The following is a 72,089-nucleotide window of genomic DNA, read 5'->3' as shown; positions in this document are numbered from 1 at the left end:
TAGGATCTGTCGTTTGCAGTGCTTGATTTCTATAATGAATATCACAGTAGAAACATTTTATATACACAATTTTTCACGAGAAATAACTTACATTTTTGCAATCATGCTCTGGCGAAATTTTTGCGAGGGCCATTCTTCTGCCATTGCAATATATTTAAATTAATAAAACAATATTTTTCTATTAACTTTCACAATCAATGAGGAAAAAAGGCTGTGACAAGCGTAGTATATTTCAGAGAACGTATAATACGTTCTCTGTGTATTTTTCAAGGAACAAAGTAATAACGGAACACAGCTGTTATGTCGATGGTTTGTTGATAATTGTTATTCACTAACCCCCGTGCTTTATTTAAATTTTACAGAAAATATTAAACAAATAATAAACAAAATCACGAAAATGATTTTAAATCTTTATATTACAACATTAATCTCCGAAAAAATGATTTGTTTATCACGAACAACCGCCTGTTTACGAATGAACTGCTTAAACCAAATCCAAAATATTTATATGTAAACAAACAAATATGGCGGCTGTCAACACACTCAGAAATGTATCTCGACACTTAGTGATGCCAGACTGGAAAAAATAAATAAAAAAACTTGTATTTCAATTAAGCTATAGATAAAGTATCTATTTTCTTCTTTAAAACATAAGGGGTATTCTCTTGCTCTTGCAAGATTGCAGATTGCAAAAATACTACACCGAAATATACAAGGGCACGAGAGCACCCATTGCAAAATCTAGTGATATATGAGCGACAGATTCAGTCAATTTATTGTAAATGACTATTGTGAATTGGCGCACCTTTTGCATACATTTTTAACAAAAAAAACTGTAACAAAACTTTATAATTTATATAGAAATTATAAAATATAATTAAAATTTACCTTTCTCAACAATTTAACGACGTAATATGTAAAATGGCAACTACAACAGGGTTGCAAATTTATTTTTGCGTGATATTGCACGCTAATATACATGGGGTTTGGTCTGACATAATTCATAGCCCTTGCAAATATTTTTGTTGTTGTGCCGTTGTAAATCTGCAATGCTTGCACCGTGCACCGGGTTTTGCAAGAGCAAGAGAATACCCCTACTATAGGGGCACGCTGCAAGAATAGCATATATTTCCTCCTGGTGCACCGGCAAAACAACAAAAACAAGCAGAAAATTATTTGCAATGGCTGTAAAATATGTCAAACCAAAACCCATGTATATTTGCGTGCAATGTCACGCAAAAATAAAATTGCAACCCTGTTGTAGTTGCCATTTTACATAAAGACATATTACGTCGTCATATTCTTGAGGAAGGTAACTTTTAAATAGATTTTATAATTTCTATTTAAATTATAAAGATTTGTTACAGTTTTTTTTTGTAAAAAAAGTATGCAGAAGGTGCGCCAATTCACAATAGCCATGCATAATAATCATTTACAATAAATATACTCCTAGTATCTATTTTGTTAGTATAAATTCCATTAATCTATAAAAAATTATTTATTATATAATAGCATACACATTATTTTATTTTATGAAGTAAAGTTAGCTGCAGAAAACGAAATTAATTGTAATTTTTCTGAAAAATCGCTTGTCGCGCGATAATAAGTTGTTGTACAAATTGATGTTAGTATTATTAATTAATTATTTCATTTTGAATTTAATTTCTTTTGTTCTAATGTTAGCTGTAAAAGGAGAATTTGTTGTTATAAAGTTGCCGCTTTGTTTTGGGATGTCGTGTCGGCGTAAACACGCGCTACTGAACGCTCTTATTTAGGTACGCCAGTAAGTAGAACTATGTCTGCTGTTTTTGCCACTCGAACATTCTGGCAGCTACGCTGTCTAGTTTCAAAGTTTAAAGCCGTTTTTCTAGAAGAAATATTTAAGAAAGTTAGTAGTAGGGGAGCCCAAGAGGGGATTTTTGAAGTTACTAAAGCGTGTCAGAAAATGTAATGTGGAGAAACATTGCACCTTTTTATGTACCCCTACCAAATATGAGCCCTTAATATGGAGGCGTGCGTTGGGGGGAGTTCGTCAGATTAGAAAAAAAAAATCGATCCTTCGGTAAACTCGAGCGCGTAAGATTAAGAGATGGTAAATTAAATACATGAAGACGAGGGTATATTTCAATATTCTGACAGTTTGATGGTGACTTAGAGAAATAGCAGGGTGACAAATTTGTAAAAAAAAACGTAACCTTGAAATACTCGAGCGCGATAGATTTTTTTTTTTAATTTTAAAGGTAATTCTGTCAGAATCACGAAAATCCTATAATCTGACAGTTTCCATGGTCAAGCGTACCGATCACCATAGCGTGGTTGTTGTTGGTAGACGCTTGACACTTTTGTTTGTTTCTCACTAAAATGGAAAATTTCACCTAGACTTTTTTTTTTAAACGTTATCTTGACAATCTAGTAAGTCTCCATGACGCTCCAGTAACTGCAATTTTAGCACTCCAGGCTCCCCTACTATAGTATATTTTGTTCAAGCTTCTTTTAAGTCAACACAAAGTTGAAAAATGAAAACTTCTTTCCATTATTTCTTGTTTTATCAATCCCGAAAAAAGAAATCTTATTTTAGATAATTTGAACTGGAGATATCTAGTTCAACGCCAGACACCTTTTTGTAGGGGACCTTTAGAAAATAAAAGGAAGAAAGAAACTCAAAATTACAAATAAAAAATATTGGGGCGACGTTAACCTAAATTTTATTGTAATTAAATATATAATGTTAAAGTTCACAAAAAATTACTTTAAAATTATAAACCCAAAAACTTTTATACATATGTGTATATAACATGTAAATTTTTATAGAATAGAAACACAAATTTAACTCTCTTAAGATTTTAAAACTACAAAATGTCATAACCAAGGTTGGAGTAGATAATTATTAACACGCCATAAACTTGACTTGATAAATACCCAACAATGCCAGGCAAATGTAATCTTTACCTAACATAATGAGGAGCCGTTACCTGAAGATGAAGGGAACTCAGTTCTGTGGTATTGCATTGTATTATTTAATTTAGTTTCCAGATATTTCAAGAAAGAGCTTTGCGTTTTAGTGAATGTTTACATTTCTATAAAATAAATTTGTGATTGCTTTATCCTCAATTTTTTTTTGTGATTTTTGATATTTTTTATAAATCGTAATCACTTTTTATGTTCTCGCAAAATGTTGCTGCAGAGTACAATAGATTTGTTTGGATGTTTTCATCAGGTTGGCATGCTTGGCTCAGGAGCATATTTTGAAGCGATAACAAAAATACTTGTATTGAAATATGTGAAGATTTAGTCTTTTGCCAGTTTTTGTCAATCAGTATAATTATTTTCGTTATTTTAGTAGATTTTATAGCGAATGTATCGGTCAACGTATGAATTATCTTCCTAGAATTACTTGGAAAGATGTTATCAAAAAGTTCACGACCTTCCCTTAACCCCTAACCACCATCAAATTTTAAACTCTTTAGGTTCGTATCCAGCTCTCAAGAAATTGCTCAAGAAAATAAAATACATTGTTACAAAAAGTAGCATTAAGTTGTATTTATATTGCTATATGCATCCCTTATTATGAACAATAGTTGTAGGTATATGGAATAGCATTTGTCTTGTTGTAGACATCTGGCGCCGCGGCTGTCTGCTTGAGAAACAATAGACATCTGGCGCCGCACTGTCTGCTTGTCGAAACAATAGACATCTGGCGCCACAGCCGTCTGCTTGAACAATTGCAGAGTCTGGCGCCGCGGCTGTCTGCTTGCGTCTGGCGCCGTATAGCATTATGTTCTGGTAATTTCCAGACGCAATATTCTAGAAGGACACGTCGACATCAGCGAGAAGTGCGTGGCTATATAAGCCGTGGCAGCGCCAACGTAATCAACCAGTGCTAAGAGTAAACTGCTATAGTGCAGACGAGTTGTGAAATAAAGAGTTGTTGAATTAAATTAAAACAGTGTTGATTTTATTTGTCAATCCAGAGATACGAACCTAGCAAAGTAAACTAGCAAGCAGTAAATTCGTAACAATTGGTGTCAGAAGTGGAATTGTCAAATAATCCAAATTCAAAATGGTTAAATTCGGAGAATTGAGAATTCAGCAATTAAAAAAGGAACTGGAGGGACGTAATTGCCGATAAGCGGGCAAAAGGCGGATCTGCAGGCACGATTACGTGAAGCAATGGAAGCGGATGGAATTAATGTCGACGAATTCGAATTTGATGGCCCAGAAACTTCTACAAAGGTAGAAGAAAAAGTAGAAGAACAACGAACATCATCAAGTGTGGACATGAACATGCTGTTAGTGGCTATTAAGCAAATGGCAGAGAATGCAGTGCAAACCGAAAATCGTCTGGCACAGCAAATAGCTGAAAATACATCACAGTTAGAGTCTCGCCTTACACAACAACATCGTTTGGTACAACAGATCACGGAAAATACTACACAACTACAAAAAACAAGTGCAAGAGAAATTTTCAAAATTTGAAGACGAATTAAGCACTTTAAAAAATGACGAAGAAAATTTAAAAGCAGAAGTTCTTCAATTAAGTAATCGTGTGCGAGAACTGCAACTGCATGGCCCTGCACCATCAACAAATAATCAAAGATTGAAGGCACCCACATTCGATGGAAGTATTCCATTTCAAATTTTCAAACTTCAGTTTGAAAAGACAGCAACGGCCAATAACTGGAATGCAGCGGACAAAGTGGCGTCCTTGTTTGTATCATTGAAAGGACCGGCAGCAGACATCCTTTAGACTATTCCAGACTGTGAACGGGACAACTATGAGGCATTGATGAGTGCGATAGAAAGACGTTATGGTAGTGAGCACCGGAAACAAATATACCAGATCGAACTGCAAAATAGGGGTGAGAAGATGAACGAGTCATTGCAAGAGTTCGCAACTGAAATAGAACGACTGGCTCATTTGGCAAATGCAGATGCACCTGTGGATTACATTGAGAGGGTAAAAATTCAATGTTTCATAAATGGAATTCGTGATGTGGACACCAAACGCGCCACATATGCAATGCCAAAAAGAACGTTTGCTGAAACGGTTTCGCACGCCCTCACACAGGAAACAGCTTACCTACTAAGTAAACCAGCACACAAAGTACAAAGAGTTGGAATGGAAACAACCGGCGCTGATGGAGGAAAATATTGAAGACTCTGAAGACAATTGCTGCACCGCGAGTAAATACAACAGGCAGATGTTTCAACTGTGGAAAAGCGGGTCACTTTGCCCGAAATTGCAATATAAAAGTAAACCCATCAAAACGGAAACAACCAACAGATAACGAGGACGGAGCATCCACATCTCACAAGTCGTTAAACTAAAACGGAACAGTTCAAAGGGGCGTGAGCTGGTTCCCACAACTATTTGCCCCACCATCTCGATATCACAAATAGGTCGCCATGACAACAATCTTACTATCAACGGTATCGTAAATGGACGACTGTCAACGCTTACTTTGGATACTGGTGCCACACATTCAATTATCCGACCGGATGTGGTAAGAGGAACGGTTGAACCATTAATCGGTTGCAAGCTTCGAACGGCCACCGGAGAGGAAGCAGCTGTCGCGGGAAAAGTGTTTTGCGAAGTGATGATTGGTACCCTGGAAGTTAATCACACCTTCATCGTAGCAGAAATCACGGATGAAATTATAATGGGAGGTGATTTCATGATTGATCACGGGGTTACTTTGGATTTAAACAAGCAAATGCTGTTTTGCCAGAACATGGAGATGCCTATAAACACCGGATATGTGACCAACGTTGAAAGTAAGAGGGTGATTGTTGATGATAATCAGAGTATTCCACCAAAATCTGAGGCGATTGTATGGGCTAAAGTGAATGGAGGAGGTGGGACTGAAGAGTTGTGGATTGTGGAACCAACAAAAATAGATACACCCATATTGGTAGGAAGAACGCTTGTGAAAACTGGAGAAGACGCCACCATTCCGGTCAGAGTAGTGAATGAATTCAACACGCCTATAAGGCTGAAGAAAGGAGCAGTAATTGGACAGTGCCAGAATATAAGTGCAATAGCACGATGCGAACGGTCAGAACAGAAGCCTACTATTGAGCCACAGCAGATAAGTCCTACATTCCTAAATAATTTACTGAAACGAACTGCATGGAAATGAAAAATTAAAAGCAGAAAAAACTATTAGAAAAATACGCATCCATATTTGCAAAACGAAGGAAACACAGGAAGAACCGGCATTGTCAAACATCGCATAAATACTGGAGACGCTAAACCAATCCGACAAGCTCCGCGTAGGGTTCCACTAGCAAAACGTGAGGATGCTAACAAAATTATTGAAGACATACACAAAAACGGTGTAATCGAACCTTCAATAAGTCCATGGAGCTCACCTATCGTCTTAGTTAAAAAGAAAGATGGTAGCACCCGTTTCTGCGTAGATTTTAGGAAGTTGAATGATGTCACAAAGAAAGACAGTTATCCTCTACCAAGAATCGACGATACCTTAGACACCTTGTCTGGAGCGAAATGGTTTTCTACATTAGATCTACAAAGTGGATATTGGCAAGTCGAGATTGATGAACGTGACCGTGAAAAGACCGCTTTCAGTATGGGCGACGGGCTATGGGAATTTCAATGATGCCATTTGGGTTATACTGATGGAACATGTGTTAAAAGGACTCAACTGGAAGACATGTTTGGTGTATCTTGATGACATGGGATCATGGGAAAAAGTTTTGATGATCATCTGAAAAATCTAGAGGAAGTCTTTCAGCGAATAGCATCAGCCGGATTACGCTTGAATCCCAAAAAGTGTTCATTATGGAAGAAACAGGTCACATATCTCGGACATAAAGTGTCAACTGAGGGGATTCACACCGAGGAGGGAAAAATAAAAGCAGTTAAAGATTGGCCTCAACCCACCAACATACATGAACTCCGCAGCTTCCTCGGCTTATGCACGTATTACCGCCGTTTTGTACCTGGATTTGCGAACGTGGCTAGAAGTTTACATGATTTAACAAAGAAGAATCGCCCGTTTGTATGGCAGTTGGAACAAGAAAAAGCGTTTGAGCAGCTTAAAGATCTACTTTGTAGGGCGCCGATGTTGGCTTATCCAATACCTGGAAAGAAATTCATCCTGGATACAGATGCGAGCGCTTATGGAATTGGAGGTGTCCTGTCTCAGCTCATCGACGGACAAGAAAGAGTAATTGGGTATTACAGCAGAGTGCTCGGGAAACCAGAGAAAAACTACTGTGTGACGCGAAAAGAACTACTAGCTGTGGTGGAATGTGTAAAACATTTCCACAAGTATTTGTATGGACAACGATTCTTGCTGAGGACTGATCATGCAGCATTAAAATGGTTATTACAGTTTAGGAATCCGGAAGGCCAAATTGCACGATGGATCGAAAGATTACATAATTACGACTTCGAAACGGAACATCGAAAGGGGATTCACCACAAAAATGCGGATGCATTATCACGTCGCCCTTGTCCACTGGAATGTAAACATTGCTCCAAATCAGAAGGAAAAGAAGGTATAATCGACGTGCGATTACTGAATATAGAACCTGAAGATGATTGGACTCCTCACCGCATCAGAATCAATCAGCTGGAGGACCCTGATCTTACAAAGCTGGTAATAGCCAAAGAAAATGGGACACGACCACCAAAGGAACAAATAAGTAGCGAGAGTCAAACTGCAAAAGCATATTGGGCCCAATGGAACAGCATAAACCTCGTTAATGGATACCTTCATCGTACCTGGGAAAGCGAAGATGGCAAACAGTCTCGTCTGCTGATCATAGTACCGAAGTCCATGATCCCGAAAGTATTGAAAGAATATCACAATGGACCTAGTGGAGGGCACCTTGGAATTACAAAAAACTATAGAGAAGATTAAACAACGGTTCTACTGGATCGGTTGTCGAGATTCCATAGCAGAATGGATAAGTAATTGCGTAGAGTGCATGGCAGCTAAAGGCCCTAAAGCCAAAAGTCGCGGTAGGCTACAACAGTACAACGTGGGATCACCATTTGAACGAGTCGCAATGGATGTTGCAGGTCCGTTCCCAACCAGTACGGCCGGAAACAAATATCTACTGGTTGTCATGGACTATTTCAGTAAATGGCCAGAAGTATATGCCTTACCAAACCAAGAAGCGAAGACAGTAGCCGAAGCGTTTGTAGAAAATTGGATAACAAGGTTCGGAGTGCCCGTCGAATTACACTCAGATCAAGGCAGGAATTTCGAATCTTCCATTTTCCAAGAAGTCTGTAAATTATTGGGCATCCACATGACACGGACAACAGCGTTACATCCACAATCAGATGGAATGGTGGAGAGATTCAACCGAACGCTCGAAGAACATCTGCGGAAAATCGTTGATAAAGATCAACGGAATTGGGACAAGTGCATCCAGATGTTCCTGCTGGCGTATCGTTCAGCGAAGCACGAGACAACTGGTTACACGCCAGCAAAGATTATTTTCGGATCTGATCTGCGACTCCCTGCTGATCTTAAGTTTGGAACAAATCCTACAGCTGTAAGAAATGATGGAGATTATTGTTCTGCCTTAAAGGAAGAAATGAATGAATTGCATCTAATGGTAAGACAGCATACGCATCTGATGAGCAATAAGATGAAGGACCGGTTCGATCAAGCGGCAAATTCAAAAGGTTTTGAAGAAGGTGATCTGGTCCTGTTGTACAATCCACTTCGAAAGAAAGGCTTGTCCCCGAAACTGCAGACAGCGTGGGAAGGACCCTACATGGTGATGAAACGACTTAATGACGTGGTATACCGCATACAAAGAAATGGGAAAGCTCGATGTACAATGAAAGTCGTACAGGTGGAGAGGCTCGCCCCATTTGGTTCAAGAGGATTTGTGCCTAATCGGGACGATTAGGCTTTAGTGGAGGGCAGTGTTACAAAAAGTAGTATTAAGTTGTATTTGTATTGCTATATGCATCCCTTATTATGAACAATAGTTGTAGGTATATGGAATAGCATTTGTCTTGTTGTAGACATCTGGCGCCGCGGCTGTCTGCTTGAGAAACAATAGACATCTGGCGCCGCACTGTCTGCTTGTCGAAACAATAGACATCTGGCGCCACAGCCGTCTGCTTGAACAATTACAGAGTCTGGCGCCGCGGCTGTCTGCTTGCGTCTGGCGCCGTATAGCATTATGTTCTGGTAATTTCCAGACGCAATATTCTGGAAGGACACGTCGGCATCAGCGAGAAGTGCGTGGCTATATAAGCCGTGGCAGCGCCAACGTAATCAATCAGTGCTAAGAGTAAACTGCTATAGTGTAGACGAGTTGTGAAATAAAGAGTTGTTGAATTAAATTAAACAGTGTTGATTTTATTTGTCAATCCAGAGATACGAACCTAACAAAGTAAACTAGCAAGCAGTAAATTCGTAACAACATTATTTCTTCAAGTAGTTTTGACAGCTGGTTACCCATTGTGAATGATCCGCATTAGAAGAGCAAAAGAGAATAAACAAAAAAATAAGCTTTGTGCGTAATATGCATTGTATAACCCTACAAGTAACAAAAGAATCAGCTGTTTTCCAAGAATTTTTCACAGCTGAGATCACCTGATCGAAATCTACCTTTTTTAGGCACAGAGATGTAATTAAAAGAAATGTAGTAGATTAACTTTTTGTGAAAAAGTATTTGTAACGGAAAGCATTAATGAAAACTTTCAAGAATATTTTTGAAACAAAAGTTTATTGGATATTTATTGCTCTGAGGTTGCAATGTAGGCGCGCTACCGATCTTTTTTGGGTGTTCGGTTCCCCAGGAGGCCTATTTTCACATTCATAGGTCCACCTTGCATCTGGACGGGACCCATTTGCATTTGTTGTGCTGCGCCACCAGGGCCACCTGGTCCACCGGGGCCTCCACCGCCCATTTGATTTATCTGGCCGGACATTCCACCCATTTGCTGTGCATTGCCAACCATATGCGGCTGCTGTCCACCTGCAACCAGGCCAAAATCACATTACACTTCGCCATGTGTACGTGTACATTCATGTGTGTATATGTGTAACATAATTCAATGGAAATACTCACTTTGTGCCAAATCTTTAAAATGCATAAAAAGCTTCGCCAGCAAACTCGCGTATTCCTCCTTGCTGCGTGACTTCTGGAAAATATGATTTTCCATAACAGCAGCATTTTTGGTAGGATCTGTCGTTTGCAGTGCTTGATTTCTAAAATGAATATCACAGTAGAAACATTTTATATACACAATTTTCACGAAAAATAACTTACATTTTTGCAATCATGCTCTGGCGAATTTTTTGCGAGACCCATTCTTTTGCCATTGCAATATATTTAAATTAATAAAACAATATTTTTTTATGAACTTTCACAATCGATGAAGAAAAAAGGCTGTGTTAAGCGAATAGGGATGGCAAACTCGATTCGTTTCGGAATCGATCTTCAGTAGTCGGAGTCGATTAAGAATCGATTCTTGACATTCACTTTACTATTAATTAAGTGACCAGTTTCAAGTTATAAGCTTAGTATCCAGCTCTCAAGAAAACTTCATATAAAAAAACGCTTAAGAAAAGGTCAAGAAACTTTCCTACGATAAATTTACTGGTAAATGTTCAGGAGAGCGGCTTTTCCGAAAACGTGCACCAATTTTCACGGGAAATGTCTTAAAATTAACTCCAGATCACTTAAATATGCTTCTGTTTTTAAGATCTGTCCCGGAAAATGTATGGTTTTCTTAAACTGACAATTAGCTTATTGTTCTTTTACTTATTTTAAATTTATTTAAAAACTTATTTTATTAAACTTCTTTAAACAACTTGAATTATTTAAAAAAAAATGAAATGTAATGTTCCCTGTACCTTATTTATAAACAAAACAATATAATTGTTTTTAACTATTTTTGTGTTTTATTTAATCGATTTGAATTATTCATTCAATTTATGCCTTGTGATTTAATAAATAAATTTTTGTCCTTTTAATTTAAAATCGATTAGAATCGAAAGAATCGATTTTTGCCCCCGGATAATCGATTCTTAGAATCGAAAAATATAAAAAAATAGTCAGAATCGAGAATCGATTCTGTAACCAATTTTGCCATCCCTATAAGCGAATGTGTATTTTTCAAAGGAACGAAGTAATAATGGAACACAGATTTTTTTATCGATGGCTTGATAATTGTTATTCACTTACACCGCTGCTTTATTTATATTTTACAGAAAATATTATACAAATAGCAAACAAAATCACGAAAAATGATTTTAATTCTTTATATAACAAGAATCGTTATTATCGTTTCTTTGCTTTCTTATTGGACTTTGACCAGCAAAAAGGAATCTAAGAAGGCACTACCTTGTATAAGCTGTGTTTATCTAATACAAGAACCACTTAAATTTGCGTTATTTATTGTTAAGCTATTACTAGTATAAGATCCGCCTAGAAGTATACACCGAAATCCGTAAATGCTTTATCGAATAGTTGCCACATAGTTACGTTTACTAAAATTTATCTTGCAACGATGGCGACGAGTAACCATGTGTGTATAACTTGCTCCAAGAGTATAAGGGGAAACTCAGGAAGTATAAGCTGCAATAGTTGTAAGAATTGGTTCCACAAAAAGTGCAGCGACTTGAGTAACGATGCTTTCAAGAAAATTGCTGCTGCGTTTCGGAAAACTGGTCATATTGACTGGCGGTGCTCTGGCTGTCACTCAGAGGTTAGCATTATTGAGGCAATCAATGACAGTGATGAGGACGACAATGATTTGCCGTTAACAACAAGCAAATCGGAGTTGGAGAATATGTTCGAGAAATACCTAACACCGTTCAAGAAAACAATCGAAAATATTCAGACCAGCGTTGCAGGGATTCGGCAGGACTTGAACAAATTGGCAGAGAACAACAGGGCAATCTCGCAGCAGTATAAGCAATTGGAAAAGAGGGTCGGCGCTGTTGAGAATAAATTAACATCGGTCGATGCACTTAATGTGGATCCCAACATTATAATATCGGAGATAAATGATCGCAATAAGCGTGAAAGAGAGATTATTGCTTTGAACGTGCCAGAGTCTGAGAAGCCGGTAGGCTTGGATCGACGTCGTGATGATTTGGAGAAGGTTGTCGCAGTATTACCACAGGAGATGTCAGAGGTTGGTCCGAAACTTGGTCTCCGTAGACTCGGCCGTCCTGTGGTAGGTAAGATTCGTCCGCTTTTACTAACTACGGAGTCTGTAGCGGATGCTAGGAGTCTACTGCGTATCAGGACAGCTGGTCAGTCTGGCATCTCATTTAAGGCGAACCTAACTCGAGCTCAGCAAGAGCATCTTAGGAATCTGCGTACGGAGCTTGATAATCTAACTAAGGGCGGAGATAACAGCAAGACAATTAAGTACATTAATGGGGTACCAAGGATAGTCGATAAGCAGTCTTTTCGTGCGCCAAAAGAAAAGCCTAAAAACTCGTAAGCTAGATATATACTATCAAAATACTCGAGGGTTAAGAACAAAATTAAAAGAGTTCTTAATCTCATCAGCAGGGCATCAATGTGATTTGATTTGTGTTAGCGAGTCATGGCTTCATGAATCAATATCAGATAATGAAGTGGTAGATGATACGTATTTAATATTTAGGAAAGATAGAGACAACCAAACAAGCAAATGCACGAGAGGTGGAGGTGTTTTCATAGCGGTGAAGCGTAGTATTAACGCTGAACTACTACCAACTAACTGTAGTAGTGTCGAGCAAGTTTTCATTAAAGTAAAATGTACCGAGGGCGATCTAGTGGTTGGATGTGTGTATCTCCCACAACTGTCGTCGTTGGATAAGTATGCGAGTCATTTGTCAACAATTTCGTATCTGAAGGAAAAATATCCCAACTGTGCATTGATTATTGTTGGCGACTATAATCTCCCCAGTAGCTGTCCTCAAGATGAATGTGCAAATATGGTATACAGTGAGATGAGTGTGGCTAACTGTCAATAGTATAATAAAATTCGCAATATAAATGATCGTACACTTGATTTATGCTTTAGCAGCATTGAAATATATGTGAACAGTGAGGAGGCTATTATTGATGAAGATAAGCACCACCCGGCTATAAGTATACAGGCTGAAATTAAGGCCAACCTAAAAACGAACGTAGCACCGACCTATGCATTCAAGAAGGCGGACTACTGGGGATTGAATTACTTCTTTTTGAGGGTTAACTGGATTGAACTGTATAAATTAGTATGGATGACAAGGTAAACTGGCTATACGATAGAATTAACGACGGAATTGTGCAATTTGTTCCAGTAAATACGAACAGGAAAGGCAATTATCCACGCTGGTTCTCTAGGAAGCTGATAGGGAAAATACAGCAGAAAAAGGATGCGCATGCAACATACAAAAGATTAAAAACCAGTTACGCATACAATGTCTTTCGTCAGTTGCGATCGGAATGCAAAAGAATCGGCAAAGGGTGTTACAACGCATACACGTCCAGGATGGAGGAGCTTGTACGGGTAGACACTAGTCAGTTCTGGGAATTCATCAAAAGCAGGAGACGGAACAATATGGATATTCCATCCGCCGTGTCGTGGAAAGATAATGTAGCTACAACGGGTGGGGAAGTGAGCAATCTTTTTGCATCGTTCTTTGGTAGCATCTATGCGGGGAAACTTAATGACAATGGGGAACCAATGCCCACAGCTCAAGCTGCGGAAACATTGACTAGTTACCATGTGAAACTATCGGAACTCACCATCCGCTTCGATGAAGTGTACGAGCAAATGTGCAAACTAGATGGAAAGAAGGGAGCCGGACCAGATGGAATACCAAACATATTACTGAAGAGCTGTGCAGTCGGACTGGCCGAACCAATAACCCACATTTTTAGTAAATCACTGGAGATGGGTATTTTCCATCGGCGTGGAAACGCTCGTATATTTGCCCAATTTACAAGGCAGGGTCGAGATCTGAGGTGTCCAACTACAGGCCAATATGCATACAGCCGGCAATGGCTAAGTTGTTTGAGAAACTAGTTTTGCCTCAGGTGAATTTGGCCTTCAAGAATACGATCTCGACCAAGCAACATGGATTCTTTGGCGGCAGGTCTACGGCTACAAACTTTTACCTGTATGTCGACTACGTACTGCGAGCGTTGGACAAGGGTGAAACAGTTCACACTATCTACACGGACTTCAGCAAAGCCTTCGACATGGTGGATCATGAGCTCTTAATAGAAAAGATGGATCGCTACAGAGTGGCATGAAACGTATTGAGCTGGTTCAACTCGTACTTAACTGGGAGATCCCTGCAGGTGCGAGTCAATGGCTGCGTGTCGTCCGAGTTTAAAGTGTCTTCCGGGGTCCCACAGGGTTCCCATCTGGGGCCAGTGCTGTTTAGCATATTTGTAAACGACATTGGGGACAAAATGTCGTCGGACTTTCTACTTTATGCTGATGACCTCAAGATATTCAGAAAGATAAGCACTGTGGATGATATTAGCGCATTACAGCAAGACCTCGATAGACTTGAGGAGTGGTGCGATGAAAATAAATTAAGTTTGAATTTAAACAAGTGCGTGGTGATGTTCTTGTCACGGTCCTTGAGTCGTCGTACAGCAGTTTACCGTATTGCTGATCATCAGCTAGAAGAAGTCACAGTTGTAAAAGATCTTGGTGTCATGATCGATAACGCACTAAATTTCACCAAGCACATTGACAAAATTACTTCACAGGCGTACAGGACACTCGGGTTCATTTTCAGATGTGGTGATGACTTCAGGAATGCTGATACTTTCGTAAGGCTGTACACGACCTTGGTGCGTCCGATGTTGGAGTACTGTTCAGTGGTTTGGTCTCCCCATACCGACTGCCTCATTGACAAAGTGGAGAGAGTGCAGAAGAAACTCTGTAAATATGTCGCGTACTTCCTGGGACGTAAAGGATGGGTCGGAGGCTCGGAGGAGGTTCGTGGTCAATTTGGGATATGTAACCTGATGAGTCGGAGACAAGTATCAGATCTCTTGTTTGCTTTTAAATCACTAAATGGGTTAATCGACTCCCCGGAAATATTGGAACAATTCGGCATTGTAGGCATTGTATGCCTGGTTTGAGGTCGCACAGGCTGTTAAAAACAGTTAACTCATCGAAGAACTACGTGCGGGGTGGACCGAGGAGCAGGGTTGTAGACTTAGTAAATAGACACTATGAAAATATTAAATAAATATTGGCTGTACATATGCGAGCTACGTCTCTAGGGTTAAGAAATTAGTTAATAATGTATCAATACAGTATCATTAATGTGTGATTTGCCTAGTCATGGGTATGCCTTCTGTTTTATTATTTTTATTTTTGTTACACTTTTCTGTACAAAGCCGATTGGCGTGAATAAATAAATAAATAAATAAATAATCTATGAAAATATAATTTGTTTATCACGAACAGCCGCCTGTTTACGAATGAACTGCTTAAACCAAATGCAAAATATTTATATGTAAACAAACAAATATGGCGGCTGTCAACATACTCAGAAATGTATCTAGACACCTAGTGTTGCCAGACTAAACAAAATTAATAAAAAAATTTGTATTTCAATTAAGCTATAGATAAAGTATCTATTTTCTCTTTTAAAACATAAGGGGTATTCTCTTGCTCTTGCAAAACCCTTTCACGCTGCAAGAATAGCATATATTTCCTCCTGGTGCACCGGCAAAACAACAAAAACAAGCAGAAAATTATTTGCAATGGCTGTAAAATATGTCAAACCAAAACCCATGTATATTTGCGTGCAATGTCACGCAAAAATAAAATTGCAACCCTGTTGTAGTTGCCATTTTACATAAAGACATATTACGTCGTTATATTCTTGAGAAAGGTAAATTTTAATTAGATTTTATAATTTCTATTTAAATTATAAAGATTTGTTACAGTTTTTTTTTGTTAAAAATGTATGCAGAAGGTGCGTCAATTCACAATAGCCATGCATAATAATCATTCACAATAAATATACTCCTAGCATCTATTTTGTTAGTATAAATTCCATTAATCTATAAAAAATTATTTATTATATAATAGCATACACATTATTTTATTTTATGAAGTAAAGTTAGCTGCAGAAAACGAAATTAATTGTAATTTTTCTGAAAAATCGCTTGTCGCGCGATAATAAGTTGTTGTACAAATTGATGTTAGTATTATTAATTAATTATTTCATTTTGAATTTAATTTCTTTTGTTCTAATGTTAGCTGTAAAAGGAGAATTTGTTGTTATAAAGTTGCCGCTTTGTTTTGGGATGTCGTGTCGGCGTAAACACGCGCTACTGAACGCTCTTATTTAGGTACGCCAGTAAGTAGAACTATGTCTGCTGTTTTTGCCACTCGAACATTCTGGCAGCTACGCTGTCTAGTTTCAAAGTTTAAAGCCGTTTTTCTAGAAGAAATATTTTCAAATTGAATGAAATTATAATTTTGACAGAAAGTTAGTAGTTCGGGAGCCCAAGAGGGGATTTTTGAAGTTACTAAAAGCGTGTCAGAAAATGTAATGTGTAGAAACATTGCACCCTTTTATGTACCCCTACCAAAATATGAGCCCTTAATATGGAGGCGTGCGTTTGGGGGGAGTTCGGCAGATTAGAAAAAAAAATCGATCGTTCGGGAAACTCGAGCGCGTGAGATTAAGAGATGGTAAATTAAATACATGAAGACGAGTGTATATTTCAATATTTTGACAGTTTGATGGTGACTTAGAGAAATAGCAGGGTGACAAATTTGTAAAAAAAAAAAAACGTAACCTTGAAATACTCGAGCGCGATAGATTTTTTTTTTAATTTTAAAGGTAATTCTGTCAGAATCACGAAAGTCCTAAAATCTGTCAGTTTCCATGGGGCGATACAGGTAAAATCGTCGACAAAAGGTCAAGCATACTGATCACCATATCGTGGTTGTTGTTGGTAGACGCTTGACACTTTTGTTTGTTCTCACTAAAATGGAAAACTTCACCTAGACTTCTTTTTTTTTAAACGTTATCTTGACAATCTAGTAAGTCTCCATGACGCTCCAGTAACTGCAAATTTAGCACTCCACGCTCCCCTACTATAGTATATTTTGTTCAAGCTTCTTTTAAGTCAACACAAAGTTGAAAATGAAAACTTCTTTCCATTATTTCTTGTTTTATCAATCCCGAAAAAAAGAAATCTTATTTTAGATAATTTGAACTGGAGATATCTAGTTCAACGCCAGACACCTTTTTGTAGGGGACCTTTAGGAAATAAGAGGAAGAAAGAAACTCAAAATTACAAATAAAAAAAAATATTGGGGCGACGTTAACCTAAATTTTATTGTAATTAAAATATAATAATGTTAAAGTTCACAAAAATTACTTTAAAATTATTAAACCCCCAAAAACTTTATACATATGTGTATATAAAGGTTGGTACGCAGCTCTCAAGTAATTGCTCAAGAACAAAAAATACATTATTTCTGAAGTAATTTTTGACAGCTGGTTACGCATCGTGATGATCCACATTAGAAGAGCAAGAGAGAATAAACAAAGTAAACAAACTTTGTGCGTATGCATGTATGTATGTATGTGTATGGTAACACAAATATTTTCATTGAGATTTAAGGAATGTTGTTGATGATTGGTTGGTTTTATACAACATTTCAAAATGGAATATACTTTATAATAATGATTTCAACTAATTTAGGATGAATTTGACGATTACTTCGAATTTCCTTCAAGAAACAATTGTTGATTTGATGTTTCTTCGCAAAACCAGGTTTGCCATATTCACATTTTATTGAAAAAAAGTATTAAAAAATTAGTACTAGATTTCTTGAGAGCTGCGTACTAGCACAAGTAAGCTTATCGCAGGAACGTTTTCTGGACCGTTTCTTAAGCGGTTTTTTATATGAAGTTTTTACGTTTCTTGAGAGCTGCGTACTAAGCTTAACATGTAAATTTTTATAGAATAGAAACACAAAAATTTAACTCTCTCAAGATTTTAAAACTACAAAATGTCATAACCAAGGTTGGAGTAGATAATTATTAAAGGTTGGTACGCAGCTCTCAAGTAATTGCTCAAGAACAAAAATACATTATTTCTGAAGTAATTTTGACAGCTGGTTACGCATTGTGTGATCCACATTAGAAGAGCAAGAGAGAATAAACAAAGTAAACAAACTTTGTGCGTATGCATGTATGTATGTATGTGTATGGTAACACAAATATTTTCATTGAGATTTAAGGAATGTTGTTGACGATTGGTTGGTTTTATACAACATTTCAAAATGGAACATACTTTATAATAATGATTTCAACTAATTTAGGATGAATTTGACGATTACTTCGAATTTCCGTCAAGAAACAATTGTTGATTTGATGTTTCTTCGCAAAACCAGGTTTGCCATATTTCACATTTTATTGAAACAAAGTATTAAAAATTAGTACTAGCTTTCTTAAGAGCTGCGTACTAGCACAAGTAACTCTATCGCAGGAACGTTTCTGGACCGTTTCTTAAGCGTTTTTTTTATATGAAGTTTTTACGTTTCTTGAGAGCTGCGTACTAAGCTTAACACGCCATAAACTTGACTTGATAAATACCCAACAATGCCAGGCAAATGTAATCTTTACCTAACATAATAGGAGGAGCCGTTACCTGAAGATGAAGGGAACTCAGTTCTGTGGTATTGCATTGTATTTATTTTATTTAGTTTCCAGTTATAAGGTTGGTACGCAGCTCTCAAGTAATTGCTCAAGAACAAAAATACATTATTTCTGAAGTAATTTTGACAGCTGGTTACGCATTGTGAATGATCCACATTAGAAGAGCAAGAGAGAATAAACAAAGTAAACAAACTTTGTGCGTATGTATGTATGTATGTATGTGTATGGTAACCCAAAATTTTCTTTCAGATTTAAGGAATGTTGTTGATGATTGGTTGGTTTTATACAACATTTCAAAATGAAATATACTTTATAATAATGATTTCAACTAATTTAGGATGAATTTGACGATTATTTCGAATTTCCTGCAAGAAACAATTGTTGATTTGATGTTTCTTTGCAAAACCAGGTTTTGCCATATTCACATTTTATTGAAAAAAAGTATTAAAAATTAGTACTAGATTTCTTGAGAGCTGCGTACTAGCACAAGTAACTTTATCGCAGGAACGTTTCTGGACCGTTTCTTAAGCGTTTTTTTATATGAAGTTTTTACGTTTCTTGAGAGCTGCGTACTAAGCTATAGAAAGAGCTTTGCGTTTTGGTGAATGTTTACATTTCTATAAAATAAATTTGTGATTGCTTTATCCTCAATTTTTTTTTGTGATTTTTGATCTTTTTTATAAATCGTAATCACTTTTTATGTTCTCGCAAAATGTTGCTGCAGAGTACAATAGATTTGTTTGGATGTTTTCATCAGGTTGGCATGCTTGGCTCAGGAGCATATTTTGAAGCGATAACAAAAATACTTGTATTGAAATATGTGAAGATTTAGTCTTTTGCCAGTTTTTGTCAATCAGTATAATTATTTTCGTTATTTTAGTAGATTTTATAGCAAATGTATCGGTCAACGTATGAATTATCTTCCTAAAATTACTTGGAAAGATGTTATCAAAAAGTTCACGACCTTCCCTTAACCCCTAACCACCATCAAATTTTAAACTCTTTAGGTTCGTAACCAGCTCTCAAGAAATTGCTCAAGAAACAAAAATACATTATTTCTTCAAGTAGTTTTGACAGCTGGTTACCCATTGTGAATGATCCGCATTAGAAGAGCAAGAGAGAATAAACAAAAAAATAAGCTTTGTGCGTAATATGCATTGTATAACCCTACAAGTAACAAAAGAATCAGCTGTTTTCCAAGAATTTTTCACAGCTGAGATCACCTGATCGAAATCTACCTTTTTTAGGCACAGAGATGTAATTAAAAGAAATGTAGTAGATTAACTTTTTTGTGAAAAAGTATTTGTAACGGAAAGCATTAATGAAAACTTTCAAGAATATTTTTGAAACAAAAGTTTATTGGATATTTATTGCTCTGAGGTTGCAATGTAGGCGCGCTACCGATCTTTTTTGGGTGTTCGGTTCCCCAGGAGGCCTATTTTCACCCTTTTTATATACACAGTTTTAAATCAATCTACTTATTATAAAAAATACGACTAGACAAAAATAAATATATAAAGTCAGGTACAATTCATGAATATTAATTACATTAAAAAACAACATTGACAATATAAGTATGTCAAAACAATCAACAGGAAACTATTTAAACAAAAACTAAAGTAAATATAAAAAAATCGGGTACAATTCCATTGTAAACATTAACAATACAAGTCATAACAATCAACTTGTGTTAATTGCACGAAATACACAGTTTTTACACAAATATTATATAAATATTTTTATTTATAAACTTGGAAACATTTAATAATATATTGATACAATAATTAATATTTTGGACAAAACTGATTAAATTTAATATTTAGGAATTTAAATAATCGAAATATATTTGAATATTTTACAAAAATATTGTTAAAGTTATAAATTTTAAAACCTAACACGGCAACACACTATAGCAAATTTGAGTCATTTGAACGTTTTAGTAGTAGAATATTTAGGGGCAACCCGTACCAAGTGCCTAATTTGTAGTAGATTTTTGCGTATGTGTTAGTGAAAAATTAAGGATTACTTATAGGCTTATACAATGGTAATATGTGTGTAGTAATATAAATATTTTCCTTGCGATTTAAGGAATGTAAGTCTTCTACAACGATTCAAAATGAACTATATTTCATAATAATGATTTTAACTAATTTACGAAGAATTTAACGATTTCTTTGAATTTCCTTCAAGAAACAATTGTTGATTTCATGTTTCTTCGCAAAACCAGGATTGCCATATTCGCATTTTATTGAAAAAAATATTAAAAATTAGTACTAGATTACTTTAGAGCTGCATACTAGCACAAGTAAATTTATCGCAGGAAAGTTTATTGACCGTTTCTTAAGGTTGGTCCAGCTCTCAAGTAATTGCTCAAGAAAAAAATGCATTAGGGATATTCTCTTGCTCATGCAAGATTGCAGATTGCAAAAATACTATACCGAAATATACAAGGGCACGAGAGCACCCATTGCAGAATCTAGTGATATATGAACGGCTGATTCGGTCAATTTATTGCGAATGACTATTATGCATGGCTTTTGTAAATTGACGCACCTTCTGCATACATTTTCAACAAAAAAAACTGTAACGAATCTTCATAATTTAATAGTAATTATAAAATCTATTTAAAACTTACCTTCCTCAATAATTTAACGACGTAATATGTCTTTATGTAAAATGACAGCTAAAACAGGGCTGTAATTATAGTTTTGCGTGACATTGCACGCAAATATACATGGGTTTTGCTCTGACATATTTTACAGCCATTGGAAATAATTTTTTGCGTGTGTTTGTTGTTGTGCCGGTGCACCAAGAGGAAATATATGCAATTCTTGCACCGTGCAAGGGTTTTGCAAGAGCAAGAGAATACCCCTATTATTTCTCCAAGTAATTTTGACAGCTGGTTACGCATTGTGAATGATGCACATTAGAAGAGCAAGAGAGAATAAACAAAGAAAATATACATATAAAATATAAACATTTTCCTTGCGATTTAAGGAATGTGGTTGATGATTAAGTAAGTTAAGTATTATATAACACTTAAAAATGAACTATATTTCATAACAATGAGTTGTTTCCTTGTCAAATTACGAGAGTATCAAATGATCGGTTCACCCCTTCTTTACTTTTAATTGATATTTTAAGAGAGGAGTGAGTTTTTTTTTTAATTTTTCAAGGCGATTGAATCAAAATCGACGAAGTATTTTTATACCCCACTTATGAATGTTTACTTAAGATTTTAAAACTTTAAAGCCATAACTTCAAAACTACTGCACCGATCGTTTTGAAATTGTAAACACTATTTTGATACATAATTTTAGAGTTATAATAACATCAAGGAGAGTAGTTTCAAATTTTTAATATGTTTCATTTTGCAATAACAAATTAACTGATATTTCGCCAATAATGGTATCTTTACTTCCAAGCTTTAACACTAATAATTCTAAAAATATTATACAATTTTTAATTTTTTGTTTTCAGATTATCCAGCATCGGGTTATGAGGGATACCGCAAATCAATATTTTTCCGAAGCACTCCAGAGAAATTGCTGTCATTGTCGTATTTTTTAAATATTTTTCCATTGAATTTTAAGAAAGAATCTTCAAAATCATTCTATAATGAAATTAAATATATATATACATACATATTTTTTTAACCGTTTAATAAAAAAATATATAAAACTGGCCTTGTTTTAAACGAATTAACCCGAAATAAATTAAATATTTTTAAATAACTACATATGTATATTAAAATAATTCCAGTTTTCTTCATTTTCACTTCGTTGTTAAAATGGCATTCTTTATAGCCCTGACAGACGACAGCGAGGAGTTGCATTAACGCGCTTAATTTAAATTAACTTGCGCATTTGACCCATGTTAATGCAAGTTAGTAATGCACAAAAATTTCGTGCATTTAGCTGAATTTACCAAATTTGAGTAGACAACACTGCCCAAAAATGGTGATTTTTGCTATTGTTTGACAGATGACGATTGAAATCTGCCGCCTTCTTTGTGTTTACAGCATGAGATGTAAACAGTTTTTATATTGCTAATTAAATTATGTGCAAGTATACTAACAAAAACAAATTTTAATATTTTTAAATGGCAGAAAATAAACAACGCACAGTTTGCTATCAATTTTTCCAATATACTTAACTTTTTCGCACACAAGCATGTTGCTTTTAATTTCACTCTATTATCTTTAAAAGTAGTTAATAATAAACGATTTTTTTTTGTTAAATTTATATTGATTTTCCAAAAATACCTAAATATCCATTAATAGTTTATCTTTTTAATTTTTATTTAACTTTTTTTTTTTAATAAATAAACAAATTTCACTATCAGCGTTGCTTAAGGCGCATTAATTTTGCTTGTCCATCAGGGCTTTTACTTTGCTTCTTTACGATACAAGATGCAACCACCATTATACGGTAAAAAAGTTTATTTTACTACCATTTGCCAGATTGGCAACCCTATGACGATATCAGAGAGAAATGACAGCACTAACGACACGCCATGACACTCTGAGCGCCTTTTTTGCTATTTCCCTTTTAACTTAACGGTATACCGGATGTATTTGTGTATGAGATGATTGCATAGAGCACAATTCACTCTTTCATTTAATTTTAAGCATTTTCTTTTATACACATTTAGTAAAGTATAGTTTTTAGGTGCTGATTGATATGTTTGCCGAACGTTTTTCGCCGCTCAACACTCACCAAATGCTTAACTGTGCGCTAACGTTTAACGTGTATGTTGTTGTTGCTACTGCTACCTGTGTTAACGAGCGCTCCACGACGCGACAACGGCTATTGCAATTTTCGTTGTCGTTGCCGCTGCCGCTGCCAGCTTGTTGGATGATAGCAGCACAATTGTCACGACATTCGCTCCTCGTTCGTTTGCCGTGGCGCATCAGCAGCAAAAACGTTCGTTCGCTCGCTCGCTGTTCATTCGTTTATTTCGATTGGTTTGCTTATTATTTTACTTGCGCTGGTATTGTACCGTATAATTTGCTGACGTTTGGAAATTCTGATGCGAGAGATGTGTCGCAGTTAGAACTCCAAACAGAAAAGAAGTGAGATATTTGCATTTTAAGTTTCGGCCGCTTGCGAAATACACACACACATCCACATAACATATCGAAACAAATAAGCGCTCACCTTGAGGTGATGGCAAAAAAGCAGAAAAATCCGTGACAACGCGTGTTGATATTAGAAAAACTAAAACTAAAGTTAAAAAATAACAACAACTAAAATAACTAAAGTAGAGGTGCGTGTAATTGTCGGTTGTTTTTTGTTGTTTGTGCGTTCGGTATGTGTGTGGAAATGGAAAATGATACAAATCGACTTGAGCAGGCGAAAAGGTAAAAGAGGCAAAAAAGCAAAGTGCAAAGTTTGCGAAAAACAATATTAAAGTAGAATTGAAACATAAATATAAACGCAATACCGCGCGCATAAAATGAAAACACCAAGTGGCTGTGTCACAACAACAACCGTCGTCGTCGCCGTAGATGCGCTGTTGTACAACTGATTTTCAGTTGGGAGGGAAGGTGTGCCGTGTTGGCGACCAGTGTAAAAAAGAGCTGTCGCTCAAAGTGCAATGTTGAAAATTCAACTTAAGTTTCAAAATGAAATAACACCAACAATATCAACAACCACAAACGTATAGCAATCATCCAACAATAGCTTTAACAACATAAGAATATTTAATATTTTCAATTGCCTTCAACGCAATTGCATTTAAGTAAAAAAAAAACCAAAACACGACAACAACAATATAACGGTGTGCCTACAACAGCAGCAATAGCAGGAGTACAAGAAACACTTTGTTTAGCGGTGATAGTAACAGCAACAACAAAACAACACTGGGGAACAAGCAGTATTTAGTCGAACACGCGGGGTGGTGGACGGGCGTATTGGGGTGAAACCGCAACCAAATAGGTAAGTAACAAATATAAATTGGGCAACAATTTCCCCCAACTACAACGGCTGTTCAGCATTGAGCAGTGCTGTTCGCTTGATTAGGCAGCCCCACAGGCGCATAGCGCTGGCTGCCGACCAATAATAACAACAGCAGCGACAGCGGCAGTGGCGGCGGCAGCAATACACATTTTCATACATACATACATACATATTTATTCATGTGTAAATTGACAATATTCGTATCTATCGACCGCCAGCAGCGTCGGCACTTTGGCGCTGCCCTGCTTTGCCTTTGCCGTGCTTTACGTACAATTACATATGTATTTACCACAAGTATATACATGTATCTACATACATACATATGTAAGTAAATATGTAAATGAGAGGTTTCGGTGCTGCCGTGGCTTGTGGTAATTTATTGTCGCCGACGTTACCAAACTATCTTTCTTTCATTTGTTGTTGTGTGTTTTTCGTTTTGCTGATTTCGCTTTTAATTTTTGTTTTCCTGCACGCTTTGCTCTTTTCACCGTTGCCACCTAAGTATTTATGTGCTGAGCGCTGGCATGCTATCAGCTTCACTATCGCAACGTCGCCGCTAACAAACAGTGTGGCAAAATACAATTAATATCGAAGTGTTTAATATGCGAGTAAAGTGCGCGCTCAAACAATATTTTGTTTAATGACAAATAGGTTAGAGGAAGAAAATTAAAATATTATTATAGCCCAAGTATTTGCTAACATTGACCTTCGTATTTTATCTTTAAAATGTTCTTACCAAATACATATGTACATATGTATGTATGTAGGTGTGAACCAGAACAAAAGCAAACGTAACTGTTTTCAATCGGTAAAATAACTATTTCAAAGACATTTTACACCTCTTCGAAACAAAAGGAAGTGACACGCTTTAATTTAATGGCATGTAAACAAAGCGATAAACGAGTACATAACCGCTAATGACACAGTTGTTGTTATTAGTTATGTGTTTGTGTAATTTGTACTTGTGTATGTGTGCTTTTCCACCTTGCTAGACTTTATTTAATCAGTTAAAGAGCTTTTCTAAAAAGTTTTAACTCAGTGGGAATATCTGTACATAATTTATACATTTTTACATATATATACTAGGATATACATATAGTTAAACAATAAAAATATTGTATAAATTATAAATAGAAATAAATATGTATGTATGTGTAATTAAAAGATATACATATATACATCACATTTAAATTATTAATAATAATATTTCGATGTTTACAACGAAGTTCATCTATAAACTATAGCGATTAGCTCAATGTGGTTAAAATAAATATATGTAGAGCTCAAGCTGCTTCCAATCACTTGAATCATCAAAGTTCTGTTGTTGCCGGCGGCGAATATTGTTAAAAAGCAAGAAAAAAAACAACTACGATTCCACCGAAACCTTTACAGGTGCATTTCTTATAAAAAGATCTTTATCACGATTTTGATAGGTCAGTTTGTATGGCAGCTATATGCCATAGTGGTCCGATCTGAACGATTTGTTAAGGGATTGATCGTTGGCTTGGGCATGGCAAATTTTGTGAAAATATGTACATATCGCTCATTTGCTGCAAGACCGGCATAAATCAAAAAACGTGATTTTTGAGTTAATGCTGCAGAATTGTTCGTTATATCATACTTCATGTTGAGTGAAAAATTCATATGAATACCTCTTATATGCTCCGCTTGAGAAGGTTGTAGTCAGTTGAAAACTTTAAACGCGTTTTCTGGAGAATCGATTTTTTTGACTTATGCCGGTCTAGCAGCAAATGAGCGATATGTATGTATGTATCTGATCGTTCAGTTCGTATGACATACCATGTGCAAGATTTCAGATCGATTTCTTAAAAACGGAGGAAATAGTTCTTATGTACATATATATGTATGTATGTATGTATATGCATGTACATATGTATATACAGACCTAAAGGCTGACGGATATGGCTAAATGGACTCAGCTCGCCCGCTGACCAATGTATACATACGTACATATGTATGCATTTTATATCATCTCAGACATTTACTTCTGGGTGTTCCAAAGGCCGTGGTTTTAGATACATATGTACTATATACATACTTACATATGTTTATTTTTCTAAAGCATTATGTTTCGGCGCAATGTCAACAGTATCGCAGGCTTAAGACCTCGGAAATAGCCGAGTATTTTTCATATGTCAAGCATGTGTACATTTTGGTGTACATACATACATATGTACACATATGTTAAATATCTGCAATATGTTTATGTGTTTATATGTGAGTAGTTAATGTATGTCTATATTATGTGTGGCTGCGGCATGGAAAAACGGTGTTTCTGTGATAAGAGTGTAATAAAAGGTAAGTGTATACCTACAAATTGCGAAATGTTTACAAATATTTTTAAAGATTCAGTAACGGAAAGTAAGATATAGTCACAACAGGTTAATGTACAGTGTACATTGCAATTAAAAAAATTGAAAATGTGAATATATTTCATACTACCAGAAAATGCATTCAAATATTTCCAGAATGTTTTGAAATAATTTTTTATTTTGAATTTATTTGCGTTTAATATACATACATATGTACATATATACATAATTCTTCATTTAATAATTTTATCAGGATATTTAACTTAAAAATATTGTCACTGTTCGGGTTTCAGTTTGAATTCTGTTTCTGAAGCTTTGTGCGTAGTGAAATTATTTTTCATGTATTTTGTATGCTTAAAGGGTTAATTAAACCAGTTTAGGGATTAAAGAAAAATAAATTATTTTTCTCTCAAAAAAAAGAAAAAATTAACTACTTTATTATCGACTTTTATATCTATTCTTTCTATTTTCGAGAACACCAACGCAATTATTTGCCAAACAAAGTTTTTTCTGAAATTTTGCAGAAGTAATCTGACGTGCGGGTTTACTTCTGAAATCAGTTCTTTCCTTTTCTGGAGCAATTTTACTAATGCGTTTATGTGTCTTGATGATTTTGTGAAACAAAAGTAAAAAAATAAAAGCAATTCTTCATAGGTCCTAGCCTAGCTGTTGTTCAAAATTTAGCTCGTATGTAAGCGAATTATTACTTTAGTTTTGTAGTGCCAACTTTCTTCAAAACAAAACTATGTGGACTGAAAGATATTTTGACGAGCAATGAAGGCAGTTTTTTGAATAGAAATATACAATATACTCGTAATCTTCGACAAAATATCCAACAAGATTTTTTTCTTTGTCGTTGGAAGAAATTCTTCAACATTTCGATACCGGTTCGATAGAGTGAGGCTTCGAGGTCTTCAAAATAAGTGTTTGCTTCCAACTGGACTTTCTTATTTTGTATTGTATTGTATCTTATATTGCTTATTTGAGTGAAATATGTATTTTTCCAGCGAGACACTTTTTGAGTTTGTGAAAGCGAATTTTGTTAGTGAGAGGCTAGTTCCGGAACATTGTTTTGGTGCAAAAGCTATGCGGCTTTTGCATCATGCGAAAGCTCGAACATCCATCGCGAAACAACAAAAACAAACACAAATTATTGCCATGTACCTGTAAATCAGACCAGATCCAAGAATTTTCAGTTCATTTAGTACGTAGATATATCCAAAGTAAAATATAAAAATAACCACGTATACATTAGGGTGATGGTATGTATTAAAAAATCTATGAAAATTCCATACAGCTTTACTTAAAAAGCCGAATATCTCGAGAAATATTAATGATAGCGATTTTGACCTCGGACCTTTTTTGTAGCAAATAAACAATATCCTACAACTTTGTCATTTACATTTTTTCATAGCTCTTGTCATCTACGAGATATATACAAAAAATGCGAAATTCGTGGAAAAATGAGGTTTAGAGCCCCGTACTACCTCGCCGGTGTGAGTTTCGACTTTGTCACAATGGGCACTTTTGTAGAGTGTTTAATTCTAAGGAATATGTGTCTAAAGTCAAAGCGATGCCATAAAATGGCTCTGAGCTATAGAAATTTAAAGATAAAAAATCACGATTGTCGTGTATTTTCAATGGAAAATTTTTACATGCCTTGGTCCAGTCCTTAGTGTTAATATTAAGGGCACAAATTATCAGGGAATTTTTTTTTAGAAAATTTCATGACTGGATTGAAAAAAATTAATTGTTAAAAAACATCCTAGTATACATTTGTATGTATGTACATAAGTACATATGTATATTTAACACACTGAAGACAAAGTTCTGTTTACCTTTGTGTGAAGAACTAACCTTAATTAATTAGCATTAATTATGCTGAAAGAAGTTTGATTGATATGTTAAAAGAATGACACCATTCCAGCACTATTTGATTAAAAAACGGTTTGTCATGTCGCAGAAAAGCGCGTGCGTAAGCAGTTAGCAAGTATGTATACAGTTTAGCATTTCCATACCTGGTAGATATATACATATGTATGTGCCTGTAAATATGTATGTACGTATGTGCATATGTGGTATACCTTAATTTGTTTTGTTTTCTAATTTATGCTTTGGTTTCCACCGTGCACGCCACAACGGAGTTTCAAGCGCTGACGTGCTGAAGTGGTGCAATGCGCGCTGGGTGTTTGATTGCCTACTCGCTGCACGCCGCAAACACCGTTCGATATGCGACACGGCGCACCGCGTTCGTGGCTACTGCGGCGCCGCCACACTGCTATGTACGTGCTCCACATTTTCCCCTCCGTTGACTCGTGTTATAACATTTCCATGTTACTTAAACGCATCCTTTTGTATTTTGTTGCTGTTGTTGTTTTTAATTTTTTTTCTTTTCTGTTTGCTGTTTGCTGTCTCTACTGCCATTATTGCTGTTACTACCGTTGATTGTGGCGTGCATTGTTGCTGCTATTAATGCTGTTATTATTACTATTATTATTATTGTTTTTGTCGCTGTTCGTCAATTTTGTGCTTTGACTGATTTGCTCGTTGTTTCGGCGTAATGTGGTGATGCGCGTGCTTTGCGTTGTTTATTTTTGTTGTATTTTGTGCTTTAACTTTGCTTTTGCTGCCTCGTACGTGTGCAGTTGGAGCTTGTCATTGTCGCGTAAACGCCGCTGTCGCCTTCATTTCACAATTTTCATTTCAATTCTCTGATTTTTTCGTACTGCTTCGCATGTAAATTGTGTGCCTCTTTCACCGTTACGTGGCGTGGTTGGTCGGTCGCTGCAGCGCCCGCTTTACACAGCGCTCCCCCCATGAACGCGCTGTCACCCGAACGCCAGCAGCGCCCGGCAATCGTTTTAGTATTCGCTACGCGCTGCCAATTGCTATAGTTGTTGTGTGTTCGTGTGTCCATTGGTTTTTATCGGCTGCAGTTTTTGTGACATTGTGCACCGCACCACGTTGCCCTAACCTCTACCCTTCACCTACATACATTCCTACACACACACATGCGATTGCATCAAACGCTCTGTCAGCCGTCAAGTCAAATGCTCACGCTTTGGCTTTGCATTTGCTGTTCATAGGTTTGTGTTTTTGCTTTGGCGGCGTCGGAGTTTCGATTTGGTTTTGCTTTAGTTACGATTTAACGAGTGTGTGATTTTGTTGTTGCTTTCTTATACGCTATTTAAATTCCAGCTAATGCGCGTTATCAGCGCTGGCGCATATCGTAATTGTCTTTTAAATTGCTTCTGCTGTTTGTTGTTGTTGTGATAAGCTGTGAGAATCGGTTATACAACGATCATTTAATTTAAATTCATTTCCGCTGGTTTATGCCCCCTTGTCCACCAAAATTGTGTATGCACATGAAGAGAACAGCGACTACATATGTATGTAATATATACGTAGTTAAGTATTTACATATGTCCGTGCGCGTAAATACATATGTACATAAGTATTTATGTAAATATGCACATACTTAAGTGCCTCTACTCGTGCTGTTGCCTCCTCGTGCGCAATTTTTCCATTATTCATTTTTTCTACTCAATATCTTTTCGCTTTTATTCTTGTTATATATGCGCATACTTATTTACCGATACTTTTGTCGTTTACATCGTCTTCGGACATGCGTGTTTCGCTTTTGCTTTCAACGCTGTCATTTTTTTCGCTCTTACCTATTCGACTTTGCTTGTTTCTACGTTTTCGTGTCCTTTTGTTGGCGCTGTCCATTAAACGCGTCACCTCCCAGCCGCTTGGCTGCATTTGGTGGCACTGTCACGAGCATGCCATCGCGCTGTCCATCGTTTACCCCGACCCATCCCATTTCCGTTTGTCAGACGGAAATTCCATTACAGTGTTGTCAGCCCCCAGCGTGAGCTTGCGCACGCCCACCCCAGCAGCACCACGGCAACCACTTGTTTTCTCAAACAAAACAAGCTGTTGTGCCGCTTAAGTGCACCGTGGCACAGTGTGTTCACCCTCGCCATGCGGCATTAAAATAGCAGCGCTACGTTGTCCTACTTGCTTACTGACTTACTCACGTCAATTACCAATGTCTACAGCTGTTCAGCTGTTCTTTGGTCGAGGTTGATTTTTCTTCATTAAATGTTTGCTATTATGAGTATACGGCGCTTTAGCTTGCGTGTTGCCATTGCGCACACACATATACACAAATTTATGTTGTTCTCATAATGAGACTTACATGTTGTTATTTATGGATTTGTTCGTGGATAATGGGCGATTTCAGTAGCATTTACAACGAAAAATCTCAAATTATTTAGCGAAAGTAATGCGTGCGCAGTTTTCCGTTTTCTTAGAATCACCATGACCTTTCTCATGCATTGTCTTTGCCTCAAGACAGAAATTAATTACATGAATCAAATAAAACACAAGTTTCTTTCGAATGTAGAATGTATGTAGTACATGCACTTCATATGTTTTACAAATATCCCCCTAAAAGATTTCGTTTATTCTAACTAGATTAAAATCTTGGTTAATCGCTGCTTGTGTTGTGTCCCCATAGCTTTATTAGAGTATTATTTAGAGATCGCTATCGGCTCAAAGGTTGGAAAATTTAAATTTGTTTCCGGTAGTGACCGCCCCTAAATAGAAAATGAATCTCAAAGTGTAAGTTTTTTCCGAGGCAGGCACACATGTTAATTTGCATTTAGAGACGCAACAGCAGATAAAATTGTACTTCACATTAAAATTATGCGCATTTAGATCAGCTGAGTTAACAGAAATGCTAAATGAAAACGAAAGATTTGGGTATACATTTATTTGATTAAAGAAATTCGCTCAAAAATCTTTAATAATGTACTTAAGTAGAAATAATTAATCGATTTGGATTGGTAAGAATACCCGCGTAAGAGGATAAGGATTTTATAAACCTTATCAGCGGCTCATTCTATCCATAGATCAATCAGAATTTGTCCGCCCCTGCTTGCTGAAAACCTGCTTTCTTCCTTGAAACTTCCTTTCTTTATTTTTCCTTTTATTAAAATTTAACTGGTATTAATATTAAAATATACTTCGAGATATGAAGTCGTTGAGTAAATTTACGTCTTTACAATTTAATTTTCTTTGTTCTTCGTCACTGTTTCAGTTGTAATGTTTAATTCTAAGTTACTTACATATATCACAGTTTAATGCGTTTTTATATAGAACAAGAAAAAACGTTAATTTCGGCTGCACCGAAGCTAATAAACCCTTCAAAGGTGCATTTCTTTTAGTAACTATGTGTTCAGTTTGTATGGAAGCTATATGCTATAGTAAGCCGAACTGAACAATTTTTTCCGATATTACAATATTTCTATGAACAATAACTCATACCAAATTACGTGAAAATATATCGTCAAATGAGCAAGTTTCCGATGCAACCATTTGATTCCGATCATTCAGTATGTATGGCAGCTATATGTAATAGTTAACCGATCTGAATAATTTCTTCGGAGATTACATTATTATTTTAGAAAATAACCTGTGCCAACTTTTATGAGGATTCTGAGGATTGCGATCGTTCAGTTTGTATGGCAGCTATATGTTATAGTGGTGCGATAACGGCAGTTCCGACAAATGAGCAACTTCTTGAAGAGAAAATGGCGTTTGCAAAATTTCAAAACGATATCTTAAAAACTGAGAGACTAGTTATTATATATACAGATGGACAGACAGACATACGGACATGACTAAATCGACTCAGCTCTACATACATATGTACATACTTATCATTTACATATATTTATCCTCTATAGGGTCTCAGACGTTTCCTTCTGGGTGTTACAAACGTCGTGGAAAACTTCATAAGCCCTGTTCGGGGTATAAATATAGTCGATAATATTGGGATCTACACTATCATAAATTATTGGACGCGCTTTTCCTACCTTTTTCAATTCACCCATTTAATTTACCTCACAGATGGAAAGATCTATAAGTTTTAAGTAGACTTCGGACGTATAATGGATTCGGTGTAAAATAAACGTTCTGAGGTTTGCATTGCGTTCACATTTGCACTCGATCTGTAACTAACCATTGTTAGATACCAATAATTTATAAACTCCCGACTCAGTACACGGCTTCTCACTTGGAATTTGTTGTTCTAGTCTCTAAGAACAACCTCTCTCTCTTTTATAAATCTAGTGGATTGTTGTGACCATCACTTTATTTACTTCAAAAAAGTTAAGCGTATGCTGAACACAATGATTATTTTGATGTGACATTTGGCACATGTGTCACTGACAGTCATACCAAACCCAGGAAAGAAAAATATTTCGACGAATGGGTTTTGTGCGACATTTAAATTCAGTTAAACGTTTTACAATTTTTTGCCCAAACTGTCCGATCAAAATCAAGATACAATTTTTTTAAACAGTTTTGTGCTATAAAAAATGTGCCTGTGGAGGGCATTTTTGCAGCCAAAGTTAAACTACTCTCTTTTTTTATTTGGCATTTACTTTATTCAATTTAAAAACAAAATTAAGCAGCGACATTGAAAATTTGTTTTTTAATAACTTCATTTAATTTTCAATAGTTTCAACTCAATGAGTATTCTATAAAAATGATCAGAAGTGCTTTATTCGTTTATTTTAATATCTCATAAAAGCTCGAAGAAGCAAATTTTGATTTACATCTTTCTTTCATTAAGCATGCGATATGTGTAATTAATTTCCACGCCTCGCATTAGTAAATACAAGCACGTGAAAAACGTGTCTTTTATTTGTTTTCTATAACTGTTTTTATTTATTTTGCATATTTGCGAAGATTTTACAAACTAGAATTTTGTAGTCGCTATTACGCGTAGCTCGCGGTGCTCGCATCTTATGAGCCAGTGATCTTCATCAAAGTTTCCGGTATTCAGCTCAGCGCTTTCTATATATTTAAACAAATATTTAATGTACATATGTATATGAATATAGTCATAGAATTTTTTCATTATCACTTTAGCAAAAATGGGCCAAGCAAGCAAAAGCTACGAGTGCTAGCAAAGTCACTCAAAATATTTTACAGCACAACTGGTGCATGAGGCTTATTGGTGCATCACTGTTTCATCAGTGGGAAGATAATGCCTTTTCGTAATTAACAGTTATATACTTGTATATACATATAGTATATAGCATATACACACATAAACAATTATTTAATCTTCGTTAAGTAATTTTTGCAAATCATATTTAAAGCTCTTACAGATTACTAAATAGGATTACTTAAACAAAATAACCTTATATTTTATTTACATTCTTAAGTATGCATCTGTGTGTGTGTGTGTGAAATGCACTGCACTTAAATTATCAAAATATCAACAGAGACATCACTGAGCGTCACTGCAAAAGTTGCTAAGCTCCAAAATTTGTTTACACACTGAATTAAAGCTGCAATCACACATATCAAGGCACAACAAACAAAACTACATTATGTATGTGGTTTCGAGTTATATCAATTCATTTGTTTGATTTGAATATTTCTGCATGACTTAACCCACTGACTGTTGCGTATTTTGCTGATTTTCTAATTTTCTAATTATTTTAGTTTTTTTGTTATCCCAGCTAATCATTCAGTTCAGTAAACTCAGTATATAACAGACAGGCTGAAAAGTACCTACCATTTCGAAAAAACTGTATTATATTTCGTATTCAACATTAATACCAGTTTAAGATAAGATTCCAGATTTTTTATCGATTTATAGGATCCTAAATAATGATCTCTTCAGTATACCCAAATTTCCATCATTTCCCTGTTTCATGTTTGTGTCGAGAAACCTTCGTGAAAATATTGGCTTACTTTTTGAAAGCTACATATTTGTCGGTAAGAACGTCAACCTTGCCAATCAAACCACAGATGAATTAGAATAACATCACGTGGAACCAAATGATATTATTTTATCCGGTTTATAGACAGATTTCTTATATGCTCACCTGGAAAACGCAGCTGAATTAATGATGTTTCCATCTACTGTGAAAGATCCTTATTTTATTCACTATTACGAATTTTTTTTTATTATTAAAGACATTTTCATCAAATTCATTTTACGTTCTCTCAAATTCTGATCGCACCATTTCACGCATTTTATCAACGATTTCTAGCCTACCAGCGGTTTAGGTCGATGCGAACATTATTTCTTCTTGAGCTTCTAGTGGTTCCTATTATGTATGCATTTCCGTCATGGAATTAAGTAACAACGTAACTATTGAATTATGCATGATTCTCGTGAAACTTATCTAGTTCTTCTTTGGTTTTCGAAATGCTTTTGATATATTAAGATTAACTTCTACAATTTACATAAACTTCGTTAATGGCTGTTAAATTTCAGGGGGAAGAACAAAAATCAATGATATTACAATTACTCCGAATGATCATTTGTATATTAATATATGTAAACACTAATGTGTTCAGTATAATAAACGTATTCGTTGGAGTGAAGCTAGACATTTGACATTTCCTACATATTTTATCCTAATAGTCTCTATGTTAATATTCACTAGAATTATGGAGTTGATTTGAAGAACTGTGGGAAGAGTTCTATTTTATGTTCTAGATTAGATATATGTATGTACATTACCAAATATGGGCCTGTGACATGCCATTGAAGTCAAATTATTTATCGTATATGGGTTCCCATTATAGTTTATTGAAAACGCAATTTTATGTTTCGAGAGGTGGTATTTTAATCTACATTACCATAATTTTAGTCGAAAATGTGATCAAATCTAAAGTGTGGAAAAATATTGGAAGTACACAGTATTATAAAAACACATTTTTCGAAAAATCGCTTTTTAAATATATGTGAAAAATAGCAACAAAAAATGTGTTCAGGAAACATTCGAAAATTATTGAATTTGAGTAATTTACAAGACCATCCTGCTTTGTTATCTTGTTTAATCTAAAAAATACCAGGGAGACATACATAGACCGTAATATTTTCTAGAAGATGAGAGAAAATTTTCGAGAGAAATAAAAGCTTGTTATTGCCAGTATAAGAATCCAAGGTATTTTACTTAAGGTTTAATTTTGAAAACGATTCTTACAAAACTCGTATTTGTCAATGGAAAAATTGTGGATTTTCCAATTGGCATTTAACTGAAAATTATAATTACTTAATTTTTCTTTTAATTATGAAACATGATTATTTTTAAAAATATATCTTTTACTTATGAATTATTTTACTTTTGTCACATTCTATATTCTGAGTTGGATTCAACTGAACATTCTCTGCTAAATTTTAATAAGTATAATCGGTTCAGTAGCTTAGGAGTTTCCTCCGGACAAAACGTGACACGTAATTTTTATATAAACAGATATATTTACAAAGAAAATTAAAGGGTTCAAGAGTAAAAATAAATATTATTTAATTCTATATCGTCTCCAGCATATTGCCCTATATCCTCAAGTTGTAATAGTTTAATGCCTTACAGCCTTGAAAAGTTGCGCGCTCGAGGTCAGACACACAGCTACTTTAAACGTTAAACGCATTTTTTTCGAAACTGTGTTTTCCAAGATGGTTGTCAAGATTTATACTACTCAACCGGTTTTAATGAACTTTTAAACAGATATTCGAGATATAATTCACAATGTCTCGAACGGAAGATTTTTATTCAATTAAAAAAACGTCGAAAAATTTCCGCAAACATTTGCAAAAACATCAGCCAAAAATACAATTTCCGCTGTTTTTTGTTTTTCCTTGGTCCAATAACTGTTTTATGGTCTTAATTAAAACTGTAACTGTAAGAAGTTGTGATGTCAATGAGGAGGCACATTATTTTCGAGGGTTTGTCATCGTAATGATCGAGTTTTGAATATTTTTCTTTCAACATTTCACAAAACCATTGTAAAATATGTATCTTTGGAATAATAGAAAGTTCGAAAAAATATTTAATTTTTTACATGATAAAAAACTAAATTTTGTCAAAAAAATATTAAATATTAAAAAGTATTAAAATAAATAAAAACATAAGTTATTAAATACATTATTTAAAATAAACCGCTTTTGCTCGAGGTAACCCATATAACCTTTCAAAGTAAAATCTGCGAAATTTCTTATTTCATTTTAATGAATTATATTTTATTTCTGTTAAAAAAAAAATCACTTTGAAAATTCTAAAAAAAATTCACGAAATTTTTTCTTTTTTTTATTGAATTTCATGCATGTATTACTATTAGCTGTATACTATCTATACTACTGGTGTAGTAATAATTATTACTCTTCAAAAGCTGCACAAAGAATGTCGAGAAGCAGAGTCTCTCCAAACGCGGAGCTATTAAAATTCAAATACGAAAAATTAGTAAAATTGTCGTTATAAATATTTAAGAAGTTAACTGTGATTCAAGCAGATTAAAATGCAAATTATGATCAGGTTAAAAAAATTTAAAATTAAAAAATTGAATTTTTGGCTTATTAAAAGCAACTTGTGAATATTGTACGAAAGTTGCTTATATTTTCTTATGAAATCCTTTCTTCTTAGTTAAAGTATATAGTATTAAGTATATAATAATTTTTACTGTATAGGTATTCGAAATTTCCCGCCCACAGTTCAAATACTGCGCGCCATGCGCTTTACGTATTTCGTTTTGGCCACTATCCTTTCGATGTGACATTGTTGGCTTTTAGTCCTTTCGTGAGCGCGCTTTTGTTTGGACGCGTTCGGCACTATTGCCTCGCCTGTCAATCGCAGAGAGTGAAAATCGAAAAGTGAACGTGAAAACGTGAATAACGGGAGTAACTGGAATATTTGTATATAAATACGAATGTATTGAAAATAAACGCATATTGACGTAGGGAGTAAAGGACACTAGATATGTTTATGTAAATTCCAATTAAAATTCCAATTACAGTTTTTGTCGTCTAACTAGAGCTACAGTAGCGCGACCGCGGTGGCATTCGTGCAACTCACCGGAAACATTGCCATATTGTAGTTGTGTGAAAATCGCCCAATGGGCGCTGGCAGACGTGACAGCGCGAGTGCATGTTTGTGTATGTGTTTGTGTGCGCTTGTATATGCATTTTTTGCGCTTCGGTCGCATTATTCTGTATAGCAAATTGTTGATTGCCTGGCACGCTATGAACTCGGCGTGCATTTGAGCATATGGTACGACAGACAGCACAAAAGCATTTGCCAAATGTTTATAAATTGCCTGTCATTGGAAAAGTAGGTAATTTTGATATAAATTTCCGCGATTTGCATGCAACAATAAGTTAAAACAAATCAGATAAAGTTTGGAAGAAATCAGAGTGGCAGACATGCCAATACGATTAGCATACTTACATACATACATGCAAATTGACATAGATTGGAATAAATTGCTTACTTGAATATATTAATATATGTATATGTAAGTAAGTGTGTGTGGGTGTGTATTTGTAGCAGCTGTGCTGATTTTCTTCATCCTCCATCCAAGAGAGTGGTTTAACAGCATGTAAAGACTCCCCAACGTTCTGCCCAGCACATAGACACACCCACACACATTCATGTTGTTGGCATTGGGGCGCGTACCAACACCCAATTCTTCTGCGTATCTTAATTGTGCACCCAATTTAAGTGTGTTCCTGCCCCTTATTTATCGGTGTTTAATGAAGTGGACGCTGCCTGGTTGCTGGCTGCTGGCTGCTGGCTGCTGGCGGCTGGCGCATGCAAATTGCTGACGTCCCATCGCATTGTTTTTGTGTTGCTTAAAGCGCGTTAAAGCGCCAAATCGCATTTGTGTCGTTGTTTTTAAAGCCGTGTGCATGTGTCAGCCGTCATCTCTATTTACATAAATTGACAGCGTTTTCTTATTTAACTCTACACATTTTAATTTATGCAAATATACGGCTGTGCGATTATTCATATCTACACGTATGAATATGGCATATGTATATATGTATGTATTTATGAGCTTGCACACGCAGACCTATGTGACTAGAGAAATCGGTGCTTCTATTATGTACTATTCTGCTGTAGGTCAAAGAGTCATTGACATTTGAAACTTGAAGTTTTTCCACACGACGAAGTTACGAAGTCATTAATTTATGTTGTTATTGTTATTGTTTCTTAATAATGTGTTGATTTGCAATAGGGAATCCATACTAGTGCGTCAGTGATATTATGTCTAGCCTGATGACTGTGCTCTTTTCTACACTTCTTCTAGTGCGTTAATTTCTCATCATCATTCTGCTTATTTTTATACTCTCGCCACAAAGTTGCTAAGGAGAGTATTATAGTTTTGTTCACATAACGGTTGTTTGTAAGTTCTAAAACTAAAAGAGTCAGATATAGGGTTATATATACCAAAGTGATCAGGGTAACGAGTAGAGTTGAAATCCGGATGTCTGTCTGTCCGTCCGTGCAAGCTGTAACTTGAGTAAAAATTGAGATATCATGATCAAACTTGGTACACGTATTTCTAGGCTCCATAAGAAGGTTAAGTTCGAAGATGGGCAAAATCGGCCGACTGCCACACCCACAAAATGGCGGAAACCGAAAACCTATAAAGTGTCATAACTAAGCCAAAAATAAAGATATTAAAGTGAAATTTGGCACAAAGGATCGCATTAGGGAGGGGCATATTTGGAAGTAATTTGTTTTGGAAAAGTGGGCGTGGCCCCACCCCCACTAAGTTTTTTGTACATATCTCGGAAACTACTATAGCTATGTCAACCAAACTCTATAGAGTCGTTTCCTTCAGGCATTTCCATATACAGTTCAAAAATGGAAGAAATCGGATAATAACCACGCCCACCTCCCATGCAAAGGTTATGTTGAAAATCACTAAAAGTGCGTTAACCGACTAACAAAAAACGTCAGAACGTCACGTTTTTTTTTAATTGAAAATGGGCGTGGCGTCGGCCACTTATGGACCAAAAACCATATCTCAGGAACTACTAATCTAAATAATTTTACAGCAAAATAAAAAAATATGTAAATGACGGATAATCAAATCTCGATTATCACTTTATCATGCGAGAGTATAAAATGTTCGGTGACACCCGAACTTAGCCCTTCCTTACTTGTTCTTTTTTATTTAGACTCTCCAGACATTAGATACTGGCCTTTTGGCTTTTGAAAGACGGAAGAAAGTATTTTATAGAATGTGAATGCAAGAAATAGATTTTTTATGCGATCTAAAAATTAAATGCCCGCAATTCCTTAAACAAATAATTTTTTACTTTGTCTTCAATATAAAATTAAATGAAACCATGTTCGTAATGTATCGGAAAAATAACGGTGCTCTTTGAATATAGAATAAAAGCACACATATTATTTTTGCTTTACTTTCGTCAGAAAATGCCTCTGGAAGTAAAGAGATAGTAGATGGTAGTGGATGCCGGAAAACGGCTGCAAACATACTGGGTTCCAGCCCACAAAGGAATTCCTGAAAACGAAATAGCTGAAGAGATGGTCGAAAATGCATCTACACAACCAGTACAGAAAATACACAGGTCTTTAAAATCGATAAACCATGAAATTTCCGAATGGGCTCAAGATGAGATGGAATGCCTTAAGGATCGCCAAGAGCCCTGAAGAAAACGCTCATGCTTTTTACTCACACAGCCTCGAAAGGACTGCAGGTTGGTTGTTAGCCTAATTTCACGTTACAACTTACTGGAATCACATGCGGGCCGGATGGGTATAAGTAACGATGATATCGTATATGCAGAAAATGCATACCGAAAGGCATGAGAGAGATCTCCTATGCTTCTGATCAGCTTTTTCTAGACCACTTCTTAGATATCGGTGAGCTTCGCTGTTCAAGACACTAGATACAGTATCAAAATTAGATATCAAAAAGCGTTGACATCCTTTATGACGACTACTTCCGTTCAAATTATTCATCTGGCATTACTAAGGACCAGTAGGTCTATGTATGGTGTGCAAGCCGGTTAGTTTAACCTATCATAAAATGCTTCTTTCGGACCTCTCGGAATGTTTATTGTTAATTTAACCAATTTTCCCAAGAGCGCCCTTTATTTTCCAGACACATTCCTTTCTTGGTTTTATTAATGATTGTACTGCCATCTTCTCTTTCTAAGTGCATATACTATAACCTAAAATACTTATGGCCTAACCTAACATGCACATTCATCATTATTTCATTATTTATCTTTATTTAAAAAGGAAAAGTGTGGCATATAAAAATATACAACAATTTCATTGTATTTTTTAATTGACTTAGATGACCTCTGCCACTCTGCCAACCTATGTCCAAGCGACTATCGAACAGCAATCGATATTTATGGTTCAATACTCCAGAGTCATGCAAGCGAAGTGACCTCATTTATCTAAATAAAGGCATTCGTCTACTTTTTTATTAAAGCAATTTCATCTATTCGGTTTTCACTTCAACCACGAATATTTCAAATGTTTAAACTTCTGATTGTAACAAGTGTTTATTGATTCGGTTGTCTGGTAAAATATGTTAGTATGAGCTTTGTATGTCGCACTAATTGTTTTAAGCGAGAATTGGGACCAAATTTAGAGGGAATAAAAATTGATGTTAGTGGGACTCAAATTAAACTGAAAAAGGAAATTAGTTTGGCAATGCCCCAAACAAGCGCTATTAAATATTTTTATTTTTTTTTAAAGCTGAAGAAATTAAATTCAATAAAATTGCGAATTAAATAGTAAGTAGTTTTCCTAAAGATATAGCTTCTGAGAATTGAGTGTGAGCGTAACCGTAAACACAAGTAAAAGCGTGAGCTTCTCTAACAACTTATGTGAATCAATTCAAAACTTTGAAAAGGGGCGTGACTTTGTTCTCTTTTAGACGAAATTACATTTTTCAACAACTACGATACTAATTTGAACCAAGTTTCAAGACTTGAAACAACGGGCACTTCCAAGATTTTGCACTTCACAATGGGTATATTAGGGTGCTTCAAAAAAAATTTTGGATTTTTTTCAACTCTACCCCCTCAAATGTTAGTGATTGACAAACAAAATATACTCCCTCGAGCCAGGCGCTGTAGCTTAACTATAAGGGGTCGCTATTTTTTTTAGGTTTCCATACATTTTACATAGGAATTTTCGTTTTTTCATTCAAACTAAAATTTCACCAACTAATTTTCGTTTCTTAAAAATAACCACTACATATTCAGAAAGTTCACTTTTCAAACTTCAAAAATTTCTGCGACAGTGCTCTCAATGTCTAAAATCCTTTGGATTCCTAAATAAGTTTGTTCACATATAGATAATATTTACAAGCCTTTATCTTCCGTTATATCTTGAAAATATTGAAGACCTCATTCTAAAATTGCTTTATTTCATAAATGTATTTTAATTAGCAAAAATATTCACTAATGATAATTGACCTACGACTTTAATTATATTTATTATTAATTCGATTTAAAGTGTTCGCACATTTTCGCACACAAAACTACATACGAGTACATATTTGTTTACAATCAAACATAATTCGAATTCCGAATCAAGTGGCGATAACAAAATTAATCCTACCTACAAACCTAAATACTTGTTCTATATATATTTTTATACCCTTGCAACATGTTTCAACAGAGTATGATAGTTTTGTTCACCCAACGGTTGTTTTGTACCACTTAAAATATATGGGATTATATATTTATAAAAAAGATCAGGATGGGGAGTTCATAGATGGACGTAATCCGCCACGCCTACAAAACACCGTTAACCTAAAACTTATGAAATGCAATAACTAAGATTAAAGCATGGGACACTTGTGGACTAAAAGTTTTGAATAACGTCGTTCAGGTCGTCAACGCTGTTTGCGAAGTTAAATAGAGACTTGGTATCTAATAGTATACTTTATCCAGTCCCTTGAATTATGAAGTTTCTAGATATTTAAGCTTAGTTCTATATAGATAAGGCCGGACATAAGCAGAGGAGGTTTTCTAGCGTCTCTCTCATATCAAGTCTTTTCTTTTCAAGACCGTGTGACAGAAAGCACCTGTATGCTCCCTTGCACATTATCCGGACGATTCTTCATGCCCTAAAGCATTCCATCTCACCTTGATCCGTCTGCCAGCTCTTTCGAAAATTTTGTGTATCGTTTTTAACGAGTTGTGTAGTTCCTGAACTGGTTTGGTTATCAAACGGTTGTCTTTGCGGCCTGGATCCTAACATACATACATACATTTATGGAGATGCTTGGCGATCTACTGTTTTGGAAGACGGATACAATGCATATGGCTGATTTGTTGCCAAAAATATCGGTCTATCTGTGAAATATGTTATTGAAATTCGTAGAAAATGTTCCCCTGATAATAATATACTCTTGTGTCAAAATTAGACTGAATCGGACCAATGCTTCCCATAGCCCACCCATACCTAATAGAAAAATTTTCGAACTTTCGACTGACTAATTTTTTTTAACAGTGTGTCTTTGTACCTAAAATTAGGTGAGAACTAGACATAGAAACCACATGCATCTGAAGGTATTTCCCCGGCTTTGATCCTGACAAGAAGCAAGAGTATGAAATATTGGTTACACCCGAATTTAGTTTTCCCTTACTTGTTTGTTGTGTGCTTATTAGAACACTTGATAAGCAAATGCTTCGCGCTGTTGCAGAAGTGGAATCAATCGAAAAAAGTGTTTGCACCTATCAACTGCCAGCTGAATCAACTCTAATAATTTAAAAGCAGGCCAACGACACCAATGAATTCTTCGTTTTTATTTTGGTTTTTGCTTTGCTTGTTTAGACAGACATCTATTGGATTATCATAGCAAAAAAAGCGTGGAAAATTTTATGAACAAACGCAAACGTCCAGTAGTAACACACAGAGGCGGATCAGGCTTAACTCGACTGAAATAAATTTTGATTAAGTGTCTTAGGCATTGTTTGCTTAATATCGAAGAATCTTATTTACTTTTTAGATTTTTAAGAACCACAATGATATTTTATGAAGTGTGGAAAAATTACATATTTTATAAGGCTAAATTACAGTGTGTATGAAAAGTATGCTCATTAAATATAAATTTGATAAATGCGCTTAAAAGTACCCATTTAATATACATACATACATAGAAGGACATAGAAATTTAAATTGTTTCTATCCTATGGAGATATTGAGTCGAAATGTCCTAAATAAACTTGAGAGGGTTTTCGTTAAATATCCTAGATTACTCTAGGTATGTGCTTCTTTTATACCGCAACAAGAGTGTTTTTGAAAACATTATTTCTGGATATACAAAGTGCGTTCCAAAGTTTACAGCACCCCCTGGTGGCGCCATTTACATATATGTCGACGGGTGCGTTAGAATCTGCTATCTTTATCAATTGTCCAGTGAGAATTTCATGACTTTCATGGATTGGAAGTGAAGTGATTGCGTTTTAACCCATTTTCGGCCGCACCTAGTTCCACCGCATTGATTTCATTTCAACTTTTTATTTTGATTATAATAAAAAAACACTCGATGCTTAACATTTTTTGAGATTGTTACATTGAGCCGTTTAGCCACGGATTCAGAATGTTGAAAAATCGCATAAAATTATTGATTTCACGACTTATCTCGTTCATTTTCGACTTGGTGATTTTTCAAATTTGGGTTAAGTGTCAGTATGTTTGTGTTATCGATGCGAAAATAAGCTTTGAACAAAGAGCCAACATTAAATTTTGTTTTACAATTGGTAAAACTTTTGCCGAAATGTTTCAATTGATGAAACAAGTTTACGGCGACGATTGCCTATCCCGCAGCAGAGTGCAGAGTAGTTTAAAGAGGTCGTGAGGACATAAATGACGATCAACATGTGGGTCAATCAAAATCCGTGATCACCGGAAATTCCATCGAAACTGTGCGTGAATTCAACAAAAATCAGTCCAAATCATTATTGAAATTCATGGAAATGGAATTGATCATCTCCAAAACATCAATTTTTCGCATTTTGACCGAATATTTGGGCTTACGAAGGGTGTGTGCACGGTTTTTACGTACAAAAATTGCCGTCTCATCGACGCTTGTGACCGATTATTTAACCAAAAATCACATTTTAACCATTAACCATTCCCCGTATTCACCTGATATGGCACCTTGAGACTTCTTCCTTTTCGAAAAAATGCATTTGTCCATGAATTCTTTTCGTTATTTTCGGCATTATGCAGACGTAGAGGTCATTCAAAAGGCTTGCACTGGCATACTGGCGGTCATACCGGCCAACGAGCCAAAACACTCGTTCGACATGGTTTTGACCGTGAAAAAACTGAATTTTTTTTTTAAGTCCTGGTTACTTTGGAACGCTCCTTGTATGTACCTACAAATGTACATCATATAAGTATAGATATAATTGACTTACGAGTTAGCTAGATTTGACCTCAATAAGGCATAACTTCATATTCTGAGAGAAAAGAACACGTAATGGAATTTCTCTTTTTCAGGCCTTATTAAACATGAATTTGATTGCATAAAACCTTTTTATATTCATACTTTTATACAAAATTGCAGTTACTGAACTCTTATTATCCGAAACAAAATAACCAAGTAAAGAAGGGCTAAGCTCGGGTGTAACCGCATCTTGCAGTGTTCCGAGCCGTGAAAATACCTTCAGGTGTTGATCGTCTATATTTCCAAAGAGGATACACTGTTATTATAAAACGGTTCTTTCTGAATTTCATTAAGATTTTTTACATATTGACCAATATATTAGTTATAAAGTCTACCGGAAGTCCGAAAATGTTACCAGGTTTTGCAACAAGGGCATACTGTCATCAACAAAAATTCAGGGTTATCCATATCGAGGTTCCCTTTTTTTAAGAAAAAATAAAGAAACTTCAAATTTAATGGGAAATGATTATTATCATTCGAAAGAATATTCTTGGGCATTTATTTTTTGGAGACACCAAACCGTTTTTTTTCTAGATAAAATGACATCTCTCGAATCTCTTCAGGTTGGTCTTCCACCTTAATGCGACAATGTTGCTTGTTTACAAACAAATTGAGCCAAAAATAGGCATCATAACTGAATAAAATTCGGCTCCAACACTTCGAATTTCCTTGGAACTTTTCAAGAGCTCATAGTGCGATTCGAAGTCTCTTGGGAGGGTTCAGCGGCTTTAGTTTTTGCACAAGCTGTATTTTGTAAGTACCATACGACAGTCCGAGTTGCTGCGAACGGCGAAACGACTCTCCACGATCTTCGTGCACACTCTAAGCCACGGCTACTACTATATAATATATTTTTTTTTACTGCGTGCTGAACGTGGTTCAGGCGTAAGAGTTTACACGATGAATTGTCAAAAAAGCTATTGAAAAGGTACTTCTTCTCCCCGTTACTCTGTAAAAGATCAGCCATATTCACTAGGGTCCACATACTCGGTGTCTGGGACTATAAGTCCGATTTCGAAAATTTTTAAGCTTAAAATGAAATACTTCGCACTATTTGCTTAAAACTTTATCTGAATTGATGTTTAAATTGTATACTGTAAAGTGAAAGAACCATGCCGCATTTAAATTTTTTTAGACGGGAAGTGGGCATTGTTGTCATCCGATTTCGCCGGAGTGGGCATTAGTGTTATAAGGGTGTTAAAGGGAGTTATTGTCAGCAAATTTGGTTGCTTGAACTTTAGTGGTTGGGAAGATATGTACACAAAACTATGTAAGTTTATCATATAATGTATCAAGATCTAATAGTCTTCGAGTACCGTCGTCGCCCGATAAAAAAAAAATACAGTTTCGAGAAAAAAACGAATTTTGAAATGGAATTGTTGTTGAACTCAGATGTATTTTTTACATTGAATATAGTAAGCATAGTTAAAAGAAGAAGTATATTCCGTCGTGTATTTCAACCCCGATGCATTAGTTTGTTTTCAAATAATTAAAAAAATGTACATTAGCCCATATAAATGCATGAAGGTTCGCATACATATTTTATGTGGACATTTTTTCCATTAAATAAGAAAGAAAGTAAGAGCATTCGTACACACATTCAGACGTGCACACATATTTACTTAAACTACCATGCATAAATAAGTTGCAGTACATTCACACATACATATATATCGTCAAATGGACATGAAATGTGGGAAAAGTCATTGTAATTGCCATCGGTTGCATTAATCTACTTGGAAGTCGTAAGTTACAGTCTCGCCTTCGAACAATTGTGAAATTGTTTACCACGAACACATCGGAAATGCACATGCAGACAGGACTTCCACGAGCAAATAGCAAAGTGATAAATAATTTTTAGTGGAATTATATGCACTTGTGTGCGTGTGTATGTGTGTTTGTTAATGTACATACTACGTATACTATATGGTATATGGAACCATAATTAAGTGGTTGACCTACAACGGGGTAAAGTGGGCTGAATTATGAGTAAATAAACTGGTGATGGACTTCTATTTTCCTGCCACCTGATGGTGGTGCAAAAGTGAAAGTACACCTGGAAGGGATGACTGCAGCGATTGACATACTTTTCAATGTAAAGTGACTGCCAAAAGTATTCGTCGGAAGGGTATATAAAATGTATAATGACTGAAAAAACGGATGGAGTTATTAAGATCTATTTTCCTATTAATGCAGTCGAAAGCTTTTTATAATCGTTTCACATAATAACATATGTATAAAATTGTAGCAATTTAATTATATAACTCGGAGGCCTAGCACAAATACTGAAAAATTTAATGTGAAATTTATTGTGGCTCTACCAAAACACGAAATTCGACCTTGCTAGTTGTCATTATGTTCACAGGTTGTATTTAAAGGCTCATATGCTGGGTTTCCATGCAGAGTTTCCAGCTATTAAGCTATATTAAATATTTGCGTGCCAAGCAACATTAAAACAACTTCATCGAGATAAAAACAAATTTAGTTTAATCCGTTGGCGCCGTCGCCAGTGATGGTAGATAGTCTCAGCCTATTGAATACATATTATACATAGTATACAACAATATTTTTTAAAGCTTTGCCCATCCGCGCCGGTTTCGGCGGCTAAGAATGAAGCAAGTCAATTTTAAATGATGTGATCAGTATTCTAATGAGAGCGTTCCGCATCCATCGGACCATCGGTAGCCATAAGGTGCAAGATCTAGGTATAGGCGAGTAAGGCAAAACTTCCGAGCCGCTGTTTTTTAACTAGTTTTTACCCTGTCCTGCAAGATAAGGCGAAGTGTTGTCATGATGAAAAAATATTGTCTTGTCTTTAGTTACAAATTTCAGCCGTTTTTGGGCAATCTTTCACTTTAATTTGATAAGTTGTTGTCACTATCGTTCGCCATTAATACTTTCATCTAAGAAGCTCATGATACAGCATGTCCTTTTTTCCCAACAAATACATAGCATTACCTAGGCATCATGGATATTCCGCTTTACCATTGATTCGGTTGATTGAGCAGGTTCCATATATAATCTTTTGCGCGAAGGGTTATGGTAATGGATTAATTTTTCACCACCAGTCACAATCAGCTGCAAAAACCACTTCTGTTTTTAGCCCTCAAGCGCAATTGCTGACAGCCAAAATCGTCTTTCAACCTGTCTTAACCTCAATTCATATGACACCCAATTTTCTTGCTTTTGTATATATCCGGCTATTTTAAAACGTTTTGAAATGTCTGCTTAAGTGACACCCAAAAAGTCTGCAAGCTTTTCTGGCATTTGGCAACATTCCTCCTCGAGTAGTACTTTGTTTTCATAATACTCGCAAAATTACTTAAATGTTATTGAATTCGTACACAGTGTTCCTAGCACTTATTTATAACTTTACATCTCGCCGGGTAATTTTGGTTGTTTTCAATGGTCATTTTCAGGCAAATTGCCAATCGAAACACGAATTTACTGAAGCTGACAGTTATGTCTGAAAAACTTTCAACTCGAAGATTGACAACAATTGCTTGGTAATGGACTGTCATTTACCATATTCGTAGAGCGTTGGACATATCTTTAAAAAATGATTTTCAAACAAAGTATTTTGCTTTGTTGAAAAAATATCTTTAGGCCCCTGGCATTATTCCATTTTTCCTTTAATTATATACATATTTTTTTTAGATAATCAAGTTGCACAGCGAATTATATACCTTTAAGCAATTAAAAAAAAACTACACCAAACAAACTAGTAATTTTTTCGACACTGTTCAAGTACTAAGACTTCTCGTCCATCAGTAACGATTTTTCTTCTCCATCAGCGATCAAAGTGACATATTTTTTATTTGACGAGACATCCTTACGAGACAACAGTACAACTTTCGAAGAAAGATTATACATTACATTATAGAATATAGACTTTCAAACTTACTGATCAAAATCAAGTTCCCGAAGTTATCATTTTTTCTGTTTTACTTTTAAGTGAATATTTGTTATAATTGAAGAGGTTATGAAAGTTAAACCGAAAATAACATCCGAACTTCTTAAAGTAATTAAATAACTTAACTTTTATGGCACAATGTATAATCTCAGCAGCGCGACTCTTGTCACTTAACACGCTTGTTTAAATTATTCAATGGAATGGGTCCATTGTATATACCCTCTCATTAAAAAAGCAAACATTGTAGTAAACATTATCAAAATGTTATCAAATAACACTTCTGTGCTTTACAATTGTTTTTGATCTCTCTATCACGCTCTTTATTATTTTCAAATTTACTTAATTCTTAGAATCAAGATTAGCGTGCCGCCCAAGATTTGTTTATGGTACTACTGGCGACTTCTGCAGAGTCAGCGTTATTTCGTTGTTATGATCGTTGAAGTTCTTTGTTGATACAGCAATTTCGACTATTTGCTGAGCTACTGACTGCTTCCACATAAGGTTTGTGAGCCAAACATATACAATACTTACATATATACTAAAAGTATATGTGCATAACTCGCATAAACACTTAGATCAGAGTTTGATTTCTTTCACCATAAGTGCAATAATACTTTGTAAGCACCGCGATGACCATAAATATAGCAACTTTAATAGTTGTGATACATTTTATGACAAATTTATTGGGAAAGTCGTTTGATGCAATAAATATATTAATTATATTATTAAAAAAAAGTTTTTAAATAAATATAATTTTGGAAAAAGTTATTTTTTTTTATTTATTTATTTAGCGAACCATTATTGTGCTACACGAACTGATACAGCATCGTCTCGGTAAACTTCACAAATGTCATTAGTGGCTTGCGTGGCATTCTTCCCTTTTTAATACAAAAATTTCAAAATAAAGCGAATTTCTTCATTATTTTCATTCATTTTTGAACAGCCGTAACTTTTTTCAACTTTTCCGAATTTAATTTTTTTGGTTAAGTGAGATCTAAATCTCACCTTTCCAACACTATATGGTATGACACAATGTGATTGGTAGAGCTGGAGATATACGACTGCAACCGCATCTATTGACAAAATACGAAAATACTTTTATTTATTTAATTATTCATCAATATTTATTTTGCTGGCTTCAAAGTATTCCCACCAGATGTAATATACTTAAGCCAAACATTTTTCCAGTCCTCAAAACATTTTTCACAAGCACTTTTTGGGACGGCCTTCAGCTCTTTCAGCAAATTTTCTTTTATTTCTTCTCTTCGATCGACTGAAAACAGGTTCCATTGTGATGGTTGTTGACTTGTTTGCATGTCAAATTCAAAATCTCCTGTCTCATTGGCAGTTATACTGCTCTCTATGAATGTGAAATCGGAATTCGTACAATCAAACATGTCTAAAGAGACTTGTTACGGTACTCTTTTGGAAAAAAAGTCAGCTTTATCAGGACGAGACGAGCAAGAACGCGTTTCATACCCAATATCCACCAAATTCATTCCAGATGTCGAAATCTCTTACTATATCTCTAACGACTTTCGAGCACAATATTATTCATTTTTTATTATTTTCTTCAGTTGAAGAGGTCGAAGGTCGTCCAGAACGAGGTAATGTCTTCAACGGTCTCTCGACCGTTTTTCAAGGCTTTGTATCACTCATCATAGACTGGCGAATTTAATTACAATTAATTTATAAAATTATAATGACAATCGTCAACTGCCTCCATATTCTTCCGGATCCAAATGCATCTTCTGCCTTCTGCTATAGTGTATTATATCAAATCGATATCTGCGATCTGCATATGCGCGTATTGCATATAACTCACGGAGACTGAGTTGTGAAAAACAGGGAAAATAACAAAGCAATATGTTATAAAAATAATTTTGGTAGTTCTGTACCGCCTTTATTCTAAAATCTTAGATTACAAAATTATTAGTACTAATTCCTACTACTTGTATAACGATTTGGAATACCCATAAATATTGGTACACTATGTATACCAATGGGTACAAAAATTGATTATTGATATTTATATATTCATCTCTTTGGCATAAACGTGCAACTTCTCTGATTTTGAGTTATGTCCTTTAAAGCTGAACTATGTTGAACAGCAGACATGAGAGTCCCATTTGAGTCACCATATCACTGTAGTATATGGACTTTGATAAGTTTTGTCGGTCAATGTTAGAAAACAGTATTTTCCAGCGAGCAGTAAAAGGTTTGTTTTGCATCACGTGGTTGCCACGACAAAAGGGGCTGAAAACGAATTGGCGGGTCACAGTAGCGACTTCGAAAAGCGTGCGAGGAAATATGCTGACAGACGCTAATAGAAACCAAAACGCGGTTGAACACCTGCCTTAGCGCACTTAACAAGACTATGTACATACATATGCATATAAATATACGAATATGCATGCGTCTGTGTGTACTTAGTTATTGTTCTGTATGTGTGTCATAGTGTCATATATGCATCGATATACATTTATATCGGATATATAGTATTATATATTGGTAGACACATATATGTACGCACTTCTCTTCCGAGTATATGTTCATATGTAGGAAAGCAGCCAGGTCCGCAGCTAAGTTGACCAACAAAAATGACAGTTAATCGTTAATATTTAATGAACATTTTAGTAAATGACCGTAGATTATCTACTTACATACACACATGCATGCATACGGCTGGGTCACAGGCAGGTAACTATAAAGTCCCAATTCCGCGCACAACACTTTTCAGTTCGTTTTCGTATTTTCCAATATTTATTTAAGCTTTTCCATGAAAGTGGACGCACATTTGCGTTGGAAGAACCGAAGTGTGCGCATCCAAATAATAAGCGCAGTTTTAGAAAACAAAAATACATCGATGTGTACGAGTACTTAAATATAATTGCTATTTTTACGGTTTATTAGTCTAATTTTAACGTGAGTGTTTTCTTGGCACATTCGCCGCACTTTAGGACCATTACTTTTAATTGAAGACTATTTTAATAAATTTAAGAACTTTCTACAAATTTCAATATCATCCACTGAAAGCCACATAAATTCTATTTACAGTTTCAACACCGTTTACCGGAAGTTGGATTTTTCGTGAACGCAAAGTGGTAGACTTCAAAGCATGGATGCTACGACTGTTGAATCTATAATCGCAATGCCGCTGGGCGCTGCCAGCAACAGCAATACCAACATGAGTTGTGGCAGCAGCAGCAGCAGCAACAGCAGTGGCTATGCGAGCGCCACCACCCCCACGAATCCCGCCTCGGCCGGCAGTAGCAGCAGTCACAGCCAATATTCGGACTCGCATTCCAACACACCTGTGGGCTTGGTCGAGCCGACACCTGTGGCCACGATAGCTGCCGTAACGCCGTACTACAATGAAACGTTTCAACAGCAACACCACCAGCAACAACAGCAGCATCAGCCACAACTTCATCATCCACCACATCCACAGTACCCACACCAAACACATTCATATCAATTAACGGAGCCCTTGCCCACATCCTCGCAATACGATAACACCTACGATTCGTACCCTTATCTCAGCGGTGGCGAAAGCTATCAGCAGTCCAGTGGTGGGGGTGAACGTAATTTATTGGGCATGCGGCATGCTAATTCGTATTATACAACCTTGGAGAAGCCGAGTAAGCAGCCCACGCAGACGGCTATACAGCCTCACACTAATACTGCCAACACCAACAAAATTTACAATAACAACAGCAGCGAAACCGCGCTCCGTTCTACAAAACGTATTGGTGAGTCGAATACGCCCGCTAAACCGCAGGCCGCCGCAACGCCTTTCTATGCCAATTCAGCACAAACGGGTGGTTCGGGCACCTATGGGGATCCCATCAAATATAGAATGTCTACTGGGACCAAACTGCCAACACTCGGCGATTATCTGAACTACGGGAACCAACCATTAGATATTAGCAACACAGGGAATTATACGCAAAGCTTTCCACAGCATCACGCAGGAAAACCGCTGCAGGACGTGCCGTATGCTGCGAGTCCGACGCAAGGGAAAACATTCAACACCATGGCGAATGCGCGCTTGCCGCAACAACGTCTAAGCATGCATTATGGCAATCCTGCAATGCCTGTTGGCATTCCTATCGGCAATGCGTCGAATAACAGTAACGGCAATACCAGCAGTAGCAGCATTTATATCGATAAGTATGATAAATATTTGTACAATGCAGTGAGCACCGTGGCACAGTCACCGTACTATACAACCACCCCACCCGCCAACCTCTCAGCAATGCCCTACAATGCAGTACCGTACGCACCCGCGCCGACTGCATCTACGTCAGTCCCACCACAGTATGCTACTGAAATTCCCAACGACCCCTACCGCAAGTCATCGGCCACGTCGGCTTGGCACTGGAGCATGGACTATGCCAACGGTAATTGTCGCACGCTGCCGCCGCCCAACGGCATACCTACTGCCGCCATACCGCCGACGAATGCCAGCTATGTACCGACTAACGCCACAGCCGCCGCCAATCGTGATATATACTATGCTTCAGAGAAGTATAGCAGCAAATATGATAAGTACAATTCATATTATAACCCACACCAACAGTATATGACGTCGAATGCGACTGGACGTAGTGCCTGGTCGAATTCGCCGCATTCCTCAGCACACCTTGTACCCACACTAGCAGAACGTTTGTCACACCCTTATCCACACCATGCACCGCTAACTTCGGGCGGAGTGCCAACCGCTTTGGCGCCGTCTGCACATCCCTCCCTCGCATATCATCATCCCTACACGCCTTCCGCAGCTACAGCCACCGCGCGCCAAAATTGTTGCTCACAATTTCAACAACAAAACTGCTACTATCCTCGTACGGCACACCATCCTCACCTTCCACCGAACACTTATAGCCCACACTCGCAAACGCCACCGTACGGCACCAGCAGTACTGCAATCGGCAGCGGTAACAGTCCCGTCGTCAAATATAACGTGCTAGATTATGGACCAGCCAACAAATCAAAGATGAATACAAATGATGTCTACGCTGCAACGCCCACATACGAAGCGACGAATATGAATTATCATTCCCATCCAGCAGGTATGGCTCACAATGCTCAATATGGGAACGCTATGGCACCTACTAACGTCGTTGCACATCCACCACTCAATCGTAATATGGCACCGGGTTCCCACAATGACATAACGACTGTTTACTATAATGATCTCAATATGCAAACCAACTATGACAACTATATGGGGCCTATACAACCTACGCCGCTACCTGAAGAGCGACGTGAAAGTTTAGTCCAAAGAGTTGACCATCTACCCAATTTGCCACCACCCTACACGCAATCTACTTCTACGAAGAATTCGCTAATTGACTATCGGAAGCCTGCGGTCATGCCAAATGATGACAGTTTCATAGCAGAGCCAACGCTCACCAATTTAGATGAGCACATGGCTACCAATATGAGCCAGAACCAATACGATAATAGTTATGGTCTGCCCAGAGCATTGGAACCAATCGACGATGGCATGTATGGCAAAGCAGCAACGCGTGAGACGACAGTTAAGCCTAGTAACCCAACACCGACAACACCCACTACTAAAACCTACTCCAGTTTGCGAGATTTTCTCAGCACATGGAATGAGGATGAAGAGGATTACGGTGGCGCTGATGAACTGCAGTTTGTTGAGAACGCACCACCAGCGATTGATCAAGTCATGCGTGTCGAAGACAATACTAACTGTGTTCAAGTAATAAATAAAATGTCGAGCTTGCAAGAGCTTCCCACCGAAGCGAATACACCAGCTGCATATGTTGGGGACTCCGCACCCCTATATAGGGCGCAACCCCAACCCTTAGTTATAAATAACTTGCAATTAAAAGAGGATTATTATCAACACCCAAAGACTCAACCAAACATCGGCGCTGGTAGCACCATTAACATGGAGGAAAATCAGTTTGCAAATATAAACTTACCTGACATTGTCATCGATATCGAGAAGTCCGGCGGCGCAGTACCAAATATAGCAGGCGCAACTAAGGGACCAAGCAACAACAATGTTGTCGAAAAATCCAATGACAAGCACGTAAGCTATGATTGTTTCGATGTAGAAAAAGAGCTTGATGAACTAGAATCAATAAAGATGGTAAAGATACCAAAAACTAATACCGATACAACGCCCATACGCAACGGTAGCGTCATCATGAAAGCGGCTACCGAAGCGCTCGGAGTAGTTACACCCAATGCAATGCTCGAATCAGAAAATCTTGAAATAATTGCGAATCTTAAAGCTGTAAATACTTCGGCTGCACCAAAAATGGAGGAGAAAGTGGAGAAAGACTTTTGTTTCTCAGAGCACAGAGCAGAACAGTCCTTATTAACCGTCCAAGCAAAGAGCGACAGCACATTGGATAGAAGTATTGAATGTGACAATACAACCAGTTCGAATGGTTCCACATTTGAGAAGGAATACGAGACCTTCATTAATAAGATAGGAAATGAGTTTGAATACAAGGTCAGTAGTAACAATGAGAACAGTTTTACTGCAGCTGTAAGCAACAAAACAGTTCTTTCTGATATCAATACAAATGTTGCCGTAAACCAGGAAGTGCCAACAAATGAAATAAATAACATAGCGGTCAAACTAAATACGGAAAACGATATGGAGATAGCACAAAAAATTAAAAGTTTTTCGAAGTTTCATAAACGAAAACGAAAATTTTCGGAAACGACCAATAATCCAAGTAAAATTCCGAAGCAATCGCACGATCTTGAACAAGAAGTGAATAAGGAAACTAATTCTACAAATTCTACAGAGACCTTCTCCAAACCTTGCAGAAAAAAAGACTATAATGCCCGCTTGCACACACTTCGCTTGAAATATATAAAAAGACGAGAAAACAAAGGTCCTTCTTTCTATCAACGCAGGATACGGGCACTATCTCATCAGCTCGTTAAGATTAACAAACGACTCATTATATCCAGTCTGTTAAAAGAAGAAATGGTCAAAGTGTCGCAAAAACACTTACCGTTAATCGACCGCATAAATAGCACTACACTACCAACTAAAGATGGAAGCGATATCAAACAATATTTCAATCCGAAAACATTGAAATTCTTGTGTGTGGCTTTCATTAACTCAGAACTGTTCCAAAACAAACTCTTGAAGGGTGCTGAAATATATAAAGAAATTGATAAATTCCCAGAAACAAATACCAATGAAGAAAGTGTAAGGGATAGCCCGATGCTACAAGAATTGAAAGACTGTGAAGCGAAAGAAAATACTATCAACGAGGTCTGCAGTAAGGTAACATGTCCACCTTCATTGACATCATTCGTTGCAGAAAACATTTTTGAAGAGAACGTTCGAAACGAATTTTCTAATAAAACTTCAGAAATTGATGAATCAGAAGCTTCAAAACAATTACCGGAAGAACCTCCAATAGCTGAATGGGGTCTCAAGAGCATTGAGGTTACTCAAAACGACGTTAATTTGAAGAATCAGATTGATTTTGACGTGCCAGCTACTTTGGATGTGAAGGATTCAAAAATGGAGCTTGATAGCATCGAAACGGATGAAATCGAAGAAGAAGTTCATAGTCCTGGTTGTATTACAGAACCAATGGTTGATAGTGTAGAACCTAATGCAGAAAGCGTTAACACAAGGCCTACATATGATGATGAACATGACCGAAATGATAATAGAGTGGAAATTAAAGAAATTGAATCCGAAGCATATGATGCTGATATATCAGGTGATGGTGAAATCGTAACCATGAAACCTTTAACAAAAGACATTGACAAATCCTTTTCCGATTTAAATACAAGTGTAAATATGATGGATATTTTAGAGAACCAGTGGACACTCAATAAAAGTGCTGAAAATAGAGTGCCTGATGTAGAAAACCTGGCGTGTTTAAATAAAGATCTCGTAAGCAAAGTAATTCCACCAAATGACTCTGAAGATCATGTCAATGAGATCACCGAAGATCCCGCACAAAAAGCGGCAGTTACTGATTTAGTTGACGAGAAAGTCGAAAATAGGGAGTTGGAAGCAATGGATCTGACGTGTTCCGCAGGAGTTGAGGAGAATTCAATATATAATCGGAAAACAGAAGTACCTGAATGTGCAATCTCCGTTCCTCACAATGAGAAAACGTTATCTGAATTTTCAGAACCGTGCAACAGTATGAAACTCGAAGACACATTTAAGGTTGAAGAAAATCTAACAAGAATTAATGGCAGTCCTTTAACCGTCATGGAAGTTGCTGAAAGTCCACCCACAACACCACATATGGTTTCTCCAGCACATATGAAGAGCGAAAACAGTAATGACGCAGACATTATAATGCTAAACACATTTGATCTAGACGAGCAAGCAAAGCACTTTAGTAGAGATGTAGATTTATCTGAAACAGAAAATAGCCTTGATATGTTTGGAGCTAGAAGAAGTGCAGAACATTTCACAACAACGTCGAAAAATTACTTCATGAAGACTGTGGATCTTGACGAAAATTCATCAGACAGTAACTCATCGAGTAGTACTGATTCATCCACATCATCTTCTAGCCGCAGATCGAGCACATCCTCATCGTCCAGTTCCAGTTCATCCGCGGACGAAAATTCTCAAAGTAGCTTAACAACGGTGCAAAGCGATTTCAATGAAATGAAGGAGTTGGAAAAAGAACTCTCGCAACATCAGGCAAATGAAGCGGGTATCTCACTTGAGCTTGAAAATGGCGAAAAGACTGCGGCAGCTGCCAATATCGAAGATAACAATGGTAATGAAGTATATATCAATTCTTCGAAAACGATAACGGAGAACGACATTAAAACCTTGAAGAAAATATTAGAAAGCGATAGTGATGGACATGAAGAGATAAGTACACACCTTGAGGATGTTAAAGCCGATACAATGGACGATGAAAAACTAAGTGCCGACAAAACAACAAGCGTTTCGAAAGAGCAACAAGCCGATACAGTAAATGGTGTGGCGGAAGATAACAAACTAATGCAAAATGAAGATTGCGTTGCAAGTAACGGTGAAGCAAACGTGACAAAGCATGCGGCAGAGCGTGACTGTATGGGTACGGAGGTGGTGGAAGAGTGCGTAGAGAGTTGCGAGAAGTCGTGCGATGTCGAAGGTTTGGCGCGTGAACTCGCAGTGGAAGAAAAGCAGACGCAGAACGAAACTGTGTTTTGCGCAGCAATAAATATCGATGATAATGATGATGACAGCAGTGGAGTACCGAGTTTGAAAAAACTATCGCTGGACTATATAGAGAGAGTAACTTCCATTGAAAATCATACGCTAAATAACCGAACTGAGGATGCGTTAAATAGTAAAATACCAAAGTTAAGTGACCTTTGTAAAATTGCCTTAAGTAGTTCCTTTGAAATTAGCGCCAACAACAACAGTAACAACAACACAAACCAAAACACGCCCGAAGCGTTAGAGCGTGAATTGAGCGTTGAAGAAGCTTTAGCCGAAATGTATCGACAAGCCGGTGTCACATCAGATCCCGAAGATGGCGATGCTGAGGAGAGAGAAGCTCAAGATGTAGTACTAATTAATTTAGAAGAAATTTTAGTTAACGATAGTGATTTATATGTTTTACAATGTGATATGAATGAAAATGTGCTCAGCGTTGTGGCGCATGCACAGGCCAGCGATTTGCCCATGCAAGTCGATGAGGGTATAGAAGATATTGAGAGAGCTGTAAATGCTGAAATGCATGCAGAAGAATTGATGGGTTTAGAAAGTCCACAAGAAGAGTTGGTAGTGACCGATGAAATGCAAACCGATTATCTCGAGTCATTAATGAATGTACACGATGCCGTAGAGAATTCCCCATCTGCACTACCGTTAACCCCATACATTACACCCCCACACACAGTAGATTACGTTGAAGATGAGTTGAGGATCACAAACGATGACTCACTCAATACACAGTTCGATTTTCCCGCCATACATCACGAAGAAATCGTCTCGCATGATTACAAGCGGCTCAAACGACAGGTATTATACAATAGTTTGCGTGAGAAATATGTGTTGAAACGAGTACATTTTAGGCCCCACCATGGTAATCGTGTACTCAAAAAATATATACATCGTTGGATATTGCAATGCTTGATAGCGAGATTCAGGGAGCGCGAATTGAGGAAGGCCCACATGTATGTCGAAGAGTAGTGAGGTGAGCAAACCGAAGCGACTGTTTACTGAAAGACTCGCAAATGTACTAACGGTGTTGGGTATTTTAATTGAAAGGACATATGGGGTTTGATATAGAGTGTTTAAAAAAAGTGGGTCTAAATTTTGGCTTTCATTGTAAAGCGTTTCAATAAGAATTGTTTGGCATGGTTCGGAAGCTAAACTTCTGTGACTATAGTGTGGTTTAGCTTTACATCTTTGAGTTAACAAGACACATTCAAATCAGCAAGCTTGACGCTATTGTTTTAAGGGATTAGGCCAGTCGAGAAATCCCAAAAAAGGCCTAACTTTAACAAATTTTCACGGAGTAAGGAAAAATTTGTATAATTTCTCACTTTTTAGTCTTTATTGTACATATATTTGGGTCAGTATTCGGAACCACCTTTTTCTAGAAGATTTAGGGGCTACCATGACTCTTAGAACTCGTGCTATCTGAAACCAAATAAAGAACAAAATGCTGAACAGTAATTTTTTTTAGAAAAAAATATATTAAAACGCCAATCGAATGGAGTTTACTAAATAATTTAGTGCTAAGCTGCAATAAGAATAGCTGGTGTATACTTGCGATTGTCTTCAAGTACCTTTGTCGCTTGTTGTACAAATTCAGTTTCGAGAAAAACGCATTAAAACGGTTCACACGAATTTTTCGATACTACCACGATATAGGCAGGGATTTTTTTCACTATTTTACTATATAAATACAGTTTTTAGGACCCTAAAGTGTTCCGAACTGGCCTAAGCCCTTGTGGTTCGTTTTAAGTTCCGCTAAGAAATATTTATTTAAAGACATAAATGGCACGTGCTGACACATTTTCAATACTTCCTTTATCAATCTTTATATTATCTAGTAAAAGACACAATGCAACAGTTATAGATTACCATATCTTTTGTTTGTCATTGGAAAACATGTATTGTACGAAGAATCTCATGACACTAAAAGTCGTTTAAAAATATATATATTTTTCCCCAACTACATAACTTTATTGTTGTAACTGTTATTCTTAAAATAATTCTGTATATTTAAGTGAAAAATACTACATTGTTTTAATATTTAAAGTAATGGAAAAAAATAACTGTATTTTTTGTAGTGCATACACCTTTAGTTTATAAATATTTTTTAATTTCCTTCAAAGCCAAAACAAAAAGATAAAATCAGCTGTTTCGTGCGCATGAATGCGTTCAAAAATAGCACCGCTTTTCGACTGTTCACTTACCATATATTTATGCATAATTTACTTTATTCCATCTACTATATACATATATATGTATACAGTTACGGACAATAACTTAGAATCATATATTTTACTAATTTTTAATTCTAAAAAAATTATGGAAATATGAATTTGATTTAAATTAAAAAAAAAATACAAATCTCAAAATTTCCGAGGACGAAATAAGAGTATCATAATATTTTACATTAAAAACAAATAAATTTTTACAGAGAAAATAATAATAGAATAGTTGTTAGCACCCTTTATCGCCTAATACAGATGTATATCTTCTAGGAACAGAATACCAGACAGTTGAATCTTATCTCAGAGTTCCGCCTTATTTTCCGATTCTACGGGTCCAATATTTTCCTTAGAGATTTTCCATAAGTTTTTGATTGGATTCAAATCTAGTTACTGTGCTGGCCAAGCCATAACATCAACACCATGATCTGAAAACCATTTTTGCGAAAGACTCGAAGTATGTTTCGGGTCGCTCTCTTGTTGGAGTTGGCAAATTGAAGACGAATTCCAGACTTCATCTAAAATTTTAACGTATGTATGACGGTCCTTGGTGGTGAAGCCACACCATGAGAAACGTCCCCAAACCATTATATTACTGTCATAGTGTTTGAAGGACTTAGTCGTCTAGTAATCGCACATTTCTTTGTTTTTTGGACATCTGACTCACATCCAACCATCATATCCTATCTTATTAAGTTTGTCTTCAGACCATAGAATGTCGAGGTATTTTTTTTTAATTTTCAGCTTCAATGTGTCACAGATATTTTTCACCACAAGAACCATAAGTAATTAAATAACTGATACAAATATTTATTCCACAGATCTAATTAAGTTAATACACATACTTATTACGCTTTTTAAATTCAATCAAATCAAAGTAAAATCTCTGATTCTATTTTATTGTCCGTAACTGTACGTATATATATCTTACTTTAGTTTTAACCTTAATTGTAATGGAAATTTAACTGTGTGTATTAGCGTCTTATCGGGAATCGGAATTTGCGTTTTAGGCAAATGGCCGCGGTTTAAAATGGCATTATCTATTATTTGTTATTGAACAACATTTTAAACAATTTTCAATAATTTTTTGCAACGTTTAGGGTAAGCACTAGTGTGGAAATTTGTGCTCTCGTTATTTATATATTAGTATTTAGTAGTTGTTTTTTATATGCAATAGGTAAATAGCGGAAAACTGATTTAAAGTGTAAGCAAAAAAGACCACAAAAAATATATGTTTTTGTATCAAATAAGTTTTATTACAAAAACAACTCTTCAACTTTCAATAATATGTATTATTTTCACTTTTTAACTCTGCAAATAAGTTATAGTGCACACCCTGTATTCAAAAATGTGTCTAAATTGTCTGCTTGCAACAACATATTTCAAAAGCTTGTAACTCAGCTTATCTGAGTTGTTAACAATTTGAAAAAAAAATAATAATAATAATACATTTCTAGTACAATATTGCTTCAGAGAAATTGTGATAAATAACAGAGTTATGATTTTCAGCTGAATTATACCAGGTCTCTTGCCACCGCATAACGAAATAATTCGCGTTACACTCTGCCAGTTATACTTGTACATATGTATGCATATGACAAGCACACACTACACATTTGTGTGTATTTACGGCAGGCACGACAAACGAATGCTTCACTAATCGCCAATTACGGAAAACCTAATTAGTTTTTCACACATTTCATATTTGCTGCGAATAATTCGTTACGTAGCTGGCAATTTTACAAACCAAGACTTTTTGCATTTCACACTTGTAACGACAACACACTCAAGCAATAACTGTTTTCTTGAAAGTAAGGCAACGCAGAGCAAGTGAAATTGGATTGGAAATATACTTTTATTAGAAAAATATTTGCATTGCGGTTTTGTTGCGAGGCAATGACGTTATGTAAACAAGAATTATAGAAATAGAGATTACGACTGTTTCAATCCGTCACATTTTTGTAGCGCGTTTGACAGAAAACACGTTAGTCATGAGCAAAAGAAGGTGCAGTTGTTGTTTTTGTAGCGGCAGAAAACATTCCTGAAGCAATTTCGAGGAATGGTGCCGAGTTAACAGTCCTTGGACGGTTAAAATTCGGGTTAGATCCGACTGTCGTAGGCAGTCTTTGTTTACAATTACTATTAACATTTTACAGTTCCCTTCGTTTATGACGTTATGTTGTACTTTTTTTTTTTGGGAGTAAAGTTTACTTCATACTTCAAAACAAATATCGTATTGTGTTTACTTCAAAACGTGTTTCAATTTTATGGTTATTAATCCACATTCAAACATACTGTTTTTGACATTAGTTGGCAATGAAGCGGCAAATGAAGCTTTGCAGTGCAAAGAAGAGTACGAATTTTGATTTGGTAAATCGTTCACTACATTGACGTTAGGCATTAGATTCATTAGAAATGTGTACTTTTCTTGACTTCAACTTACTTTTAGCCATTTCCTAATGATAGGCGACACTAACGGTACATTCTTTACTTACAGTTACAGACTTGTTTATGTCAAATACGTCATACTGTCAGATTATTCTTCAAAATCTATAGAATGACAAAATTTTGAGTTGCAAATGTGACATTTAACGCAGTTTTGAAGCTTGTTAGCAGAATTCATAGCCAATAGCCGAAATCTTATATTCTATCGTGGTTTGTAGCCTCTTCATAACTAAATTTCAATTGCAATTGTCATACAGAAATTTTGTAAAAGCTGTACAGTCGTCAAAAATAGTACATATACCCAATTCCTTCTTCTTTATTCGAGTAGACACCGCTTACATGGTTATAGCCGAGTTTACAACACACCAATACCAATTTATGTTACTGTTAATCGGTTGTTAGTTTATTTCACGCGGTCAGCTGTTGTACTGACGTCATAACAAGGCTTTTTACAGCCGTGTTTAGCAGGCATGATCAACTTCTTAAAAGGTATTTTATTTCCCTGATATCACAATATCAGCGTAAACTGCAATAAATACGATGCTAAGAGTTTATCTGATAAGAAAAAAAATAATTGTTTCAGCTAACGTACTCGTACCAGTATACTATATATCCACTCATTAATCTCCTTCAAAATTTTGAATATTATTGTTCATATATCATTTATGGTAGTTTACCGCAAATTAATGCTTCGATTGCTTATCAGATAACATGAATTACGTCACACATGTGGCTTTAATATTTTTTTTTAAACATTTTGATTGTTATTTTGTTGAAAAATGAAAAAATTGTAAATAAAAGTGGCACATACATACATACATATTTACTATAGTTACTATGTATGTTGTATCACTAAGAAATTTGCTGTTATCGTCTCCAAATAGGCGTTATAAAACCGAGTGTTATTTGTCAAACTGAAATTTGGCAGCGGATTCAGTTATATTTGTTGTTGCCAGGCTAGGAAAACTCTAAAAAAAATCATTTGTTGACTTAAAAAAATTATATTATAATAATACTTTTTATTTCAGGGTGTAAATTAAAGATTTCAACGTTCGAGATATCTCTTGGTGTGCAAAATATTAATGAAATTTTTCAAAATATGAAATAATACTTGACTAAAGCTAACCAAGATTTGGTTATAAATCTTATTACGTGACTCTGAAAATCATATTATACTCCGGTCGAAAACTCATTAAATTGATTTGCAAATACAAAACACGCTAAAAATTTTCTTAATCACACAAACAGTAAAGCTTTTTCAATCAGTTTTAAAACATTAATTTGCCATAATATATTTTGTTGCAGCATTACCAAAACTAAGATAATAATATGACAAATTTCTTCATTAAAATTTTTTCATTTTCAATTGTTCTGATAAATTTGATAAAAAAATAGTAATAATGATAAATAAATAAATTAGCTTGCAGTGTTTAGCAGAAAGAAAAGAATATTTACAAAAACAAAATCAAACCAAATGACATTTACATACAAACATATGGCATATACGCATAACTTTATATAGACATTTTTCGAATGTTATCAAACTGAAAACAACAAAAACATATTGCGAGCTTTTAATGTACTGTGAAAAAGACAAATTTAGAGACTACATACATACATATTTGATAAATAAATAGGCATATTTACTGCATGCGTGGCTGAGGAGTATACAGAAAAACTACAAAAACTTAGTGTTAATATTAAAAACATGTACCACAAAAATATCAAGCAAACAATTTTTATTTATGTGCAACATAAAAACAAATACACATATACAATATTATTAAAGTAAATAAATATTTTATTACTAATAAATATTTATAATAAATTTACATATAACTGCGGCAAGTAAAAATTTGTGGTTGCGGAAAACAATATTTTTTATGTAAAAAAACCTTATATTATATATAATATATATGTATTAGTATATATGCATATACATATATGTATACTAAAAAGAAAGACAAAAACAAGCAAATGTTAACATATTATCCAATACATATTTATATTAAGGAATATATCAAAAACCACTTCTTGCCTCACAGACAGTTCGCAAAGTGCATAAGCACACATATACATATGTACATGCATGCAATTAAGTGCAACTGACACTGTCTACTTACATACATATTGAATACTAACACATTTTACCTATAAATGTACCACTTGTATACCAAAAACAACAACTTTAAGACAAAATCACAAAGGAATCAAAACTTTGAGGTTAAACTTGAAAAAAATTGTAACAAAAGTAAAACTACTAGTGTTAGCATGAAACTGTATTAATTTTAGTAATTGCCAATCTTTTCAATCATCTCTTCTATGTAACTTCTCCTCATATTTATTGTATAACACATATATAAACACTTTAATTTATTTCGAAGACTCTCATTGTAGCTGTAGCCCTGCTCTCGTAACGCATTCCAAAGTACCAATATTTTTAGAACTAGCAAATTGTTAAATATTTAGCAAAACAAAATGGTAAAATTGAAAAAATATACATATTTAAAAATAATCTAAATATACATACACATAGTGAAGTAAATAAAATTTTAGCAAACATACATATAAATATATACATTTTAGTGTAAAAACTATTAAAATTAATATTAAAAATTAATTTTAGCATATTAAATAATAAATAAAAAAAAATATTTTAGTTTATTTAATAAAAAAATATTTTTAAAAAGTTAATTTTACAAAAATGTACCATTATAAAAATGTCTTAAACCCCACATTTCGTTTTCTATATTTAAAATATTATACGCTTACTTTTAGTACAAAACCAAAAATTTGCAAAATAAAAACACTAAATTTAAAATTTTGAAATAAGAGCAAATTAAATTTAAAAAATAATTATTTTATGTACGTATGTATGTTGATTAGTGTGTGGCGTTGGCCGAAATTTAGACATACACAACACAGAAAAAAGGCATAATTAGTAATAATTGCAAAAATGTAAAAAACCACTACAAAACAGCAAACCGTAAACCCATTTTAATGAACCGTTTATAAACGGTAGAAGCACACAAACAGCTGTGTGTGTACTGTAAGCTGTAGGCTGCTTTAACCGAAGATACAGGTCAAATGAAAATAAAAAATAATAATAAATAAATATTCGAAAACAATTGATGTACCTAAAAATTTTAATTTCATGGCAAGGCATGGAAATTATGCGCTATTTATAAATAAATATATGTAAATACATATATGTGTGTGGCTAAGTATAAAAATATGGCAACAAATTTGTTTGAAACCTAAAACGTTTTACAAGTAAACCCAATTTAAGAAGCAAAATTTAAAAAATTAAATAAAATCAAAAGCTCTGAAAACTTTTTTGCATACTTTTGCGCTTGGAAAATGAAAATGTATACATATTTATAGCAAACAATACGGAGTAATTGCCGACAAAATTCTTAGCATATACATATACATATATATACACACTTTTAAATTTTGTATGTATTCGAAAATTCGAAAAAAATTTTGGAAATCGCATTTTTGCATTAAAATTAACGTCGAATAACTGTATGTGCAAGCATTAAGAAACATTTCTTTTAATGTTCTTATACTCTAAAGATATTTACTTAATCAAATAGTGCTAGACAAGTAAAAGACAACAACAAAACAAACAAAAAAACATCGGTAATGTGTAATTTTGTAGTAAATAACAACAAACAATGCCTTTATTATTGTATAAATATGAAATATTGCAAACATATTCAAGGGATTTGTTTAAATACAATATGATAAAATAAATAAAATGTTTTTCTTTAATCTACGTACATATATATTTACATAAATTTACACAAAGTACGCGTGTTAAACAGAAATTTTTGCAATAAAAACTGTGTATGAGTGTATTGTGTAGCCAATGTTGAAGATATATTTGGGTTTAAACATAATAAATGTCCTTTATTTTGAATGTGAACAACCGTTTGTGTTTTATTATTGAAATGGAGAGGGGGAGTGAGCGTTCTTCTTCTTTGAGGTTATAGCCGAGCGTCCAACAGTGCGCGCTGTTTCCCTCAGCGGGTACTGTGTCGAATACTCTCGAAAACTCGTAACGCCGACTCATCAGATTTTGTCATCGGTTATGCCTCTGCACCATATAAAAAGATGGGAATAATAAGGTACTTATAGAGTTTGGTCTTTGTCCGTCGATAGAGGACTTTACTTCTCAATAGATTACTCAATCCAAAGTAAAAGCTGACATTGTTGTTGGGTTAATACTGGTTCCAAGATACGCGAAATTTTCTACGACTTCGAAGTTAGGACTGTCAACAGTGATGTGGGAGCCAAGTCGCGAGTGCGACGACAGTTTGTTTGAGGACAGAAGAAATTTCGTCTTGCTCTCGTTCACTACTAGATCTACTTGCTTCGCTTCCTTATCAAGTCTGGAAAAAGCAGAAGTAATGGCGGGGCTGTACACCCTTATAGAAGATTTTACCTTCTCTATTTAGTTCTGCAGCTTGAACTATTTTCTCCAGGAGTAGATCGAAGAAGTCGCACGATAGCGAGTCGCCTTGTCTGAAACCTCGTTTGGTATCAAACGGCTCGGAGATGTCCTTCCCGATCCTGACGGAGCTTTTGGTATTGCTCAACGTCAGTTTACACAGCCGTATTAGTTTTTCGAGGATACCAAAGCCCCTTTTTGTGATATCAAAAACGGCTTTGAAATTGATGAAGAGGTGGTGTGTGTCTATCCTCTTTTCACAGGTCTTTTCTAAGACTTGCCGCATAGTAATTATCTGGTCAGTTGTTGATTTTCTAGGCCTAAACCCATACTGATAAGGTCCAATCAGCTAGTTGACGGTGGGATTTAATTTTTCACACAGAACGCTCGATAGAGCTTTATATACATGTATATTGCGGAGGAAATTTGGAAACCAGGTACCAGGGAAACAATGAATTATCTCTTGTTCACTTGTCCCGCATTAGCAAGACTACGCTGTAAGCATCTGGGGTTCTCACGACATGATACACTGGAAGAAGTATGGAGAGTAAAGCCACATAGTCTATTGAAATTCGCGTCAAGCGTAGGCATCTTAACGGATGTCCATTCCTCGTGGACCTAGTAACTGAACTCCATCTGATATCGTAAAGGACCATAACTGGTTTATGCATGGCTCATTGGCTTATCAGACTAACCTAACCTATAGCACTGGTAAACAAAAATCCACTTGTTCTTTGTGACATGAACAGAACAAAGAACAGAAATTAGCTGCAGATTTCTTCTATCACCTATAGTTTTTTTGCTATGAGGATTTTTGTTTAAAAAAAACATCGATAGATATATTATTGAAATATTGTTTTATTAATCAAAGAGTACTTTAAAATGTTACTGTCGATGTTCTTCGGCGATATTTTGTTTGTGGAGTATCCCTTAACAATGTCCAGCAGTAATCGGCAAGCAAACTCGCACTCCACTTGCCTTGGTATCGTTTCTCCATAGCAGAAATGTCTTAGTGGAACCGTTCCCCATGTTCGTCAGTTACGGCCCCCAAATTTTCGGGAGAAAATCCAGATGAGAGTCCAGAAAGTGAATTTTAAGGACATGTTGCAACATATTTTTTATAGGCAGTAGGTAGTTCAGTCACAAGATCTTTGTAATTGTTAGCTTCCACATTTACAAGAAAATTTTTAACTGCGCTTTTAAAGGCACTCCAGGCTCGTATTTTAGTTTAATTGAGCTATTCCTCAAATGTTTTACCTTTCATTAGTTCTCTTATTAGCGGAACACAAATATGCCCTCCTTAATTTTTTCTTCACTTACTCTTGGAAATTTTTGTTTCAGATACAAGAACCCTCTTCCATTTCTGCGGTCGTTGCGGCACGATATTAGTAGAAGATGTGGCAAAATGATCACGAATACCCAATGCAGTATGAGATGGTGCATTATCGCACTTCTTTGTTCAATAAACTGAGACATAGTAAAAAACGAAGAATACATTTTTAGAGCCTCACAAAACGATTATGTCAAATACTAATAAAAATTTAGCATAGATGTTACTAACAGTACTACCAACTCACAGAAAAAAAATTCCCGACTCTAAAAACACGCGATGTATAAATTAATTCAAATTAATGCACCTTTCAATTTGATCGTAGTAGTATTGTAAAATCTAAAGAAGCAGGTTACAGAATATCTGTGAGTGATAGAAAAATTCTGTTTTCAGTTTTGACTTCAAGGTATCAAACTGCATTAGAAACACGTAAACATTTTCATATCACAAGTAATGTGTCTACCAGTGTAATTGAATTCACAAACTTAAGTTTTTTGGGAAATTGTATTGTATTGGAAATTGTAAGATTTATTTTCGAAAAAAATCAAGTGGTGAAAAAACCATGGTGATAAAAAAAAAACTAAAATCAAATTCATTTCGAATAAAAGAAAAAAACAAGAAAAAATTATAACTTTGTTAACAGTGCTCCCATGGGGGTAAGGTCAAATCAAACGAAAAAAAGCCAGTTTTTGTGATTTTTTTTCCTGACGACACAGTTAAACTTTATTTATCCAACCAATAGTACGTTGAAGTATGACATTCGAAAAATGTTTTATCAATTCTTTACAAAGAAATATTAAAAAATACGTGAATGGCAGCAATTGTCCGGACGGGTCTCGAAAAAAAGTTGAATTGCGGTGGCCCTCATAACTCGTTGCTGGATCATCCGAAATCAAAAAATGAAAGTTCATTCGTTAGATAATAGTTTTCTCCAGGTAACGCTGTAAGGGTTTTTTTGAAATTCCAATTTTTGAATTTTTTCGTAGATTTTAAAGTAAAAAACAAAAATTTTTGGGAAAAAATCGGCAAATTTGTTATTGCGAAATCAAAATTATGAACAAAAAAAAAAAGCTCTCCAGCGTTACCTCGTAAAATATGTACAGAAATAGTGTTTAAAATTTCAAAAGGATCAGTGCAGTAGTTTTGAAGTTATGAGGGGCACCGACTATGAAAACGTGAGTTGTGGGAAAAATACGTTTAAAGTTTCACAGACGCTCACAATCAAATCGGAGAGCGGAGACTTACAAGTTTATATCTCCGTCAATTTTGCTCTAATTGCTCTCAAATTTTCATAGAATAATCTTAAGATATTGTACATTAATATAAAATAACAAAAAAAAAATTTAAAAAAGTACCTACTACCATTCTGAAGAAGGTAGCATTACTTCATTGAGTAAGCGGACTTGAATAAATCTGCCCAATTTTTCTTTTAACCAATGCAGAAGACCAGCACCGTACCAGGAAAGCATCTCCAATATACAAGTATGATGCACCCCCTGTTAAAAGTATTTCAGCATATTTGGGGTAAAATGTTGCATTTTTAGACCCCTTATCAAAGGATTACCATTACTTCACAAGATTATTTTCAATATTGGTTGAAATATTAGAAAAATGTGTTTCTAAAACATGAAAACAAAACAATACAAAGGTAAACATCTCATTTCGACACTATAGATTTGGGCTGTAGATACAACCTTGTATAATTGAACCATGCACCGAAGCTAGAAATCCCTTCACAAATTAAAAACTTTATATACAAGGATTTATTTTTAATCGTTCAGTTTGTATAACAGTTACATAAAAGCTATAATGATCGGTTTGAAACATTTTTTGAAGACTATGGCGTTCTCTTGGACAATAATCTACGTCAAGTTTATCGAATAAAATTTTTTTCATACAAGGAAACAATTTGAACGCTGATTTTGTACGACGGCTATAGGCTACACTATTCCGATATCGGCGTCTTCGACAAATTAGATAGCATCTTAAGAAGAAAAAAATCGATATCAGAGATTCGTTGGCGAATATACAGACATACAGACTGACCATTTATATAAATATATGTCTATTTATAGGGCTCCGACACTTTTTTCGTGACAAACTTAATATATTCAGAGTATAATAAACGACACGATTACAACTTTGTTCATTTAATATTTCTCTACGTTTATTTTATATTCTAGTTGTAAATAAATTAATATAAATACATATTTATGGCATGTTATAGTTTCACTACTAATGTGCCACTTCCTCCATACGCGTTTGAGGTGATCTACTTTATGAACGAACTGTCACTGTAAATGCTCGGTGCAATTTAAAACAATTTTCTTGTCTTTCAAAGCACGAAACGATTGTTTATGTTGGTGTTTCAAATCGTTATCTTATCGCTCATATTATTGTCAATAATAAACACTATCGCAATAAATATTTCATTGCCGAGGTTGTTATTTGTAGGTCAAAAGTTATTTGCTTGCAATGAGGATGTTGCAAAGAAAACATCGAAGCACCGTTCAGGTTTTATTTGAAAAGTGAACATCTTGACATATACGTATGCAAATGACGGGGATCTCAGTATTACTTATCAAATTTTCCTGCTTGTGCTGGAAGTTTTATAAAATACTTTTCTTTTGGCGAAAGATTGTGACGGTATTCCCATAAAAGTTAGGTAAGTTCTTGAAATTCAATAAAATGAATGATGTGTTCCTAAATCTATTTCTTCTATCTATAGGTAACAAAATATTATATTCTTTTTAATATCCAAAATATCTATGATATATGTATGTATATGCCGATAATTTATAGTATAAAGTCATCTAGGGGAATAGACGGATATCAATACAATTCTTAATACCAAGTCAAGACATTTAAGCGCCAAATTGATACGTCCAGTTACACAATTTGTAAGATTTCTCTTTAAAGTAGGTGCACTAGTAGTTTGATATTTGATATTTTAACCAATTCAGATGTAGATCGTATACTAATTATACATATATTACTTCCATAAAGTGGCTTTTGACGAATGTTCAAAGTTAAATTTAAAAATATTATTTCATTACATATCCCTTTAGATGACAGTAAATATGTATCGAATGTGGAATAAACAAGACCGGAAAAAACATTAATTTCGGTTGTACGAAAGCTGTGAACTTGATGTAGTACGGTCAGTTTATATGACAGCTTTAAATACTTCTGTGGTCCAATCTGAGATTATAGGGTTGCCTTGGACAACAATCCATGACGAACTCGTGAAGATATCTTGCCGAATAAAAAAGTTTCCCATACAAGAGCTTGAGTTTTATCTATTAATTTGTATGGCAGAT

At 35.5% G+C, this 72,089-nt stretch overlaps 2 protein-coding genes across 14 annotated transcripts in view; one reads left to right on the top strand and one right to left on the bottom strand.

Moving 5' to 3' along the window:
* Nucleotides 1-10,432, bottom strand: part of LOC105222011 (mediator of RNA polymerase II transcription subunit 15) — a 17,393-nt gene extending 6,961 nt beyond the window's left edge. For 2 of the 9 annotated variants that reach the window (XM_049457628.1, XM_049457655.1), the window contains exons 1-3: nucleotides 10,270-10,432; nucleotides 10,069-10,208; nucleotides 9,880-9,975 (exon numbers count right to left, since the gene is read on the bottom strand). In XM_049457628.1, coding sequence (XP_049313585.1) covers nucleotides 9,880-9,975; nucleotides 10,069-10,208; nucleotides 10,270-10,322 — 289 coding nt within the window. In that variant the 5' untranslated portion in view covers nucleotides 10,323-10,432. Of the gene's footprint in view, nucleotides 30-91; nucleotides 420-9,879; nucleotides 9,976-10,068; nucleotides 10,209-10,269 lie in introns of those variants that run through there. The other 7 variants (XM_049457646.1, XM_049457624.1, XM_049457617.1 and 4 more) reach the window with 7 other exon arrangements.
* A 12,770-nt stretch (nucleotides 10,433-23,202) lies between these two features.
* LOC105222010 (uncharacterized) lies at nucleotides 23,203-66,917 on the top strand. 5 transcript variants are annotated; one of them, XR_007422851.1, is made up of 4 exons: nucleotides 23,205-24,580; nucleotides 52,169-59,114; nucleotides 59,168-59,289; nucleotides 64,012-66,917. XR_007422851.1 is itself a non-coding variant. In XM_049457557.1 (3 exons), exon 2 carries the CDS (start codon nucleotides 52,230-52,232, stop codon nucleotides 59,283-59,285), a length of 7,056 nt encoding a protein of 2,351 aa, XP_049313514.1. In that variant the 5' UTR covers nucleotides 23,204-24,580; nucleotides 52,169-52,229; the 3' UTR covers nucleotides 59,286-59,289; nucleotides 64,012-66,917. The 5 variants fall into 5 exon arrangements, 4 of the variants coding, with proteins under 4 accessions (XP_049313509.1, XP_049313514.1, XP_049313518.1 ...); XM_049457557.1 differs by having other exon boundaries at nucleotides 23,204-24,580; nucleotides 52,169-59,289; XM_049457561.1 differs by having other exon boundaries at nucleotides 59,168-66,917.
* Nucleotides 66,918-72,089: the final 5,172 nt, after the last annotated feature.

The sequence above is a fragment of the Bactrocera dorsalis genome, chromosome 1 (assembly GCF_023373825.1).
Source record: "Bactrocera dorsalis isolate Fly_Bdor chromosome 1, ASM2337382v1, whole genome shotgun sequence".
Lineage (NCBI taxonomy): Eukaryota > Metazoa > Arthropoda > Insecta > Diptera > Tephritidae > Bactrocera > Bactrocera dorsalis.
The sequence above is the reverse complement of the archived record's forward strand: the minus strand, read 5'-3'. Positions and strand labels throughout refer to the sequence as shown.

Bases quoted from the DNA above. Each gene is read 5' to 3' on its own strand.
- LOC105222010 (XM_049457552.1), top strand. From the start codon at position 52,230: ATGGATGCTACGACTGTTGAATCTATAATCGCAATGCCGCTGGGCGCT.